Source organism: Rana temporaria, chromosome 11 (assembly GCF_905171775.1).
Source record: "Rana temporaria chromosome 11, aRanTem1.1, whole genome shotgun sequence".
Taxonomy (NCBI): Eukaryota; Metazoa; Chordata; class Amphibia; order Anura; family Ranidae; genus Rana; species Rana temporaria.
In genome coordinates this window covers 142,282,476-142,343,423 of record NC_053499.1, presented here as the reverse complement: position 1 = coordinate 142,343,423, position 60,948 = coordinate 142,282,476, and the positions used below count along the sequence as shown (strand labels likewise).

At 46.5% G+C, this 60,948-nt stretch overlaps 3 protein-coding genes across 4 annotated transcripts in view; 1 reads left to right on the top strand and 2 right to left on the bottom strand.

Moving 5' to 3' along the window:
- Positions 1 to 261: 261 nt before the first annotated feature.
- Positions 262 to 25,174, bottom strand: DRC7 (dynein regulatory complex subunit 7). 2 transcript variants are annotated; one of them, XM_040329244.1, is made up of 18 exons: positions 25,011 to 25,174; positions 21,334 to 21,472; positions 20,899 to 21,076; positions 20,517 to 20,642; positions 17,017 to 17,211; positions 15,719 to 15,877; positions 14,330 to 14,548; positions 14,097 to 14,222; positions 11,782 to 11,851; positions 10,549 to 10,677; positions 10,347 to 10,475; positions 10,045 to 10,271; positions 7,891 to 8,106; positions 5,759 to 5,869; positions 2,822 to 2,932; positions 1,666 to 1,860; positions 1,269 to 1,408; positions 262 to 450 (listed from the first exon to the last, which is right to left on the bottom strand). In XM_040329244.1, exons 1-18 carry the CDS (start codon positions 25,135 to 25,137, stop codon positions 342 to 344), a joined length of 2,706 nt encoding a protein of 901 aa, XP_040185178.1. In that variant the 5' UTR covers positions 25,138 to 25,174; the 3' UTR covers positions 262 to 341. The 2 variants fall into 2 exon arrangements, with proteins under 2 accessions (XP_040185178.1, XP_040185179.1); XM_040329245.1 differs by having other exon boundaries at positions 20,899 to 21,070.
- An 89-nt stretch (positions 25,175 to 25,263) lies between these two features.
- Positions 25,264 to 41,597, top strand: LOC120917752 (uromodulin-like). The gene is made up of 9 exons (XM_040329246.1): positions 25,264 to 25,352; positions 28,847 to 28,934; positions 31,621 to 31,803; positions 35,813 to 36,006; positions 38,498 to 38,673; positions 40,110 to 40,352; positions 40,777 to 40,933; positions 41,098 to 41,218; positions 41,433 to 41,597. The coding sequence occupies exons 1-9, from the start codon at positions 25,350 to 25,352 to the stop codon at positions 41,579 to 41,581; spliced, it is 1,314 nt and encodes a 437-aa protein (XP_040185180.1). The 5' UTR covers positions 25,264 to 25,349; the 3' UTR covers positions 41,582 to 41,597.
- Positions 41,598 to 54,148: 12,551 nt separating this feature from the next.
- The window catches only part of LOC120917750 (adhesion G-protein coupled receptor G1-like), a 47,974-nt gene continuing 41,174 nt past the window's right edge, over positions 54,149 to 60,948 (bottom strand). Inside the window, exons 13-18 of the mRNA XM_040329243.1 lie at positions 57,491 to 57,813; positions 56,396 to 57,342; positions 56,120 to 56,200; positions 55,690 to 56,044; positions 55,421 to 55,488; positions 54,149 to 55,062 (exon numbers count right to left, since the gene is read on the bottom strand). Of these exons, the coding sequence (XP_040185177.1) occupies positions 57,668 to 57,813 (146 nt within the window). The 3' untranslated portion in view covers positions 54,149 to 55,062; positions 55,421 to 55,488; positions 55,690 to 56,044; ... (1 more) ...; positions 56,396 to 57,342; positions 57,491 to 57,667. The remainder of the gene's footprint in view (positions 55,063 to 55,420; positions 55,489 to 55,689; positions 56,045 to 56,119; positions 56,201 to 56,395; positions 57,343 to 57,490; positions 57,814 to 60,948) is intronic.

Here is a 60,948-nt window from a genome sequence, read left to right as displayed (position 1 = left end):
TCAGTAATGGTCCTGAGTGTGACCCATTTCATGAACACCAGACCACGGCTTGTGCTGATCGATCCCTTTCATTGGTCTCTCTCATCGATCCCTTTCATCTGTCCCTATGCTGGTGCTACTATCAGCTCTCTTCCAGAATGTTCTGCTAATCCTCCAATCCTACATTTTGGGAGATCATTATAGAAATGTTGTGTGCCACAAAATGATAGTCATCCAGTCCATATCCCTCCACACCCCCATGACAGGACACACACCAGTCACAACATTTTCCTAATCTTTATTTATTAAAATTTACATTTAGCAGTTAGAGACACAAGAGAGGAATGCAAAGGACTGGCTTGTCATTGGTGGCCTCCAGGCTGCGGTGAGATGTGCCCCTCACACAATCTCGGGTCCTTGTTTAGTCGATCTTCTAGAGCCAGGTACTTTTGTGGGGCAAGTTCCTTGTGCCTGTAAAGAGAATTTGACTGGTCATTGTATGCTCTGTATACATATAGGTAGATTCAGAAAGAGTTAGGCCGGCTTATCTACAGATAAGCCGACCTAACTCTGAATCTACGCCGCCCTATGTTTAAGTGTATTCTCTAACAGAGATACACTTAAACATATCTAAGATAGGACGGCTTGCGCCGTCCTATCTTAGATTGCAATGTTTTGGCTGACCGCTAGGTGGCGCTTCCATTGCGGCCGGCGTAGATTATGTAAATGAGCTTTTACGACGATTCCCGAACGAACGCGAGCCCGCCGCAGTCGATTAACGTCGTTTCCGTAAGGCCTTAGGCGGCCTAAAGTTAGAGCTATGCTCTAGTGGCCTAGCCAATGTTAAGTATGGCCGCCGTTCCCGCCGCGAGGTTCGAATTTTTTACGTCGTTTGCGCCAGTCGTCCGCGAATCGGGAGTTACGTCGTTTACGTCCGCGTCGAAATCAGTAGGCCCGTACGGCGTACTTAGCCGCAATGCGCCTTGGGAAATGTAGGTGCCCGGTGCATGCGCAGTGTAAAAAAAACGTCAAAAAACTTGAGGTCAAGCCTCATTTCCATACAACACGCCCCCCTCCAAGCAATTTGAATTAGGTGCCCTTACGCCCGCCGTGTTTGCACTACGCCGCCCTAAGTAAGGAGGTAAGTGCTTTCTGAATCATGTACTTTCCTCTCTTACTTAAGGCGGCGTAGTGTAAACACGCTAGGCTACGCCGTCCTTAAGTTTAGGCGCCCCTACCTGAATCTACCTAATTGTATGGACATTACACTGGGGTGACATGTAGGATACCTGGTGAGACGGGCCTCCAGGATCTGGATCCGGAACATGGCCTCCGAGCAGTACTCTGTGTAGGTGTCCTGGACTTCCTGGGTCATGGAAGTTTGGTTCTCCTGGTACCATTGCTGCTTCTTCTGAAGTTCTTGGGTTTCCTACAGGAAGAAGGAAACTTAACTATGATCCATACAATGACCCCCTGAACAGCATTGGTGACTGAGGGTTTGTCAGGTAGGTACCCTCAGTGGCCACAGGACTACACATTGGATATCTCTCTGACAACATGTGTCCGTATGTGTACATGAACAAACATTGAGATGAACACAGATGAAGAGCAGTTACCATTTGATGTAAATAACCCTACTTCTTCATACAATGACTATAGTATTACCGGTGGTGTGGAAGTACTTACCTTCTCAAAGCGTGCCTGGATAAGATTGGCCTTCTCAATAAGCCTCTGCTTCAGGTCACGCAGACAGTCTTCTTTCACCTGCTGGGCTTGGGCCCGGGTCAGTCTCTCTGGATCTCCCAAACGTGCCAAGAATGGCGCTAAGTAGTCCTGTTCCAGCAACGCACTTTGGAGGCGCTCTTCCTGAGCAGCACGTTCCTGTGAAAGAAGAACACCACTAAACCTCAGGGAGTTGTACAGTAATAGGATATTGAAATACTACCGTGTCCCTTAGCCTTAGGGACTCATATACACTTCTGAGAAGAGGGCACCTCTAAGATGGAAGGGGGGGGGGGGTGACTTTTGAGGTCCACACATACATATAAGAGATGGGGTGATTGTTGAGGTCACACACACATGGAAGGGAGGGGGTGATTGTTAAGGTCACACACACATGGAAGAATGGGTGACTGTGGAGGTCCACACCCACGGGGAAAGGGGGAGTAGGGTGGCTTGGCAACTGTTGGGGTCTGCACCCACATGGAAGGAAGGGGGTGGTTGTTGAGGTCCACACCCACATGGAAGGAAGGGGGTGATTGTTGAGGTCCACGCCCACATGGAAGTGGAGGTGACTGTTGGAGATTTACACCTACATGAAATGGAAGGGGGATTACATTTTGAGTTTTGTGCTCATATGGAATGAATACTGTTGAGGTCCACACCCACATGGAAGGGAAGTGTGTGTGTGGGGCGGGGGGTACTGTTGAGGTCCACACCCACATGCAAGGGTGGGGTGGTTACTTTTAGGTCGGTACCCATAGAAATTATTCAGAGATGGGGTGGATTTGTCTTACCAACAGGGCCGATCCTCCCTATAGGCTCACTATGCAAGCCGCTTAGGGCCCCGAAAAGCTGTGGAGGGCCCCCCAAATTACTAGAGGCCCTGCCTGGTGAGAAGTCATTTTCGGCCCCTCATCCCGCTTCTCAACTCGTTGACTGCATGGGAGAAGAGGTAAGAAGTCAGCACCCCCCGCTTCTCACTTTAATGTAAGATGTCATTTTCAACAGCAGAACACCCCCTCCCCCCGTCACTGTCGGCAGTGCCCCCCCACTTCTCAACTTTAATGTGACCTGTCATTTTGCTTAGGGCCCCAGGGAGGTCAGGATCGGCGCTGCCTACCAGTGCCTCTCTTTGTTCTTTGCTCTTCTCGTTCCGCTCTGTGTCATAGATGGAGATCATCAGCTGCGGATCAGATTCTTCCTGAGCCCGGACAGACAGGATCTCCAGAACCTGCCCAGAGGAGACACAGCACAGTGATCAGGCATATACCAGGCGTATACCAATCAGATGAATGAGAAGAATCATGTGACCAGAGGCCTTCCGATTCTCTTCCAACTGCAGAAAACCAACAGTTGATGATGGCAGAAACTTAAAGCAGAACTAAACCCTCCTCATCTTTACAGCCAAGGAAGCTGCCATCAGAGCTTAGCTTCTGTTTGATATGCAGTTGCCATTGTACTACACATGTGATCAGTTATGAGACCAGCCATTTGAGGGCTTGGACAGTTCGGCTGAGAGCACAAGCAACTGTGCCAGTTATCATTCACAGCATGCCTTTAATGTAGCTGTTTTGAGTAGCAATCACATTGATGGGTTTGGTTCCACTTAAAGCAGAGGCCGCCTGAAAAAAAAAAATATTAAAAGCCAGGAGCTACAAAATACTGCAGCGGCTGACTGTTAATATTAGGACACTTACCTGTCCAGGGCTCCCGTGATGTCCGCAGCCAAAGTCGATCAGTCGCTCGGCTCTCGGATGCTGCTGCCTCCATCCTTGGTGAGGGAATCAGGTGGTGAAGCCTTGCGGCTTCACTTCCTGGTTCCCTAGTGTGCATGCACGAGTCACGCTGCGCGTCCTCACTGGTCCCTGCTGTCTTCTGGGACCTGTGTATCTCCCAGAAGACAGTGGGGGAGGACAGTGTAGGTGCAGGAAGTGGCGTAGGTCACCTGATCTATGCCTGGAAGTGGGAGCAAATACCTGTATTACATGGGTATCTGCTCCCTCCTCCCCCCTGAAAGGTGCCAAATGTGACACCAGAGGGGGGGAGGATTCCAGAGAGTGGAAGTTCCATTTTTGGGTTGAACTCCACTTTAAGGCAGGGTCTACACTAAAAACAGATGTGGCTGACAGTAGGGGTCCGGTGCGTCCCTGTTCTCTGTTTCAGGGACGAATCAGGCCCAAATTGTTGCCTGAATGTGGACCTGAAACGGAGGTAAAGACACACAGGGCCCTTGTGCAATCCGCTCCGCAGCCTCCCCGGAGATGTGTGAACCAGCTCCATTGAGAGCCAGCCACAATCTCCCCGGTTATCAGGGACATCTTAATGCAAGGGCACTCCTGGGCCCTGCCCAGGGGCCCCAGGTACATGGGGGCCCCACAATAATCATGCATTACATCATACTTGCCAACTGTCCCGGATTTGCTGGGACTGTCATGCTTTTTACTAAACTCTCCCGATATGGTCGTGTCCCGGGAAGCATCCCAGAACCTATACTGTGCCTTCCTGATCCCAGTATTGTACCCTCCTGATCCCAGTATTGTGCCCTCCTGATCCCAGTATTGTACCCTCCTGATCCCAGTATTGTGCCCTCCTGATCCCAGTATTGTACCCTCCTGATCCCAGTATTGTACCCTCCTCCCAGTATTGTACCCTCCTGATCCCAGTATTGTACCCTCCTCCCAGTATTGTACCCTCCTGATCCCAGTATTGTATCCTCCTGATCCCAGTATTGTACCCTCCTGATCCCAGTATTGTACCCTCCTGATCCCAGTATTGTGCCCTCCTGATCCCAGTATTGTACCCTCCTGATCCCAGTATTGTGCCCTCCTGATCCCAATATTGTACCCTCCTGATCCCAGTATTGTGCCCTCCTGATCCCAGTATTGTACCCTCCTGATCCCAGTATTGTACCCTCCTGATCCCAGTATTGTACCCTCCTGATCCCAGTATTGTACCCTCCTGATCCCAGTATTGTACCCTCCTGATCCCAGTATTGTGCCCTCCTGATCCCAGTATTGTGCCCTCCTGATCCCAGTATTGTGCCCTCCTGATCCCAGTATTGTGCCCTCCTGATCCCAGTATTGTACCCTCCTGATCCCAGTATTGTGCCCTCCTGATCCCAGTATTGTGCCCTCCTGATCCCAGTATTGTACCCTCCTGATCCCAGTATTGTGCCCTCCTGATCCCAGTATTGTACCCTCCTGATCCCAGTATTGTGCCCTCCTGATCCCAGTATTGTGCCCTCCTGATCCCAGTATTGTACCCTCCTGATCCCAGTATTGTACCCTCCTGATCCCAGTATTGTGCCCTCCTGATCCCAGTATTGTACCCTCCTGATCCCAGTATTGTGCCCTCCTGATCCCAGTATTGTGCCCTCCTGATCCCAGTATTGTGCCCTCCTGATCCCAGTATTGTACCCTCCTGATCCCAGTATTGTGGCCTCTTGCCCCCCCCCCCCCCCCGTACTGTGCCCCCCTGTACTGTGCCCTTTGTGTTGACCAGTCTTTGATTTATGGAATGTTTTCCTTTTGTAAAATCTTTTTTTTTTTTAAGTACTAATGAATATATGTTTAACTATATTAACTATTTATACATTATTTCTTGAAAGTAGGTGTGTAAATTATGGCAAACTGGTAGGGGCGCCAGTACATTACTTTGCCCAGGGCCCCATGATGCTATTCAGAAGGCCCTGCCGGTAATCCTTTATATATGGGCCCCTTAGTAACTATTGTGATGTGTCCCTGAAACTCTTTTGCCCTGTACACAAGATCGGACCTTTGTCCGACCAAATTCACATCAGAATTCCGACAGAATTCCATCGGAGTAAAATAGAACATGTTCTCTATGTAAACGCAGATGGAATTAATCGGAATTTCCGATGGGGCATACACACGGTCAGAATTTCCGATCGAAAAAGTACACCTGACTTTTTCCATCAGAAATTCCGATCGTGTGTACGGGACCTTTGATATTACCATCGTGTTTCATCTAACTTTAACCAAAACGTAACAGAATGCAGTAGAATCTGCATTTTCACACATATAGATGAATGCCTCACCTCCGCCTCAGCTCTCCTTACGGCTTCCTTGGCACTCAGCTCCCCCTGCTGGAGGTGCAGAAGTGTTTCATAGACATACAGCTGTTTGTTACATTTCTCAGAGGACTCCACCTGGTGGTAGAAATGTGAGGCATTAGAGTGGGGCTTCACCTGCTGTACTGTGGAAATGAGGTTAGATGCTGAAATCCCATAATATCAAATTATTGTGTCATGGAATGGTGGATGCTACAACCTTTCTCAACCTTTTTACCACAGAGGAACCCTTAAATTAAACTTTCAGGGTCCAGGAAACCCCTACTAATAATGATTAGATCTAAAGTTTATAGTAGGGTAGTCCTGAGACCGATACTAAGCATTTCCCCGAGTACTTGTACTCTGGAAAATGCTCCGATACTTCACCCGATACCTGACTTTCCCTGTATCCTCCTTCAGTTCCCCCCATCCGTTCTGCTCTCCCCCTCCACGCTCCGTGTCCCCCCTCCATGCCACTGCTATCCTCCTGGGTTCTGCTCTCCCCCACCATGCTCTGTGTCCCCCCTTCTGTACCGCTGCTATCCTCCTTGGCTCTGCGCTCCCCCTCCATGCTCCGTGTCCCCCCTCCGTGCCGCTGCTATCCTCCTCGGTTCTGCTCTCCCCCTCTGTCCTGCTGCTGTCACCCTCCGTGCCGCTGCTCTTTCCCTCCATGCCGCTGCTGTCTCCCTCCGTGTTGCTGCTCTTTCCCTCCGTGCCGCTGCTGTCCCCCTCCATGCTGCTGTTGTCCCCCTCCGCCCCCCTGTTGTCACCCTCCGTCCCACTGTTGTCACCCTCCGTGCCGCTGCTGTCCCCCTCCGTGCCGCTGCTGTCCCCCTCCGTGCCGCTGCTGTCCCCCTCCGTGCCGCAGCTGTCCTCCTCCATGCTCCGTGTCCCCCTCCATGCTCCGTGTCCCCCCTCCGTGCCGCTGCTTCCCCCCTCCGTGGTGTCACTCTCCATGTCCTCCTCCTCCACCCCCTCTGTCAGGCAGTAGGAGCCGCTGAACCCGACTCCTACCTTTTCCGAATGAACAGAGTCAGTGATCACTGACTCTGTTCATTCATATAACTGAAACATCGTAACCTGTGTTTACAATGTTTCAGTTTATGAATGGATAGGAGCCTCTGTCTTCTCTCCATTCAGTTTCAGTGCAGCTGAGAAAGGCTCGAAAACACCCGGGAACTGAGTATTTCCGAGTATTTTCGATCGGCTCTGCTCGGCTCCGGCGCCCCCGCACCTCAGGCCAAATGCGATACTGCAGGCCTCATTAGTTTGAATTCTGCTCGTTTTGCGACACAACATTCGCAAACCGAGTCAATTTTTTTTTTATAAAAGTTGCTCATCTTTCAAAATGATCGTTAACCGCGTTAGTCGTAAACCGAGGTTCCACTGTATAACGACTCTATTCTGTGGCCTACGCAATAAACTTTTATGGTGATTCTGTACCATGGCCTTTGAATCCTATAGAGTGCGGGGTCATTGGTAATTTGTGTTATAGCCTCTGCATTGATTCTACGCTGTGTACATGGTAAATCTGGTGCCCAAGGTGACTGCACACAGTTAATTCTATGGTATATGTATCCAGAGGCCCCTGGGGTCACCCTTTATTGTACTGTTAATACGGAATCAGGGGCGGACTGACAACTCATGGGGCCCCCGGGCAATAGGAGATTATGGGGCCCCCACGGGCAATAGGAGATTATGGGGCCCCCAGGCAATAGATTATGGGGCCACACAGTATACACACACACATACAGTATACATACATAGTATACACACACAGACACACAATATACACACACAGTATACATACACACAGAATACACATACACACACTCAAAAGGTACTGGAGAGGCAGCACAGCTATAATCTTGGGATTAAAAAAAAAAAAAAAAAGATTTTTACATACTGTCCCTGGTTTTACTGTGGCTGTAAACCCTGATGGGGCCCCCTAGTGGCATGGGGCCCTTGGGCAGTGCCCGAGTGTCCAAATGGTCAGTCCGCCCCTGTACGGAATATATATGGCAGGTCTATACCTGCATGGGTGGCTCTTGGGAAATTCTGGCTAGGGACCTTTAGGGCCACACTAATGGTGAATCTTCCTGGAGGAACCAGTTGGTTACCTGGTAGGAAATGCACGATTCTGGGCTCAGGACAATGGAGAAGCCCTTCTCTCCTAGGTTGGATGGTTTCTGGAACTCCCAATAGGATGTGGTAATGTGGTCGTCATGCCGGTGGTAGCGCACATTTATGCGATCCTCTGTAATGAGGAAAACACGCTCTGCCACATCCTCATTTGCTGGTTTCTCTGTGTTTCTATAGAAACGTTCTGTAATTTTCTGTAAATTAAAGGAAGTATGGAATAATGATGTACACAATGATTGCATCACACCAGTGACATAAAACCTGCATTATAGTAACATTACTTCAAACAACCAATCATATTCCTGCTGTCAGCTTCATAGTGCATGTATGAAAAAGAATGTAAGCATCAGATTGGCTTTTGTGATCAGTACAGTGACCTTTCTATAGATTTTATGAATGAGCCCTAGAGTGCAATAAAGTAAGCAGTAGGTAGCTGCCCTGTGAAGGCTTTAGGGGTTACGTCGCGTAAGTGCACATATGCGCCGTCGTATCTATGCGCCTGACTCTGAAAGCAAGATACGCCTGAAACTAGGCTTCATCCGACCAACGTAAGTTTCCTACGCCGTCGTATCGTAGGCGCATATTTACGCTGGCCGCAAGGGGCGCTCCCATTGATTTACGATTCGAATATGCAAATGAGTGAGATACGCCGATTCACGAATGTACTTGCGCCCGGCGCATTTATATACGCAGTTTACGTAAGTCGTACGTCCGGCGTAAAGTTAAGCCTCATATAGCAGGTGTAAGTCAGCAGCCTCAATGCAAATGGCTGCACCATGGAACACAGCCGTCGTTTTTTACGTCGTTTACGTAGTACGTAAATAGGGCTGGGTGTAGGTTACGTTCACGTCGTAGGCAGTGATTCGACGTATCTTAGGCGTTCGTTCCGACGTGATTCTGAGCATGCGCACTGGGATACGTCCACGAGACGGCGCATGCGCCGTTCGTTATTCGTATCTTGATGGCGCTCGGCCCATCATTTACATGGGGTCACACCTCATTAGCATGGCTCACGCCCACTGCCACTTACGACGAGTTACGCCGAGGGAACCCAGCGTAGATTTGGGAGCAAGTGCTTTGTGAATACTGTGCTCGCCGCTCTGCGCTACGTCGGCGTAGCGTATATTCAATACACTACGCCGGCATAACTATGCGCCGCTGTATGTGAATCCGGACCATAGTGTTCAAACCTGGGCTGGTGTTCCCTTTCCACAGAGCTGGCCTGCCCCATAAAATTGCATGATTTTGGATTAAATATAGCGTATTCATGACAAAATAAAATGTCAACTTTTTACTTCTACAGATTCCCTGCAATGAGGACTGAGCCAGGAGAACCTGCAATTCACAAGTTTTTACCGGATCTGTAGGCAGACTTGTCTGACATGAAGAGAACAACACAATCCAGACAATGGGGACTCACAAATTGTAAGATTCTCTGCAGGCTGGGAAAATATAGATTCAGGAAAATAAAATAAAAAAATCCCAATTTTCTGATTAGTTGGCTCTCTAACTCTGATGCCGCGTACACACGAGCATTTTTCGGCATTAAAAAAACGTTGTTTTTCAAAAAATGATCGTGTGTGGGCTACACATAATTTTTCGGGTTCTGAAAAACGACAAAAAAAAATTCGAACATTTTTTAACGTTGTTTTAAGCGATGTCGTTTTTCGGGTTGTAAAAAATGATCGGGTGTGGGCTAAAACGACGTAAAAAACCTGCGCATGCTCAGAAGCAAGTTATGAGATGGGAGAGCTTGTTCTGGTAAAACCGTTCATAATGGAGTAAGCACATTCATCACGCTGTAACAGACAGAAAAGCGCGAATCGTCTTTTACTAACACGGAATCAGCTAAAGCAGCCCCAAGGGTGGCGTCATCCGCATGGAACTTCCCCTTTATAGTGCCGTCGTACGTGTTGTATGTCACCGCACTTTGCTAGAGCATTTTTTTAAAAAGGATGGTGTGTGGGCAACATCGTTTTAATGATGAAGTTGGAAAAAACAACGTTTTTTCTACATGCCGAAAAACACAGTTTTTTTTTTCATGCCGGAAAATGATCGTGTGTACGCGGCAAAAGATTTTCTTCCAGAACTCACAAAACCTTCTACTGTGATGTGTAACAAGTGTGGATTACCAAGACTGGTCTTGGATTGGCCTCCATAGGTCCTCCTGCAATGGCCACCTTCTTTGGCCGTTTTCCAAACACGGTGTGTCTGCAGTGGAGGAAATCTGTGCGTCCTTGGAAAATCTCAGTCATCTCCTTTGGTTTTTCTTCACGCCGCTCCAGCCCATCCAGACGGGCCTTGCTGTAGAAGATCATGGTGCGCTCTGTTTCTGGTGCTAACAAGCGATACGTATGAACTGAAAGGGAAAAGACGCTCAGAATCACAACTTTTGGTTACCAGTCACCCCTCATCTCGTGACTCTCAGAGTCACCTTTTAAAGCGTCACTGCGGCCTGGAGAGAAGTACTCTGTGGTCACTCCAGCCTGTCTCTTCTGCTGCCTCATATCCAATTTGTCCATTCGGTTCTGAAACCAACTCTGGACCTCCACCTCTAAAGAATCTGCAGGAGAAAAGTTCTTATAGTCAAGCTGTATAGAGTGGCCCTGATACCATCCCCATAGCTAATCACATACACTTAGTGTCTTGGTATATGGTGAGGCAGGCAACTTGTCCATCCTTTTGCAGGTATGGTGCCCACTTCTCCAACACGGATTTCTTGTATTGTAGAAGCTTCTTTCCATGAGGACTACGCATCTCAAACTCTGAGGAGAGACATATGAAACATGCTGCTACATGAAACTCTTCATGAGTGACTGATTATTAATACAACATAAAAACCTAGGAGAGAGACAGAAAATGACCAAGTGGTCCATTGCGTCTGCCCCTTTTATAAGGGGGCATCAATGCAGGGCTCAAGTCCTGCGGGAACGCGTGGGAACGGAGTTCCTGCACTTTTTTCACAGTAGGAACGCAGTTCCCTTTGCAGGACGAGAGCAGCCTAGCCGCCCGAGCCAATCCTTCACTAAGCGGCGATGCCCAGCTCGAGTCACTGTCAGGGGCAGGCGAACCTTAGTAATCCTTTATGCTACTGGCCACTTCCTGTATATAGATTCATCGGGTAGTGTGTGGGTATTCGGTCACTTCCTTGATGCCGCAATGTCTCCTGGGAGCTTTTGTCATTGTTCCCAGGAGACATTGCGGAGGTCTCCCGCGAGTTATTGCGGGAAAGAACTTCTTTGTAAATTCCACGATAACTCGCGGCAGACCTCTGCAATGTCTCCTGAGAACAATGACAAAAGCTCCCAGGAGACACTGCGGCATCGAGGAAGTGACGGAATACCCGCACACTACCCGATGAATCCATATACAGGAAGCGGCCAGTAACATAAAGGATTACTAAGGTACAGTGGATCGATAAAAAGAAACATGCGGTTTAGTAATTATGCATATGAGCGTATCATTTTTTTTTTTGGTGGGGGGAGTGGATCTTGGGTGGGAGTTCCCACACTTTTTTTCCCAGGGCTTTACCCCTGGGGGCATCAATGTATGTCCAGAAATAGAAAGAGAGGGGAATGGGAAGGGAAGGAGCGTGCAAGAAGGAAAAAAAAAAAAAAAGACTGATAGAAAGGCGGAACAAAGGGAGAATTGGGTGGGCAGAGAATCGAATTGGCATACCGAAGCAACCACAAAAACTCGAGAGATAACTCTTGACATTGTATAACTCGTCGTTGACTCCTTTAATATATTTCCCTTCTCCATACCTCACACAATCCCTTATGCAATCAGACAGTAGACAACTGTTCTAAGGCTTTACACCACAGCATTGTGAATAAGCCTCACCATTCATCAAATCACACCATACCAACCTTTCGGCGTGATGACAATGGGCAATGTCCAGGATGGCGGCATCTGAAATATCTTCCTGCTGTCCTGATCCTGTATTATGATTACACATTGTTACACTGGTCTCAGATCGGATACTGATCTTCTTGTTTTGTAGAGTGCATCCAATTACACAAGGCAATTACTGTTTGGCAATAACTAGTCTGAAAATGTCAATATTAAGAAGCTTACTTATTACCCAAAGGGTACTCCTAACTATCTTAATATTACCCAAACACTACCTCTAAACATCTGAAAATTACCTAATATTACTCAAACACCACCACTTACATTCAACCTAAGCCTATCTGTTTTCCCAACCATTAGTCCAAATTTTGTATCCCTCGAAATAGTCCAAGGCTGAACTTTAAGTGATGTCTATATCTCTCTACCTAACAACTAACCCAACCTTTAATCAAATCCTAACTCTAACCGTAATACCAGCCCTCTACCTACCCCATACCACCAACCTAACCCTTGACCATCAACTCAACTATAAACAAACAACCTAGCCCTGGTCCACCAACCCAACCCTGAACCACTAACCTAATCCTAAACCATCAAACTTACAATTTAGCCCTGAACCCTGAACCACCAACCTACTAAATTATCAACCTAACTATAAACCAACAACCTAACCCTAGTTCACCAACGTAACACTAAACCACCAACCTAATCTTAAACCATCAACCCAAGAAGCTAGCCTGGTCCACCCACCTAACCCTGAACCGTCAACCTAAGCCTAAACTATCAACCCAACCCTGAACTCCCAATCTCTATTGTTTCACCTAATCTTTGATCTGAACCCTCAACCAAATCCCAAACTCCAAAATACTCTTCAGGCAATATTATTTTTATGGTCCACTTTAAAAATGTTGTCTCTGAAATACTATACTGAGCAAAATTAAAGACAACAAAGAACTTCTTCCATACATCTATATGAGGGGAAAACAATGGAATTGTGCAGTAGGAAGCTATGGGCGAATGTGAGCGGTTGCTATGCGTAATTGATATTTTTCCTTCAGTCACCTTCATACAAGAGGACAGTTTCCTGTACAGCCTCCACTTTACTGTAATTACTATTTATATCTGGTTTATTGCATACAATAGTCCACAAGAAGAGAGCCTGACTGGCAGCCAGCTGCTCCCACTTTAGTTGTGAGTCGACAAACACAAATGCTGTCTGTGATGTTCTTTAGCATAGGAGGCTGAGTATCTGTGGATTTTTTTTTTCTATTACTTCTATATGCTTTCAAAATTGTCTCCTGGCCTTCACACCCCCTTTCCAAGGAGGCTTGGCAGGAATAAGCACCAGCTGGCCCACCCACATCTCTCTGTGCTATCACAGCCCTAGAACCAGGAGCTGTAATGTCTAGGCCAGGGGTGCCCAACCAGTGGCCCGCGGAGCCCTCTGATATGGCCCGCAACCTCCTGCTCTGGGATGGCCGGTTGGCAAGCCCAGATTGCAGGTTGCCTACCTGCCATTTGAGAGCATCAGTGTTGTAAAAAAAGCTGGCGGTAGAGGGAGGAAGCAAGCGGCTTTTCAGAAAGTGCACCACACCTGCAAGATATAATAGACACCTATGTCAAATTGCAGCCAACCAGCGGAAAAACCATAGGTACACTGTGCCGCAATAGACCACAAACCATCAGTATAAAAGCAGCCTTAGGCCCCTTTCAAGCAATCGGTCCAACCCAATTGGACCCTCCATTCACCTTTATGGATCGGAAGATGTAAACATAGAGTAGATTGGGCTGTGTCTGCTTGGCATATGCAGACTGGACACAGACCAGTCATCTGCCCACTCCGCTCATTGTGGCCCGCGACAGGTTACCAAGTCACATTAAGTGGCCCTCGGCCTTCAAAAGGTTGGGCACCCCTGGCCTAGGCATTACCCCACCTGGACTTGGCGCCTGGCTTATGGCAGTCTAGTGAACTCAGCCGGGCCCATAACCAGCAGGGACATTCCCTTACTGCTGACAGAGGGGATCCACGCTAGTCCATGCCAGTCCACCAAGGGGGTAAGTCCTTACCCAGTATCGACCTTCGACAACCACTGAAAAGGTAGTGGGCCCAGGCCTCTTCCTTCCCATAAAGAGTTCCACAAAAAAACTTTCTGGGATGCATTTCCTGGTCCTGTTAGGTGGTAGTGCCTATCTCTCATGCGCTGTCTTGAAAGACGATTTGGGAAATTGAAGAGCCTTTATGTGAAAACTACCCTTACATTGCGCACTGACCAATAGCAACCAATCACCCATCACCTTGGGCTATTACACTTTAACCTAACTTCTGACTCACCTGGTTATCATCCTCTTCCTCCTCTATGTCTTCCTCCTCCATGTCTGGGATAAGCAGAAGAGGCTTTGAAGAACCCATCAACATGACTTCCCAGCACACAGGGTCACCCAGGTCAAAAGTCATGTCCTGTAGGCACAAGTCATTTGCTCAGTATGAATAAGATTTAACAGGCCCACCTTCCCTCAGCATGTCCTTTATTGGAAATTTGTCCCTACACAATCCATGTTTGGTACCTTACAGCCATTGTGACAGTCCTGCATATTGGCCCAGTAGTTCTCATGATTCCACACAGTCTCGATCCCTAGAAAATGTTCATCTTTCGTTGGGTAAGCGTTGCCAGTCAGTGCATCAATGAAGAAGTTCTCAGGAACTTCTCTCTTCCCAGACAGAACCAGAACCCAACAGTGAACCCGGAGTCCATACAGGGGGTCAGGACCAGCCTTCTCTGCTTCCTGGAGACATCAAACATAAAGGTCATTGAGTCATCACATGAATGAAGTGACCTTAGGTCCTCCAGCACTTTGATAGTTCAGATATGACATCTAAGCAAATGTGTCTAATCAGCCTCCTGCACCTCATAATATGGGGTTATTTGGTCCTAAAATGATGGTAAATATGGTGGGATGATAATTCTTTCATATCAGAATGTATGATTATGGTCCTGCTTCTGGGCTTGTTTATTCAGGCTGTGGAGATGTGGGCTTCTATTCCCAAATCTACTTTGTGTTGATTGCTGTGTTCTGGTGGGGAGTAAGGATAAAAAACAAGGGTATGTAAATCAGAAATTATATATCGCAGATGAACATGACATATAGCTAGATTCATAAAGACTTACGACGGGCGTATCAGTAGATACGCCGTCGTAAGTCCGAATCTAAGCCGTCGCAACTTTAAGCATATGCTCAAACTGAGATACGCTTAAATGTTGCTAAGATACGACCGGCGTAAGTCTCCTACGCCGTCGTATCTTAACTGCATATTTACGCTGGCCGCTAGGGGCGTGTACGCTGATTTACGCCTAGAATATGTAAATCAGCTAGATACACCTATTCACGAACGTATGCCCGGCCGTCGCAGTAAAGATACGCCGTTTACGATAGGGGTTTTCAGGCGTAAAGATAAACCACCAAAAATATGGCGCAGCCAATGTTAAGTATGGACGTCGGAACCACGCCAAATTTTTCAAATTTTACGTCGTTTGCGTAACTCGTCCGTGAATGGGGCTGGCCGTAATTTACGTTCACGTCGAAAGCATTGACGATTTGCCGACGTCATTTGGAGCATGCGCACTGGGATACGTCCACGGACGGCGCATGCGTCGTTCGTTAGAAACGTCAAATACGTGGGGTCACTGGTATTTTGCATAGAACACGCCCCCAACCAGCCTATTTTGAATTAAGCGCGCTTACGCCGGCCCATTCACGCTACGCCGCCGTAACTTAGGAGGCAAGTGCTTTGTGAATACAGCACTTGCCTCTCTGACTTACGGCGGCGTAGCGTATATGCAATACGCTACGCCGCCGGAAAAGTAAGCCAGTCTATCTGATTATGGCTAATAGTGTGCAACCTGACTTCTGCCCACTCAGGTCCGACATTATCCTCATACAGATGAGGTCTCTCACCGCCTGACGCTGTTCCTCATCCTCCTGCTCTTTGAGGTGCATGGCCTGGATCTTTGCCTGGTGCTTGGCTTCCTGCTCCAGCTCAAATCTACTAATCAGCTGTCTGGGAGGCCTTACGCTGTACTTCTTATTGGGCTTCTTGGGGGGCTCTCCATTGCTCTGTAAAGAAATAAATGGCCATTTATAGGTTCACAGTGTGATATCAGCCTACATGAGGTGTCAGGTGGTGACAATTACAGGGACTGACGACTAGTGTCACAGAACATGTGGCTGAACACAGGGGGGCAGAAAACACCAAACAGTTAAAAGGGTAGCCAGAGGCACATCTCTGCATCCCTAAAAATGGTAGAGCACACCATGGAAATGTAGTTGGCCTAGGCCTTTAGAAGAGGAAGATCTCCAAAAGGTGCATCAGAACTGGTTACAAAGTCCAGTCTAATATGGGGGGGCGGGTATAGGTGACTTCATATGGTAAGGAGTAGGAGTTATGTAGAGATCATGCACATGGAGCACAGGCAGCATCCAATCAATGATCATCCTCATGGGTGTTAACCAGAAAGCCAGCCGGTTCCTCTGTAGATGGGCCTTCTGGATGCTCACCTCCAGCCATGTGCCTATTATAGATCATCTACTAGGACAGCAGAAGCATCTAGAAAATACTTGTAATTAAAAGCATTGTGTATACAGTTCAGCCGGCTCCATCACTGTCCTATACAAAAGCAATTAATAGGCTGAATGTGATTATAGTACTTGGTGCTGGGCTTAGAAATGAGATCACTTTCAATCCAGAGGCTCTGTAAATGCTGCCCTCCTTATGCCGCGTACACACGGTCGGAATTTCCGACAACAAATGTTCCATGGGGGCTTGTGTAGACTCCTTCGGACATTTGCTGGCGGAATTTCCGACAACAAATATTTGAGAGCTGGTTCTCAAATTTTCCAACATCAAAACTTGTTGTCGGAAATCATGAGCGTGTGTACACAATTCCAACGCACAAAATGGCACACATGCTCGGAATCAAGCAGAAGAGCCGCACTGGCTATTGAACTTAATTTTTCTCAGCTCGTCGTACGTGTTGTACGTCACCGCGTTCTTGACGTTCGCAATTTCCGACAACATTTGTGCGACCGTGTGTATGCAAGACAAGTTTAAGCCAACATCCATCGGAAAAAAATCCATGGTTTTGTTGTCGGAATGTCCGATCGTCTGTACGCGGCATTAGAGTTCCAGAATTCTCATCCTAACATTGGTCTACTGACCATCCATTCACAGTAAATGTGAAGGAAGACTTTCTCACCTCTTTTGTTTTCTCCAGAAGGGGGCACACTTCCCGTGATTCATCCATAAGACACATCTCCCGACTGGCGTATCCACTGACACAGTATACATCGTACCCGGCCCCAAGAAGCAGAGAACACAGCAAGATGCTGAAATCAAAGCAATTTCCCTTCTGTCTCTGCAGGACTGAGCTTGAGGAGAAGAGAGTACGTGGCTGTGGAGAAGGGAAGATGTTAGCGAGAATACATGGATAAACATAGGAAAGATAGGAAGAGGAAATGGAGAACGATGGATGGAAGTTAGATGGATGGAAGATGGGTAGATGGGCAGATAGATGGATTAATGGACAGGTGAATAATAGATGGAAGAATGCATTGATGTTGAAGTGTTAGATAGATGATAGATGGACAGAAGGAAGGAAGATGGATGGTTAAGTTGGAAGCATTGATGTCAGAGATTAATAGATGGAGAGATGGATGGATGAGGAGATGAATGGAAGTTAGATGTATAGATGGGCAGATGGATGGAAGATGGGTGAATGTATGTAAGCATCAATGTTGGAGGAATAGATAGATGATAGATGGATGGATATATATATATATATAATAAATAGATAATAGATGTTGGAGACAGGGATACATGGAGGTTGAAAAGATGAATAAAATATGAATGGATGGTTGAATGTTGGAGATTTTAATGGAAGATGGGGAGATGGTTGGATGTTGGAGATATGGATGGAAGATGGGGAGATGGATGGATAGCTGGATGTTGAAGAAATAGATGGAAGATAGAGATTTGGTTGGATGTAGGATGGATGGGTGAATGTTGGAAATATAGATTGAAGATGGAGAGATGGTTGGAGGGATGTTGAAGATAAGGATGGAAGATAGAGAGATGAATCGATAGTTGGATGTTGAAGATATGGATGGAAGATGAGGAAATGGATGGATAGTTGGATGTTGGATATATCGATGGAAGATGGATGGATAGGTTGATGGCCGAGAGAGCGAGTGAGAGAGAGAGAACTGTAAAGATAAAAGACAATAGATGGAAGGAAGATGGATGGAAACATCAATGCCGGAGGGATACTTGGATGGATGGATATTGGACAGGAAAATGGATGGATGGAATATGAATAGATTTGAGAGAGATGGGTGGAAGATGGATGTTAGAGAGATTGATGAATGGAAGATGGATGCATTAAAGGTGGATTTATGGAAAATGGGTGGATAGAGAATGAAATAATGTTAAAGGAATGGATGGATGGTGGATAAATGTTGGAGTCAGTGACGAATGGATGTTGAACTGATGAATGACAGATAGTTGGATGTTGGAGATATGGATGGAAGATGGATGTCTCCATCCGGTTGGATGCTGGAGACATGGATAGAAGATGGATGTATGTTAGAAAGATGGGTGGAAGATAAAGAAATGCATGGATGGATGTTGGAGAGATTGATGGAGGATGGAGAGATGGATGGTTGGATGTTAGAGAGATGGATAGAGGATGGAGAGATGGATGGTTGGATGTTGGAGAGATGGATGGTTGGATGGAGAGATGGATGGTTGGATGTTAGAGAGATGGATGGATGGATGTTGGAGAGATGGATGGTTGGATGTTGGAGAGATGGGTGGTTGGATGTTGGAGAGATGGATGGTTGGATGTTATAGAGATGGATGGTTGGATGTTGGAGAAATGGATGGTTGGATGTTGGAGAGATGGATGGTTGGATGTTGGAGAGATGGATGGTTGGATGTTGGAGAGTTGGATGTTGGAGAGATGGATTGTTGGATGTTGGAGAAATGGATGGTTGGATGTTGGAGAGATGGATGGTTGGATATTGGAGAGATGGATGTTCGATGTTAGAGAGATGAATGGAGGATGGCGAGATGGATGGTTGGATGTTAGAGAGAAGGAAGGTTGGATGTTAAAGAGATGGATGGTTGGATATTGGAGAGATGGATGGTTGGATGTTGGAGAGATGGATGGTTAAATGTTGGAGAGATGAATGGAGGATGGCGAGATGGATGGTTGAATGTTAAAGAGATGGATGGTTGGATGTTGGAGAGAAGGATGGTTGGATGTTGGAGAGATGGATGATTGGATGTTGGAGAGATGGGTGGTTGGATGTTGGGAGAGATGGATGGTTGGATGTTATAGAGATGGATGGTTGGATGTTGAAGAAATGGATGGTTGGATGTTGGAGAGATGGATGTTTGGATATTGGAGAGATGGATGGTTGGATGTTGGAGAGATGAATGGAGGATGGCGAGATGGATGGTTGGATGTTAGAGAGATGGATGGTTGGATGTTAAAGAGATGAATGGTTGGATGTTGGAGAGAAGGATGGTTGGATGTTGGAGAGATGGATGGTTGGATGTTGGAGAGATGGGTGGTTGGATGTTGGAGAGATGGATGGTTGGATGTTATAGAGATGGATGGTTGGATGTTGGAGAAATGGATGGTTGGATGTTGGAGAGATGGATAGTTGGATGTTATAGAGATGGATGGTTGGTTGTTGGAGAGATGGATGGTTGGATGTTGGAGAGATGGATGATTGGATGTTATAGAGATGGATGGTTGGATGTTGGAGAGATGGATGGTTGGATGTTGGAGACATGCATGGTTGGATGTTGGAGAGATGGATGGTTGGATATTGGAGAGATGAATGGAAGATGGCGAGATGGATGGTTGGATGTTAGAGAGATGGATGGTTGGATGTTAAAGAGATGAATGGTTGGATGTTGGAGAGAAGGATGGTTGGATGTTGGAGAGATGGGTGGTTGGATGTTGGATAGATGGATGGTTGGATGTTATAGAGATGGATGGTTGGATGTTGGAGAGATGGGTGGTTGGATGTTGGAGAGATGGGTGGTTGGATGTTATAGAGATGGATGGTTGGATGTTATAGAGATGGATGGTTGGATGTTGGAGAAATGGATGGTTGGATGTTGGGGAGATGGATGGTTGGATGTTGGAAAGATGGATGGATGTTGGAGAGATGGATGGTTGGATGTTGGAGAGATGGGTGGTTGGATGTTAGAGATATGGGTGGTTGGATGTTGGAGAGATGGATGGTTGGATGTTGGAGAGATGGATGGTTGGATGTTGAAGAGATGGATGGTTGGATGTTGGAGATGGGTGGTTGGATGTTAGAGATATGGGTGGTTGGATGTTAGAGAAATGGATGGTTGGATGTTAGAGAGATGGGTGGTTGGATGTTGGAGAGATGGATGGTTGGATGTTGGAGAGATGTTGGAGAGATGGATAGTTGGATGTTGGATAGTTGGATGGTTGGATGTTAGAGAGATGGGTGGATGGATGTTAGAGATGGGTGGAATGTTGGAGGTTGATGGCTTGAGGAAGACAGGTGGGTACACAATCTATATTTATGTAAAAAGGAGAAGAGCTGCCGAGAGTCAGGGAGAGCAGGCAGGTGGTGGGGGGGACACGCGGTCCTGGAATCCAGTCAGTGACACAAAGGTGAAGTACACAGAAATCTGGTGGCAGGACATTACCAGCTCTATGGGGGAGTTCATGGGATCCATGCTGAGAAACTCTGACACGAAACGTGCGCACTCCCTCCAGTTATACAAGTCAGAGTACGGCAGGAGAGTTGGCTGTAGTGTGGTGCAGACAAACTTCTGTAGCAAGGGAAGAGACACAAGAACTGAATTTATCCATTTGTCAGAACTCTTTGTGCTCTCAATCAAACCAGACAGTTCATACTCCACTTTGGTGACTAAGGCTGCATGTGTTAAATAAGAACTGTCTGTATTGGCACATTTTACCAGATCTATACAGAATAACACTGGACATCCTCCACTGGGTACACAATATACTGGTGCACCACAGTATCCCCCGTGCACCAGACACACCTTCCACCAGGTATTGTCTCACCTCCAGTCCGCACTCATTGAGTAGACACATGAGGAGTGGTTTGCGGTCCGGGTACAGATGGGTGTACTGACGCCAGAAGTTGTTGGCCAGGCTCAGCAGGGTCTGCTCCTTCAGGGAGTTGGTGCGGTATGACTCCGGGAACGACTCGTTATCCCAAACAGCATCCGGATCCCTGAAACATAAACCGTCATTACCGGGAGAATTGGGAGAAAAACTGGGATAGTAACCATAGCAACAAGATGCTTTACTTATTTCTCTATCCAGAAAAGGATTTCCTTCTATGGTTCTAACACAAAATAACCATTACAGGTCCTCGCAAAGGAAGGGCCCCTGAGTGATAATACCAATGTGAATTCTGAGGCTTCTTATTTAAATATTGGAATGGATTGGGGGAAGGTGGGGGAGGGGATCGTGATGGATGTGGTCAGTACTTACTGTGAACTGTCCCCATTGGTGACCTCAATGTGTGACAGGTCCTCTTGTATGTCCCTCAGGTCCTCCTCAGTCAGAATATCTTCCTCAGTCTCGGGAATCTGTCCTTCTCCTGAACCATCCTCCAGATCCTCCATATTATCTGAAATATCCCAGACAAACACAGCTCACCCCACTATATTCAGTATGACCCCCCATTATATTGAGTATGAGCCCCCCATTATATTCAGTATGAGCCCCCCATTATATACAGTATGAGCCCCCCATTATATTCAGTATGAGCCTCCTATTATATACAGTATGAGCCCCCCATTATATACAGTATGACCCCCCATTATATACAGTATGAGCCCCCCATTATATTCAGTATGAGCCTCCCATTATATACAGTATGAGCCCCCCCATTTTATACAGTATGAGCCCCCCATTATATACATACAGTATGAGCCCCCCATTATATACAGTAGGAGCCCCCCATTATATTCAGTATGAGCCTCCCATTATATACAGTATGAGCCCCCCATTATATTCAGTATGAGCCTCCCATTATATACAGTATGAGCCCTCCATTATATTCAGTATGAGCCCCCCATTATATTCAGTATGAGCCCCCCATTATATTCAGTATGAGCCCCCCATTATATTCAGTATGAGCCCCCCATTATATACAGTATGAGCCCCCCATTATGTACAGTATGAGCCCCTCATTATATACAGTATGAGCCCCCCATTATGTACAGTATGAGCCCCCCATTATGTACAGTATGAGCCCCTCATTATATACAGTATGAGCCCCTCATTATATACAGTATGAGCCCCCCATTATATACAGTATGACCCCCCTGTTATATACAGTATGACCCCCCATTATATACAGTATGACCCCCCATTATATTCAGTATGAGCCCCCCATTATATACAGTATGAGCCTCCCATTATATACAGTATGAGCCCCCCATTATATTCAGTATGAGCCTCCCATTATATACAGTATGAGCCTCCCATTATATACAGTATGAGCCTCCCATTATATACAGTATGAGCCTCCCATTATATACAGTATGACCCCCCATTATATACAGTATGAGCCCCCATTATATACAGTATGAGCCCCCCATTATATTCAGTATGAGCCCCCCATTATATTCAGTATGAGCCCCTATTATATTCAGTATGAGCCTCCCATTATATACAGTATGAGCCCCCTATTATATTCAGTATGAGCCTCCCATTATATACAGTATGAGCCCCCCATTATATTCAGTATGAGCCTCCCATTATATACAGTATGAGCCCCCCATTATGTACAGTATGAGCCCCTCATTATATACAGTATGAGCCCCCCATTATATACAGTATGAGCCCCCCATTATATACAGTATGACCCCCCCATTATATACAGTATGAGCCTCCCATTATATACAGTATGAGCCCCCCATTATATACAGTATGACCCCCCCCCATTATATACAGTATGAGCCTCCCATTATATACAGTATGAGCCCCCATTATATACAGTATGACCCCCCCATTATATACAGTATGACCCCCCCTATTATATACAGTATAACCCCCCATTATATACAGTATGAGCCCCCCATTATGTACAGTATGAGCCCCCCATTATATACAGTATGAGCCCCTCATTATATACAGTATGAGCACCCCATTATATACAGTATGAGCCCCTCATTATATACAGTATGAGCCCCCCATTATATACAGTATGACCCCCCTGTTATATACAGTATGACCCCCCATTATATACAGTATGACCCCCCATTATATACAGTATGACCCCCCTATTATATACAGTATGGCCCCCAATTATATATAGTATGACCCCCCCCCATTATATACAGTATGAGCCCCCCATTATATACAGTATGACCCCCCCTATTATATACAGTATAACCCCCCCATTATATTCAGTATGAGCCCCCCTATTATATACAGTATAACCCCCCATTATATACAGTATGAGCCCCCCATTATATACAGTATGACCCCCCCATTATAAACAGTATGACCCCCATTATATACAGTATGACCCCCCCATTATGTACAGTATAACCCCCAACCCCTAATATATACCGAGTGCCCCCCCACATTATATTTCCCACAGATCCTTCTTACTCAGAATAGTGTCATGAGTCTGTCCTTCTCCAGGATGAACCTCCATGTTACCTGAAAAATCCAAGACAAACATGGCTCACCTCCCTGTTTGCATTATGACTCCACCCCCTGATATATACAATGTGACCCCCCCCCCCCATTATATAGAGTATGACCCCCCCCATTATATACAGCATTAACACATCCGCAGTATATACATCCCCACCTCCCTTACATAGAGTATGACTCCCCCATTATACATAGTATAACCCCCCATTATATACAGTATGACCACCCCAGTGATGATCTGTATTCAATGAGGGAACACCAAGGACAGGAAGTGACGATCTGTATTTTATAGAGGTGACACCGAGGACAGGAAGTGACGATCTGTATTTTATAGAGGTGACACCGAGGACAGGAAGTGACGATCTGTATTTTATAGAGGTGACACAGAGTACTGGAAGTGACAATCTGTATTTTATAGAGGTGACACAGAGAACTCTGGAAGTGATGATTTGTTCTGTATTCTATAGAGGTGATACTGAGGACAGGAAGTGATGATCTGTAGTATTTAGAGGGGACACCGAGGAATGGAAGTGATGATCTGAATTCTATAGAGGGGACACCGAGAACTGGAAGTAATGATCTATATTTTATAGAGGGGACACATAGAACTGGAAGTGATGATCTGTATTCTAGAGAGGGGACACCGAGGACTGGAAGTGATGATCTGTAGTATTTAGAGGGGACACCGAGAACTGGAAGTGATGATCTGTAGGATTTAGAGGGGACACCGAGGACTGGAAGTGATGATCTGTAGGATTTAGAGGGGACACCGAGGACTGGAAGTGATGATCTGTATTCTAGAGAGGGGACACCGAGGACTGGAAGTGACAATCTGAATTCTATAGAGGGGACACCAAGGACAGGAAGTGATGATCTGTAGTATTTAGAGGTGACACCGAGGACTGAAAGTGATGATCTGAATTCTATAGAGGGGACACCGAGAACTGGAAGTAATGATCTGTAGTATTTTGAGGGGACACCGAGAACTGGAAGTGATGATCTGTAGTATTTAGAGGGGACCCGGAGAACTAGAAGTGACGATCTATATTTTATAGAGGGGACACTGAGGACTGGAAGTGATGATCTGTATTCTAGAGAGTGGACACCAAGTACAGGAAGTGACAGTCTGTATTTTATTGAGGGGACACCAAGGACAGGAAGTGACGATCTGTATTTTATTGCGGGGACACCAAGGACAGGAAGTGATGATCTGTAGTATTTAGAGGTGACACAGATGGGGAAGCGAGTGGTGAAGGGGGTAAGGGGTACACCTTGTAGAAAGCAATGTTTCTCAAATCCAGTCCTCATGTCATGTTTTCAGGATCTCCCTCAGACGAAACAGCTGTGATAATTACTAAGGCAGTGAAACTGATCAAATCACCTGTGCAAAATAATGGTAAGCCTGAAAACATGACCTGTTGGGGGAACCTGAGGACTGGAGTTGAGAAAAATTGTTATAAAGAAGGATTCATAGAGATATTTATATTATACAGTACCTGAGTCTCTGCAGGGTGAGATGTGTATTCTGGTTGCCGTGGTAACAACACCCGAAACAGGAAGTGCTGGCCGCATGGGATGCTGGGAGATGTAGTCTGAGACTCTCAAAGAAACTTCACCCAACATTATCCCTAATCAAATGCCCCAGAAAGGGGTGGGGAGAGGAGCATGATGATTGACAGCTGACAGCTATTAATTAGGAGGGGGAGAGGGGGAGGGGAGATCTGTGACCGGCTGGAGGAAGGTAAACGTGTATAGAGGTAACAGATTTGGTATATACCCCACATATACACTGCCAGGGACTGGATCACTCAGAGCCCCTTTCTACATACAGGGCTATGGTATTTTGTCCCCCCCCCCCACCATACACACATTGTACCCCATCTCCCCCTCTGTGTTCCTTTTATACCCCTACCCCCTCCCCCATCTATTACACCCTTTTTCCTCTATTGCACCCTGATTTCCTCCCATTGTCCTTCTATTACACCCCCAACCCCCCCATTTGTCCCTCTATTATACCCAACCCTCCCCCCTATTATACCTACAATCCCCCTCCCTCTGTCCCTCTTGCACCCCAATCCCCCTATCTGTCCCTCTATTATACCCCACTATTCCCCCCCCAATCTGTCCCTCTATTGCCCCCTTCTGTCCCTCTAATACATCCCGATTCCCCCCCCATCTGTCCCTCTATTATAGCTACAACCCCCTCATATGTCCCTCTATTATCCTCCCCTCATCTGTCCCTCTATTATACCCTGAATATCCCCCCCCCTCATCTGTCCCTTCATTATAGCCCCAATATCCCCCCCTTCCTCATTTGTCCCTCTATTACCCCCTTCTGTTCCTCTAATACATCCTGATTCCCCCCCATCTGTCCCTCTATTATAGCTACACCCCCCCCCCCCCCCATCTGTCCCTCTATTATACCCAACCCACCCCCCTACTATACCTACAATCCCCTCCCTCTGTCCCTCTTGCACCCCAATCCCTCCATTATACCCCACTATTCTCCCCCCCCACTAATCTGTCCCTCTATTACCCCCTTCTGTTCCTCTATTATGCCCCCAATATCCCCCCCTCCTCATCTGTCCCTCCTATTATGCCCCCAATATCCCCCCCCTCCTCATCTGTCCCTCTATTATATCCCCCCCCTCCTCATCTGTCCCTCTATAATACCCCCAATATCCCCCTCCTCCTCATCTGTCCCTCTATAATACCCCCAATATCCCCCTTCCTCATCTGTCCCTCTATAATACCCCCAATATCCCCCTTCCTCATCTGTCCCTCTATAATACCCCCAATATCCCCCTTCCTCATCTGTCCCTCTATAATACCCCCAATATCCCCCTTCCTCATCTGTCCCTCTATAATACCCCCAATATCCCCCTTCCTCATCTGTCCCTCTATAATACCCCCAATATCCCCCTTCCTCATCTGTCCCTCTATAATACCCCCAATATCCCCCTTCCTCATCTGTCCCTCTATTATACCCCCATTATCCCCCCCTCATCTGTCCCTCTATTATACCCCCATTATCCCCCCCTCATCTGTCCCTCTATTATACCCCCATTATCCCCCCCCCTCCTCATCTGTCCCTCTATTATACCCCCATTACCCCCCCCCCTCCTCATCTGTCACTCTATTATACCCCCATTATCCCCTCCTCATCTGTCCCTCTATTATACCCCCATTATCCCCCCTCCTCATCTGTCCCTCTATTATACCCCTATTACCCCCCCCCCCTCCTCATCTGTCACTCTATTATACCCCCATTATCCCCTCCTCACCTGTCCCTCTATTATACCCCCATTACCCCCCCCCCCTCCTCATCTGTCCCTCTATTATACCCCCATTATCCCCTCCTCATCTGTCCCTCTATTATACCCCCATTATTCCCCCCCTCCTCATCTGTCCCTCTATTATACCCCCATTATCCCCCCCCTCCTCATCTGTCCCTCTATTATACCCCCATTATCCCCCCCTCCTCATCTGTCCCTCTATTATACCCCCATTATCCCCCCCTCCTCATCTGTCCCTCTATTATACCCCCATTATCCCCCCCTCATCTGTCCCTCTATTATACCCCCATTATCCCCCCCTCCTCATCTGTCCCTCTATTATACCCCCATTATCCCCCCCTCCTCATCTGTCCCTCTATTATACCCCCATTACCCCCCCCCCCTCCTCATCTGTCCCTCTATTATACCCCCATTACCCCCCCCCCTCCTCATCTGTCCCTCTATTATACCCCCATTACCCCCCCCCCCTCCTCATCTGTCCCTCTATTATACCCCCATTATCCCCCCCCCCCTCCTCATCTGTCCCTCTATTATACCCCCATTATCCCCCCCCCTCCTCATCTGTCCCTCTATTATACCCCCATTATCTCCCCCTCCTCATCTGTCCCTCTATTATACCCCCATTATCCCCTCCTCACCTGTCCCTCTATTATACCCCCATTACCCCCCCCCCTCCTCATCTGTCCCTCTATTATACCCCCATTATCCCCCCCCTCCTCATCTGTCCCTCTATTATACCCCCATTATCCCCCCCCTCCTCATCTGTCCCTCTATTATACCCCCATTATCCCCCCCCCTCCTCATCTGTCCCTCTATTATACCCCCATTATCCCCCCCCTCCTCATCTGTCCCTCTATTATACCCCCAATATCCCCCTTCCTCATCTGTCCCTCTATTATACCCCCAATATCCCCCTTCCTCATCTGTCCCTCTATTATACCCCCATTATCCCCCCCCTCCTCATCTGTCCCTCTATTATACCCGCATTATCCCCCCCTCCTCATCTGTCCCTCTATTATACCCCCATTATCCCCCCCCTCCTCATCTGTCCCTCTATTATACCCCCATTATCCCCCCCCTCCTCATCTGTCCCTCTATTATACCCCCAATATCCTCCCCCTCCTCATCTGTCCCTCTATTATACCCCCATTATCCCCCCCTCCTCATCTGTCCCTCTATTATACCCGCATTATCCCCCCCTCCTCATCTGTTCCTCTATTATACCCCCATTATCCCCCCCTCCTCATCTGTCCCTCTATTATACCCCCATTATCCCCCCCCTCCTCATCTGTCCCTCTATTATACCCCCAATATCTCCCCCTCCTCTTCTGTCCCTCTATTATACCCCCATTATCCCCCCCTCCTCATCTGTCCCTCTATTATACCCCCATTATCTCCCCCTCCTCTTCTGTCCCTCTATTATACCCCCATTATCTCCCCCCCCCCTCCTCATCTGTCCCTCTATTATACCCCCATTATCTCCCCCCCCTCCTCATCTGTCCCTCTATTATACCCCCATTATCCTCCCCCCCCCTCCTCATCTGTCCCTCTATTATACCCCCAATATCCCCCTTCCTCATCTGTCCCTCTATTATACCCCCATTATCCCCCCCCCTCCTCATCTGTCCCTCTATTATACCCGCATTATCCCCCCCCTCCTCATCTGTCCCTCTATTATACCCCCATTATCCCCCCCCCTTCCTCATCTGTCCCTCTATTATACCCCCAATACCCCCCCTTCCTCATCTGTCCCTCTATTATACCCCCAATATCCCCCCCCTTCCTCATCTGTCCCTCTATTATACCCCCAATATCCCCCCCCTTCCTCATCTGTCCCTCTATTATACCCCCAATATCCCCCCCTCCTCATCTGTCCCTCATATACCCCCCTCCTGTCCCTATAATATCCGCCATCCCCCCCCCCCCCTTTGATAGAGGAGATGGTGAAGGTGGTGTGGCAGTAGGTTGGTATGAGGGGTATTTCCAGGGTCAGGGAAATTTTTATAACCGTCATTTCTTGTCTCTTCCTCCTGCAGATGGTGATGTCTGGCTTCGCAGGGTGCCTCGTGTTATTCGGGGTGACATTGACTCTGGTGTCCCCGGTCATACCAGACGCGGTTCATGGTAAGGATGCAATATGGTCTAAGCTCCGGGGAACTAGGAAAACGGCAATGTGTATGCAGTTCAGGTCCATCCAACAGTGTAGGGATTTTTCCAGCCTGGTACTGGGTGCAGGGAATGTGTATAGAGCTGTGGTGATTTATTGTGACTGTATTTAGAGCATCATGGGCCCCTGGGCAAAGTAATTCTTTGGGGCCCCTCCAATGATGACAGTGCAGGTAAATGGAAATTAAGTAGGTAGGAGGCAGACTGCCTCCCCTGTGTATCTATCACTCTTAGTGCCATCATGGGGCACCCAATTTTAGGGCAGTGTGGGCTCAAGGACCAGCTGCTTTGGGGAAAGTGCAGGCCCCCCCCCCCCCCATGCAGCTGGGGTCCCTGGGCAGTGCCCAGGTGTGCCCTCTCTCATTAAGACAGCCCTGATTTAGAGCAGACATGAATTGGAAGGACAGCACAAAGTCTAGAGAAAGGTTGCAGGTATTTTGTTGAGTTGCAGGTAAAACAAATTGAACAACAATCAGCAATCACTAGTAATGTGCCTGGAGCACCTGTGGCAGAACACTTGAAGTGACTGCTTCTATGACCGGGTCTGAAATGACAGAGGACACAATTCACGAAGCCATATGTTACTGCATCTGGTAAAATAAAGCGCAACATTCCGGAAAACTCTTTTCTTAAAAAGTTGCATGCGTTCTCTTTCTGAAGTATGCCTTAAATACTGCATGAAACCACGCGGTTTATCGCTAGCATGGAAATTCCAACTACAGTGCCTTGAAAAAGTATTCATACCTCTTGAAATTTTCCACATTTTGGCACGTAACATCCAAAAATTAAAATGTTATTTTATTGGGATTTTCTGTAATAGACCAGGGGTCTCCAAACTTTCTGAACAAAGGGCCAGTTTACTGTCCATCAGACTTTAGGGGGGCCGGACTGTTGCAATTTGGAGTAGAAATTGTCCTGCCATCAGTGGGAGTAAACGATGCATCTTTAGAATAGTGCCCCCATTGTTGGCGTCGGTGGGAGGAATGGTGCCCCCATCGTTGGCGTCTGTGGGAGGAATGGTGCCCCCATCGTTGGCGTCGGTGGGAGGAATGGTGCCCCCATCGTTGGCGTCGGTGGGAGGAATGGTGCCCCCATCGTTGGCGTCGGTGGGAGGAATGGTGCCCCCATCGTTGGCGTCGGTGGGAGGAATGGTGCCCCCATCGTTGGCGTCGGTGGGAGGAATGGTGCCCCCATCGTTGGCGTCGGTGGGAGGAATGGTGCCCCCATCGTTGGCGTCGGTGGGAGGAATGGTGCCACCATCGTTGGCGTCGGTGGGAGGAATGGTGCCACCATCGTTGGCGTCGGTGGGAGGAATGGTGCCCCCATCGGTGGGAGGAATGGTGCCCCCATCGGTGGGAGGAATGGTGCCCCCATCGGTGGGAGGAATGGTGCCCCCATCGGTGGGAGGAATGGTGCCCCCATCGGTGGGAGGAATGGTGCCCCCATCGGTGGGAGGAATGGTGCCCCCATCGGTGGGAGGAATGGTGCCCCCATCGGTGGGAGGAATGGTGCCCCCATCGGTGGGAGGAATGGTGCCCCATCGGTGGGAGGAATGGTGCCCCCATCGGTGGGAGGAATGGTGCCCCCATCGGTGGGAGGAATGGTGCCCCCATCGGTGGGAGGAATGGTGCCCCCATCGGTGGGAGGAATGGTGCCCCCATCGGTGGGAGGAATGGTGCCCCCATCGGTGGGAGGAATGGTGCCCCCATCGGTGGGAGGAATGGTGCCCCCATCGGTGGGAGGAATGGTGCCCCCATCGGTGGGAGGAATGGTGCCCCCATCGGTGGGAGGAATGGTGCCCCCATCGGTGGGAGGAATGGTGCCCCCATCGGTGGGAGGAATGGTGCCCCCATCGGTGGGAGGAATGGTGCCCCCATCGGTGGGAGGAATGGTGCCCCCATCGTTGGCGTCGGTGGGAGGAATGGTGCCCCCATCGTTGGCATCAGTGGGAGAAATAGTGCCCTGTTGTCACCACAAAGAATTATGCCCTATTGTTGGTGTCAGTGGGAAAAATGGTGTCTTGTATCAATGAGAGGAAAGGTACCTCAAGGGCCACATAAATGCGAGCAAAGGGCCACATCCGGCCCCCCGGGCCGCAGTTTGGAGACCACTGTGAGACCAACACACAGTGGCACATAATTGTGAAGTGGAAAGAAAATGATAAATTACTTTCCAAATTTGTTTACAAATAAATATGTGAAAAGTGTGGTGTGCATTTGTATTCAGCCCCCCCCCCCCCCCAATCAATACCTGTAGAACCACCTTTCTGTACCAGCTTTGCACATCTAGAGAGGGACATTTTTGCCCATTCTTTGCAAAATAGCTCAAGCTCTGTCAGATTGGGAGGGAGGTAATTGCAGGAACTGATACCCCTGTATGGCTCTCTGCAGAAGCTAAAAGCTTCTATACAGGGTATTGGTGCCTGCAATTGGCACCTGTAATTTACCATCCCTTCCTTTTCTGAATGAAAACAATGGGTGATCAGCACTGATCACTCACTGTGGTCAGTCATAACTGTGAATGTAAACTGTGCCTCAATGTGGGGAGGAGGGAGGTGGCGTGCTGCCTGGTGTTGCTGTGAAGAGGAGGCATACCTTTGGTTCTCAGGTTTGAGGATTTGATATGTATGATCTTTCCCAATCAGACCGGGGTGACCCCAACGTGCGGCTCTTCTATCTGGATCCATGGCCAACGAATCCCACTGTGCCAAGTAATGTGGATAGAGTCTGCCCCCGCCACATGTGTGAGAACGGAGGAACCTGTGTGGCGGTGAAAGGAAAGTATAGATGTCTGTGTACACCGGGATTCATCGGACACAAGTGCCAAGGTGAGGGCAACTAGGAAACGTTATGGAGATTTTTCTGCTTAAAGCGTTATTAAACCAAAAATGTAATTTGTTGCAACTTGCAATCCTTGGATGTGTTGGCTGCACTGGTTTTCACCCCCCCCCCCCCCCCTTTTTTATTTTATTTTTTTTAAGGGTCCTTTCACACAGGCGATCCGCCTGACGGACTCCACTTTGCTCAGCGGGGGATTGATCTCCTCCCTACAGCTCTGAGCAATCCTCTTTTATTGTTCAGTGAAATTAAACAGACTTGCAGAGAAAAACCTAAGTCCGTTCCGCCCCCTTGCTGTGAGTGACAGGTTATTTACATATCTCATGCACTAGCTTGGAGACCGGCATTATTTTTTAAATCCCACCCCCACCTTTTCTGAAGTCATGTGGTTACTTTTCTGGATTTTGACTGGATGTTAGTGATCATAGCAGAATTCAGTGTCGGAGGAGTGTAGAGGAGGGCGGGGAGTCTACTGACATCACAACTCCACCCACCGAGTTCCAGACAACAGATCCACCCACAGAATCTGCAGTTTTTCAGTTCTTGTAACAGATAGAGGGGAGACATGTGACAGGTAAGGATACATGCAGGAGGCATCTATATCCTTATAGATCAGCACTATGGCAGTAGTTTAGAAAGGATAAGAGTGGGTTTACATCCACTTTAATTTCTATGGAGAGGGGCATTTTTTTCACCACCCTGCCAGCGCACTGTCCCAGTGGGAAAGCATTTATTGATTTTAATGAAAATGTTTTTCGTGAGCTTTCAGGCGCTTTTTTCATTTTTTTTTTTTTCTTTTACTCCTTTTTCTCTTCTCCTTTTCTTTTTTTCTCCTCCTTCTCCTTTCCTTATTTTTCTCCTTTTTCCTATTTTGCTCCTTTTCCTATTTTGCTCCTTTTCCTATTTTGCTCCTTTTCTTATTTTGCTCCTTTTCTTATTTTGCTCCTTTTCTTATTTTGCTCCTTTTCTTATTTTGCTCCTTTTCTTATTTTGCTCCTTTTCTTATTTTGCTCCTTTTCTTATTTTGCTCCTTTTCTTATTTTGCTCCTTTTCTTATTTTGCTCCTTTTCTTATTTTGCTCCTTTTCTTATTTTGCTCCTTTTCTTATTTTGCTCCTTTTCTTATTTTGCTCCTTTTCTTATTTTGCTCCTTTTCTTATTTTGCTCCTTTTCTTATTTTGCTCCTTTTCTTATTTTGCTCCTTTTCTTATTTTGCTCCTTTTCTTATTTTGCTCCTTTTCTTATTTTGCTCCTTTTCTTATTTTGCTCCTTTTCTTATTTTGCTCCTTTTCTTATTTTGCTCCTTTTCTTATTTTGCTCCTTTTCTTATTTTGCTCCTTTTCTTATTTTGCTCCTTTTCTTATTTTGCTCCTTTTCTTATTTTGCTCCTTTTCTTATTTTGCTCCTTTTCTTATTTTGCTCCTTTTCTTATTTTGCTCCTTTTCTTATTTTGCTCCTTTTCTTATTTTGCTCCTTTTCTTATTTTGCTCCTTTTCTTATTTTGCTCCTTTTCTTATTTTGCTCCTTTTCTTATTTTGCTCCTTTTCTTATTTTGCTCCTTTTCTTATTTTGCTCCTTTTCTTATTTTGCTCCTTTTCTTATTTTGCTCCTTTTCTTATTTTGCTCCTTTTCTTATTTTGCTCCTTTTCTTATTTTGCTCCTTTTCTTATTTTGCTCCTTTTCTTATTTTGCTCCTTTTCTTATTTTGCTCCTTTTCTTATTTTGCTCCTTTTCTTATTTTGCTCCTTTTCTTATTTTGCTCCTTTTCTTATTTTGCTCCTTTTCTTATTTTGCTCCTTTTCTTATTTTGCTCCTTTTCTTATTTTGCTCCTTTTCTTATTTTGCTCCTTTTCTTATTTTGCTCCTTTTCTTATTTTGCTCCTTTTCTTATTTTGCTCCTTTTCTTATTTTGCTCCTTTTCTTATTTTGCTCCTTTTCTTATTTTGCTCCTTTTCTTATTTTGCTCCTTTTCTTATTTTGCTCCTTTTCTTATTTTGCTCCTTTTCTTATTTTGCTCCTTTTCTTATTTTGCTCCTTTTCTTATTTTGCTCCTTTTCTTATTTTGCTCCTTTTCTTATTTTGCTCCTTTTCTTATTTTGCTCCTTTTCTTATTTTGCTCCTTTTCTTATTTTGCTCCTTTTCTTATTTTGCTCCTTTTCTTATTTTGCTCCTTTTCTTATTTTGCTCCTTTTCTTATTTTGCTCCTTTTCTTATTTTGCTCCTTTTCTTATTTTGCTCCTTTTCTTATTTTGCTCCTTTTCTTATTTTGCTCCTTTTCTTATTTTGCTCCTTTTCTTATTTTGCTCCTTTTCTTATTTTGCTCCTTTTCTTATTTTGCTCCTTTTCTTATTTTGCTCCTTTTCTTATTTTGCTCCTTTTCTTATTTTGCTCCTTTTCTTATTTTGCTCCTTTTCTTATTTTGCTCCTTTTCTTATTTTGCTCCTTTTCTTATTTTGCTCCTTTTCTTATTTTGCTCCTTTTCTTATTTTGCTCCTTTTCTTATTTTGCTCCTTTTCTTATTTTGCTCCTTTTCTTATTTTGCTCCTTTTCTTATTTTGCTCCTTTTCTTATTTTGCTCCTTTTCTTATTTTGCTCCTTTTCTTATTTTGCTCCTTTTCTTATTTTGCTCCTTTTCTTATTTTGCTCCTTTTCTTATTTTGCTCCTTTTCTTATTTTGCTCCTTTTCTTATTTTGCTCCTTTTCTTATTTTGCTCCTTTTCTTATTTTGCTCCTTTTCTTATTTTGCTCCTTTTCTTATTTTGCTCCTTTTCTTATTTTGCTCCTTTTCTTATTTTGCTCCTTTTCTTATTTTGCTCCTTTTCTTATTTTGCTCCTTTTCTTATTTTGCTCCTTTTCTTATTTTGCTCCTTTTCTTATTTTGCTCCTTTTCTTATTTTGCTCCTTTTCTTATTTTGCTCCTTTTCTTATTTTGCTCCTTTTCTTATTTTGCTCCTTTTCTTATTTTGCTCCTTTTCTTATTTTGCTCCTTTTCTTATTTTGCTCCTTTTCTTATTTTGCTCCTTTTCTTATTTTGCTCCTTTTCTTATTTTGCTCCTTTTCTTATTTTGCTCCTTTTCTTATTTTGCTCCTTTTCTTATTTTGCTCCTTTTCTTATTTTGCTCCTTTTCTTATTTTGCTCCTTTTCTTATTTTGCTCCTTTTCTTATTTTGCTCCTTTTCTTATTTTGCTCCTTTTCTTATTTTTGGTATGGTGTGTTCATGCTTTGTAGTAGCATTGCACGTTAAGTATGATGTGGAATAGCTGTGGTGCAGTACGTTGTGGTGGAATATATGGCGTGGCGCAGGTTGGCATGTAGTTTGGTAATGTCGAATGGTGTTCCATGTTGTGTATCGTTTAGAATTGTACAGTGTAGTGTATGGGGTGGCGTAGTACAGTTTTTGACATGTAGTGTTGTGTGTTCCATGATGTGTAGCATTGTATTGTACAGTGTGTTCCATGATGTGTAGTATTGTACAGTGTGTTCCATGATGTGCAGTATTGTACAGTGTGCCATGATGTGTAGCATTGTATTGTACAGTGTGTTCCATGATGTGTAGTATTGTACAGTGTGTTCCATGATGTGTAGCATTGTACAGTGTGTTCCATGATGTGTAGTATTGTACAGTGTGCCATGATGTGTAGCATTGTATTGTACAGTGTGTTCCATGATGTGTAGCATTGTACAGTGTGTTCCATGATGTGTAGTATTGTACAGTGTGTTCCATGATGTGTAGCATTGTACAGTGTGTTCCATGATGTGTAGTATTGTACAGTGTGTTCCATGATGTGTAGCATTGTACAGTGTGTTCCATGATGTGTAGTATTGTACAGTGTGTTCCATGATGTGTAGTATTGTACAGTGTGCCATGATGTGTAGCATTGTATTGTACAGTGTGTTCCATGATGTGTAGTATTGTACAGTGTGTTCCATGATGTGTAGCATTGTATAGTACAGTGTTCCTTGCTGTGTGGTGTTCCAAGTTGTCTTCTCTACCCTTAGACATGAGGTTGGAGTTGGTCTGTGACAGTCACTCTATGAGGCTTCAGATTCCGAAGGCCGTCCTCACTGATCTGAGTGTGAATGTCTCCAACCTTCATACATCCAATGAGCGGTGCACAGCGAAGGTGTCTCGTCTTTATGTCTCCATCACACTGACGCACCAGAATCACACACGGTGTGGGACTGAGGTTAAGGTAGGTGGTCTCATTGCTAATGTGGGGATATTGTATTGGCACAAGGTGGTCGGACCTTCATCTGGCTACATTGGGCCTTTTGTCTAGCCTAGACTGACTTCCTTCTGTTCCTCCAGATAAGGGAACGGCTGTGACCATGTTCACTTTCTGTGTGGTCAGATTTATATCCGGTGACTTGTCGTTAAAGTTCCCCTAACGAGAAAGTTCCTTCAAGGACTGCGCAATCCTTGCCGACGGAAATCTCAGAACCTCGCCCGGCATCCAGGCTCATTCTTTAACATCCCGGTGGATTGGAGCATGTTCAAAAAAGAGACAGGAGGCGGAGCGAGGTCGTGAGGCCGACTGGCCACTTTCCTCAAAATCCACGTCGCCCTGGATGCCGGCCGAGGTTCAGAGATTACCGTCGGCAAGTTTGCACCTGCGCAGTCCTTTAAGAACTTTCTCGTTAGCCGGAACCATATCGGCAGATCACCGGCACTAATAATGTCCAGACTTGGTAGAAATTGAGGGATGTAATTGATTTCTGTACAGGGACTTCGCCATCTTGGCTGGTTCTAGTACAGGAGTCTGGACAGTCTCAGTCAAGTTTAAACTGGACTCTGCCTACATGGTCTGCTGCCCTTCATCTAACCTCTAATGTAGGGTGACCAGACATCCCCGGTTTCTGGGGGCAGTACCCGGCTTGAGAACACTGTCCTCGGACCAAGTCTGTCCCAGATTGGATTTAAACAGGGGCTGGGGCAATTTCAAAGACGGTCGGTGCAGAATAAAAAAAAATCAGAATTGCACCCACCGCGCTTGCTAGCTTAGGGGGGGGTTGTATATTTCCCATTATCTGTGCCCCTTTTTGATGATCATGTGCTGGTCGGAGCGGAGGGAATATTTCTTCAGTTTCGGGCGCATGCCCATTCAGCTCCCCTCGCATGTTCTTCTGCCTTGGCTCAAATCCTGGCCAGCCACCTGCCTGCTTATCTCCTTGCCTTCCCTGGCGGAGTGATCTTCCTCCGCTCCCCACCCAGTAGTAGCCGGGGCCTAGAGAGTAAGACATGATAGGCTGTGAGGCGGACGGCGACGGGGCAGAGAGTCACCGATTGCCACCATTACTAGTAAAAAAAAAAAGTCCTCGATTTAACCACTTAAGGACCACCTCCTGCACATATGTCGGCAGAATGGCATGGCTGGGCACATCAACATACAGGTAAGTCCTGTACCAATACCCAGCCGTGGGTCGGGGGCGCGCGCCAGCGACCCGGTCCGAAGCTGCGTTACTCACGGACCCGATTGCCGCTGGAGTCCCACGATCGGTCCCCGGAGCTGAAGAACGGGGAGAGCCGTGTGTAAACATGGCTTCCCCGTTCTTCACTGTGGCGGCTGCATCGACCGTGCCATCCCTTTTTATAGGGGGACACAATCGATGACGTCACACCTACAGCCACACCCCCCTACAGTTGTAAACACACTTCAGGTCACACGTAACCCCATCAGCGCCCCCTGTGGTTAACTCCCAAACTGCAATTGTCATTTTCACAATAAACAATGCATTTTAAATGGTCCCAAAAATGTGTCAAAATTGTCCGAAGTGTCCGCCATAATGTCGCAGTCACGAAAAAAATCACTGATCGCCGCCATTGGTAGTAAAAAAAAAATAATAAAAATGCAATAAAACTATCCCTTATTTTGTAAACGCTATACATTTTGCGCAAACCAACCGATGAACGCTTATTGCGTTTTTTTTTTTTCTTTTACCAAAAATAGGTAGAATACGTATCGGCCTAAATTGAGGAAGATTTTTTTATATCTTTTTGGGGGATATTTATTATAGCAAAAAGTAAAAAATATTGCATTTTTTTTTTCAAAATTGTCGCTCTATTTTTGTTTATAGCGCAAAAAATAAAAACCAGAGGTGATCAAATACCACCAAAAGAAATCTCTATTTGTGGGAAAAAAGACGCCAATTTTGTATGGGAGCCACGTCGCACGACCGCGCAATTGTCAGTTAAAGCGACGCAGTGCCGAATCGCAAAAAGAGGCAAGGTCCTTTAGCTGCATTTTGGTCCGGGTCTTAAGTGGTTAATTTTAAAAATCTTGTCGCCTTACGCTAACGGCTCCTTTTTTATAGTGATCAAATTGGGAAATTGATGTGAGGATTTGCACACCAATGTGCGCAGAATGGTACTAGTCACCAATCATAATCTGTTTGACTTTAGACAGATTGGACGAATGTGTGTTCAGGAGATGGGAACGTTGTGCATATTCATGCATTGGTGAGCTCCTCAATGTTCATAAACCTCAGTCACAGGAAGTACACATTGGCCAGGAAACTTTTTTCCAGTGCCCCGTGGTTCACCGGAGTTGTTTGGAACTATATGATTAATGTTCCTGGTGGGTGAGGGGTTTCAGGCTATGTTGTATCATACAGGGTAGTCGTGATCTCACCATGTGGCAGTCCTCCACTCTGTACGCTTTACCTGAGATGTCTCTTCTTTGCCAGGTTAATGGGACTCACCTGATCTACTCCAATGAGCTCCGCACAGGATTCGCATCACAGCGGCCAGAGATACTCAGAAATTCCATATCCCGTTCTGCCGATGTTCGGATAGCTTTTTACTGTGTCTACCACTATGATCGGGTTGTGTCGCTGCCCTACCCCCTGTTCACCAGTGCCTCGTACGTATTGTCTAGGGTGGCCAGTGCTCCAAATGGGGTCCTGGGGTCACAAAGTGTGGTGGTGAGACTTCTAGTGTTTTTATTTTTTTATTCTTTTATTTTTGTTTAAGAAAAGGGCAAGTATGTTTCATCCTTAAGATTAAAATATTGGTCAAGGGTCGATTGGCTATTCCTTTGGATAATACAAACCCTGAGCTGCATATGTATGCTAAATGGTATGCCTTGGCCTTAAAGCGGAGCTCCACCCTAAAGTGGAACTTCCACTCATCGGAACCCTCTCGCCCCTCCGATGTCACATTTGACACCTTTCAGGGGGAGGGGGGTGCAGATACCTGTCTAAGACAGGTATTTGCACCCACTTCCAGGAGTCCACTCTGTGGGTAGTGCGTCACTTCCCGCTCGTTGTGTTCTGGGAAACACACGGCTCCCAGAACACAGCCAGGACCAGTGAGGACGGCGCTGCGTGACTCGCGCATGTGCCGTATGGTAATTGGGCAGTGAGGCCAGAACGCTTCACTTCGTGATTCCCTCACCCAGGATGGCGGTGGGGGCAGCCGAGAGATTGCTCGTCTTCTGCTGCAGACGTCGCTGGACTCCAGGACAGGTAACGTCTGCAAGGCTGCACCTTCTAATAGTAGGGGCAGCCAATGCTAAAGTATAGCCGGCCTTCCCGCGCCGTGAAATTTGAATTTCACGGCGTTTGCGTAAGTGAAACGTGAATGGCGCTGGACGCCATTCACGTTCACTTAGAAGCAAATGACGTCCTTGCGACATTTGCCGCAATGCACGTTGGGGAAAGTTTCCCGACGGAGCATGCGCTGTACGCTCGGCGCGCCTAATTTAAATGATTCCCACCCCCGTTGCCCTGCTCCTCCGCAAATATCGCGCAATTCTACTTGAATCTGGGCCATTGTAATTCATCCAGGACCTGTTCTGAATATGGGGACTACTGGATTTTCAGGTGTGCTCCCACCAGCAGAATAAACAATACTGCACAAACCGTAAAGTCTTGGCATGTGGGTTTGGCTGCAGCCTGTATGGCATGGGTCTTCAAACTATGGCCCTCCAGTTCAGGAACTACAATTCCCATCATGCCTAGTCATTTCTGTGAATGTCTGTTTTGCATTGCCTCATGTGATGTGTAGTTCCGCAACAGCTGGAGGGCTGTAGTTTGAGGGTCCCTGCTATGGGGTTAAAGCTTTATATCAGGGATATGCAATTAGTGGACCTCCAGCTGTTACAAAACTACAAGTCCCATCATGCCTCTGGGTGTCATACTTGTGGCTGTCAGAGTCTTGCTATGCCTCATGGGAATTGTAGTTCTGCAACAGCTGGAGGTCCGCTAATTGCAAATCCCTGCTTTATATGGATGAAAGCTTTCCAATATCTCAGCATAGATTTGTGTAGTTGTCATGTTGGTCCTCTCTTCCTCTCAGGCTGGTGACCTTTGTGGTAAAGGAAGGAAAATTCAATGTTAGCATGACCCTTCACCCCTCAGAAGATTTCTTGGATCCTTATGATCGCCCTCCGATCATCCCACTTACCGGTAGACTCTACGTCCAGCTGCAGATCCTTGAACATGACCCTCAAGACTTTTTCACACTGAGACTGGATGAGTGTTGGGCCACGCCAGGGCCAAATTATGCTGATGAGATAAGACACCCAATTATCTCTAGTGGGTGAGTAGTATAGAGGTGGGCCTGGTTCTGGGGTAGGGGTGTCTGGGGTTGGGGGGGGGGGTTACACTAGGGGTTAGATGGGGGTGAATTACACTTGGGGTAGGTGGATCTGGGTTACACTTGGGGTAGGAGAGTCTGCAAAAGGGGGGGTTTCACTAGAGGTAGTTAGGTCTAGGAGGGGGAGGTGGGGTTCCCACTAGTGGGTAGGTGGTCTGGGGGGGAGAGAAATAGGTTGGTTATCTGGGAGGGGATCCCACTAGGAGTAGGTGGGTCTAGAAGGCAAGAATGCCACTAGGGGTAGGTGGGTTGGGAAGGGGGTGGTCTGGATGGGGATCACACTAGGGCTCTATGTGCAATAACACATTGAGCTCATGTGGTTTCTTCAGGCAATTCCCTTTGGAATAACAAAGCATTATCTTTGCAGAACTGCCAACGACTCCACAGTGGCCATGTTGGATTCTTGGAACAAAACGCTGTGCCGCTTTTCCCTGCGGATGTTCCACTTTGTGAAATTTCCAGAATTTTACCTGCACTGCAGAATCTGGCTGCACCAGCCCAATGCCAGCCATTGCTGCAATATGGTGAGGCTCTTTTATAAGGTGTCGAGTGGGGCGTGCCGATTCTTCATCTGTGTATTTGTAATAAAACACAAATAGAATAACTCTGGAAAACTTGATTTAGACGTCTATGTCTAGAGATTGTCCAGCCTTTTTAACTGATTCTGGAATATTCTGCCTCTTTCCAGTCTAAAACCAGCAACAGCAGACATCCCCGAGACCTAAGTGACCCATACAGGAAGGTGGTGTCCTGCGGTCCCATCAGACTCAGCCGGAGCTTGGTGTCCAGTGTTGGGAAGCCGGAATCAGGTAATATACCTACAGACTGTCCACCAGCAGAGAGGTGTGATGTTAAAGCAGAGGATGGCTCCTTGTGGGCGGTAAAGCTGTGTCCTGTGTGGGTGGGGCATGCTGGGAGTATTCAATGACTTTCTCTGACTGGTGGATATGGTACGGGGTGCAGAGAAATATTTTTTTCTTTTACTTGTATTTTCCTCTTTTACTTGTATTTTCCTCTTTCCAGGTCTAGGTCCGTTCTTCCTCCCTGCATCCTCTGCAGCTGCAGCCGTCCTCCTTCTGTTGGGTTTGGTCACTATTGCCAAGATTCTGAAGAAACGAGCAAAGCTAGGAGACCCTCCTCGATCTGTACAATTCCTCCAATTTCGTAAATAAAATATATTACAATGGATCTTTGTCTCCTCTGTATGGCAGGATATCTTCCTGCCTATCCATCTTGCCCCTCACCATTAACCCCCCCCCCCCCCCCAGGGGAATACACACAGTTCTCTGCTGTGAATTGTGGAGGGTAGAACCCCCCTTTTTTTTTTTTTTGTCCCTCTACTGTGGAGGTGATCTTTCCCGTCCCCCCTTCTTATACTGGGTAAACAAATTGTGTTGGGAGGTATTGCCTATCTGCCACGCAAGCATCAGAGCACACCAGATGTGTTGGGGTGACCAGACATCCCCGGTTTCCGCGGGCAGTCCCCGGATTAAGGACACTGTCCCCGGAGCCTGTCTGTCCCCTGATTGTGGGGGGGCTTAAAATCATTACTGTGCACCCCCTTTCCCTGCCCAGGAACTCCTGTAGTCCAGCCTGTCCCCCATGATCCCTCTGATGCGGGCAGCCCATGCGTGTGTGAGAACAGCGCATGGGAGGGGTGGTGCAGAGCGTACGGCGGCTTTTTGGAGAAGCTCTTGGCAGGGGATACTGAGGAGCGGCTGGGTGTCGGAACAGTACCTGGTGCTGGGGAGAGCCCTGCTCTGATAGATTATTGTGGAGGCCATAGGGACGTGAGCAAAATCAACTGAGCTACACTGTTCACGTAGTGGGGGGGGGGGGGGGGGATGTAATGCAGGAATCAGGTAGTTCCGTGTAGTGGTCGGTATAGGAATCGGGTAGTGTCCGTGTAGTAGTCGGTATAGAAATCGGGTAGGTCAGTGTAGTGGTCGGTATAGGAATCGGGTAGGTCAGTGTAGTGGTCGGTATAGGAATCGGGTAGGTCAGTGTAGTGGTCGGTATAGGAATCGGGTAGGTTAGTGTTGGAATAAAGTTGGTCAGTACTACTGGAAGGGACTCAGAGTGCTAAAAGTCTGGCGGCGGGTGCACATGTCTTGTCTGACAGCCAACACTACATGTAGAATTGTTTTAATGAAGTGCTGGGTGACAATCTCCTTACTGCTGTGCTGCCAGCTTTCCACCACTAGAGGGCACCTCTGCCACATCCTATGAAACCCCCAACAATGAACTTCTCTATTTTCCGCTTGGTTAAAACAAAATGCTTCCAATGGTCTGTTTATCTTTGATGTGTGAAAAATATCCTGCCAGAACTGATGACTTCCCCCGCTCCTCTGCCTGTATTGCACTTTTTATCAACCATTGTTCCCGGGTCTCCACTGTGACCTACTAATCAACCCCCACTATGAGGTCAACTCAATAATGGTTAAATAACGGCAAGTAAAATGGCTCTTGCGTTAAATTAGTTTTGAAAGTGCAATTCACTAATTATTGTGCGGTAAATAACTACTGTGGTAACGTTTTGATAATGTGGAAATTACCACATTTTCACGCGGTAATTTATCGCAGTGAGCTTGTTGCTTCGGAGCGGGCCGGAAAGCCAATCGCCACATTCTTAATAGATGAATTATCAGCTGTCAGCGGGTTTCCCGCTGACAGCTGAATGGTAAAGTAAACGTGCCGGCAATTAATAAATTATGGCGACTAAAAACAGCATACCATGCCCTTTTCTGAGCATGCAGCCTGGTTTCCTGACCTGCCAGGCTGCATGCTCTGTTAAGGGTCTAGTATGGCTTTTGGTGGGACCAAACGCAAGGTAAATGGTTCTTAGTCCTCTAATGTGGCGACTGGCAGGATCCTGAGGAAATCTGGATGATCTTGTGACTACTCTATCGGTTCTTGGCCTGCCAACCAGCTCACAAAGATCCTACTGCCACGCTTCTGCAGCTTTCTCAAGTCCACAACCCCTGGATTGCCAAAGTAAAACAAGCTGTCTCTGCTCTCCTAGGGGTGTGCACAGGCTGTGCCTGGGACACCCTAATCGCCCTGTGCTGCATAGATTTCCCCTGCTGCTTGGTTGCAGAGAAAAGGACTCGTTCCCTGTCTCAAAAATGAGACATGAGGGGTCTGTTTAGACCCCTGATATTTCGCAAAAAAGCCCCTTAAATGGGGCTCCTAAATGTTTTAATACAAAATTGTAAAAAAGTAGTAATAAAAAAATAAACCACTCTCTGCCCTACTGAGGGGGTGTGTGTGTGTGTCTATGGATAGATATTAAGGCCTGCGTACACCTATGTCTGCTCTAATAACCAAACTGGAGAGCTGTTGCAGAACTGCATCAAAGGGGGACACAACCTAAAAATGACAATCTACCATTTTTATTCCACAACCAGATAATGTCGCTAATGATGTGATTTCCATGCCCCCATTATTGGGGGTCCACTTGTTCTGGTGAGTTTGAAGAACTCTGTTTCTGCAATATTCAACTGCTACCAGAGGAACCTGCTGAACTTTCAAAATGAAAGTTTCATTACTCCCTGGGCCTGTGCCCATCTTATCTATCCAGACCTACAGATGTTCTCTGTAGAGGAGATCCTAAATCAAATTTGGCCCAAAGGTCCCCTTAACTTCAAAAGACCCCAACATCCGTTTTTACAAATCCATTTCCAAATTATCTTTACCACTGAGAATCCTGATGGTGCTTTTTTGGAAAAGATGAAGGAGGCCGACACAACCTACAAATGGGGTTTCCTGCTACACTGCATTGTTAATAGAAAATAGCTAATCCTTCACATTACATTCTCTGACAGGTGTCAGAATGGTTCATTCCTTGATGTGGACAACCTGGATGGGCCTGATCTTGGATGCAACACAGATGCCTAACATTCATGGTGCCAGATGGCTTATTTTTAAGGAGCAGAGTTGACGTAGTCAATTGCTGGATGGTCTTCATCTGATACCCTGCAACTTGAACTTGTTACCGTCAGCTTACCCATTGCTGACCTCAGCTTGTTGCTGGTCTCTGCTGATGCCTTGTATGACCTCCATTAGTTCCTCAACACGACTTGTCTATGTGACATTGGCTTGTTCCTGACCACAGCTTCTCTGGAAAAATTCCCAGTATAATCTGTTAGTTTCTGACCCATGGCTTAACGTGTGACCTTAGTTAGGCCCAGACCACAGCTTGTCTCTGTAGATTCCCAGTATGTCCTCTTCTAGTTTCTTACCATGGCTTGTCTTGTGACTCCTGGTATGATCTCTGCTTGGTCCTAACCACAGCTTGTATCGCCTGAATCCTGGTATGACGTCTGCTAGTTTCTGACCATATCTTGTCTTGTGACTCCTGGTATGATCTCTGTTTTGGTCCTAACCACAGCTTGTATCGCCTGAATCCTGGTATGACGTCTGCTAGTTTCCGACCATGGCTTGTCTTCTGACGCCTGTTATGACCTCCGCTGATTCTGACCACAACTCGTCTCTTATGATTCCTGGTGTGACCTCTGCTAATCTTGGCCTATGGCATACCCTCAGACTCCTGGTGTGACCCCCCCCCCGCTAATTATGACTATTCTGCCTGCTGTCTGTCTTCCCCTTTCCCATCACTGCTGGTCTCGGACAACACTTTTATCCTTCCGAGTCCTCCATTGTTTCTACCAGCTGCCTTCCAGTCTGCTTATCTACGAGTATGTTGACTTGTTTCCCTGCACCTCCATGATCATCTTATCGGTCTGCACACACAAGGCATACTAGCTCATTATGCCTTTTGTCTTGCAGGGTGTTTGTTCTTAGTTTTTGAGACTTTTTTTTCGAGGGGGGGAAAAAAAAAGTCAGACTGGCTTTTTTTTTTTTCAGAAAGTCCGGCCGTGTGTAGCCTGCATCTGACTTTTTTTTTGTCGGAAGTCTGACGGACCTTAGAGAACCTGACTTCCGACAGACTCACGGCGGACTCTTGCATGGTCAAAAGTCTGACCGTGTGTACAAGGCATAAGAGTATGTAAACCAGTGGTTCTCAACCTTTCTAGTGCCGTGACCCCTTGATAAAATTTCCCAAGTTGTGGGGACCCCTAACTGTAAAATTATTTTCCTATCGTGGGTTGTCGGCACAAGTAATTTGCGCCCCTAACCCATGGACATTTAGCGCTCCCCGAGTCCCTTCCACTCGTACAATATTAAAACCCCTTATAGTACATTTTAGGATGTACCAGTCTTTCTCCTTTCTTTCCCTTTAATCTCTCTAGCCTTCTTTCTCTTATTCTTTCTCTCCCTTTTTTTTTTTTTTTGGACCTCCCCCTCTTTTCCTCTCCCTTCCATGTATTCTCTATTTCTATTCCTTCTCTTACTTCCTGGTGGGCAGTATGGGATCAGTGGCGGGGAGTTGGGATCAGTGGCAGTGCTAGCAGGGAGTTGGGGTCAGCCAACTTAGGTGCTCTTGATCAAGGTCATCTACTGATCTGAGAACTGTAGTGGGGACTTTTTAAGGCAACTCTAATCACAGGTAGTGTTACTCACTGTGTCTCCGACTTTGTGGTTTCTCGTAGAAGTGACACCTATGCTGAAATCAGCAGATAGGGTCTCCTCCAGCCCCTCCCACTTCACATTCCTAACCAGTCAGCTGACCTCTAGTCACTGCCCCCCAGCTATGCCGTGAACTGAATGGGGGCGGCTGTAAAGAGGCTGAGTGGGTGGCCGCGGGCTTCAGGAACAGCCCAGGTTTTGGTGACCCCTGGCAAATCCTCATTTGACCCCCAAGGGGGTCCCGACCCCAGGTTGAGAACCACTGATGTAAACCCAACATTTCATATCCCGATATGTGCTTGATGTACCGTAGAATGCATTAAGGTGAAAAAACGTTTACCTTTACAACCCCTTTAAAAGGGGGGGGGAAGTATTTAGAATGTTTGTTTTTTATTTCTGTAAACATGTTTTGCTTTTAATTTTAAACTGGGTTTTTTACAAGGTGTAGGTTTACATATAATTTATACTTGGATACAAATGATGCCCCCCCTTTTACACTTGCCATTAAAAGTCTCAACCCAACAACTCTATTACCGTATTTTCCGGCGTATAAGACGACTTTCTAACCCCTTAAAATCTTCTTAAAAGTCGGGGGTCGTCTTATACGCCGGTAACCTAACCTTACCTTATCCAAGACATGCAGAGAATCGCGGCTGTATGTTTTTTCAAAAGCCGCGCCTCCTACGTCTTCTGTTCCGTGGTAGGCGGAACACTCAGCTTCCCAGGAGACACTGTGTTTAGTGTCCGCCTATCACAAAGGCCCTCTCGTTCTGTGTTTAGTGTCCGCCTATCACGGAGGCCCTCTCGTCCTGTGTTTAGTGTCCGCCTATCACGGAGGCCTCCGTGATAGGCGAACACTGAACACAGTGCCTCCTGGGAAGCTGAATGTTCCGCCTATCACGGAACAGAAGGCTTAGGAGGCGCGGCTTTTGAAAAAAACGTACGGCCGTGATTCTGCATGTCTTAGGATAAGGGCACGGTCTGGCATGTAATGGGGCACGGTCTGGCATGTAGTGGCATAGTCTGGCATGTAATGGTGGCACCGTGAGGCGAGGCATGACTAGTAGGAAGGGGGTAGTCTTATACGGTGAGTATATCCCAAAACCAACATTTTGGCTGGAAAATTAGGGGGTCGTCTTATACGCCGGCAAATACGGTACTTTTATATAACTTACCCCTCCCCCTTTTTTTTTTTTTTTAAAGACTAAGTAAGATACCAGGGCCATCCTGATGATATTGTATAGTTTGGTGCGTTTAGGAGCATTTGGGCATTTTTTTTTTCCCGCAACCCATGAACGCTCCTCAATGTTATCCTATGTGTATATGTCGTTTATAGAAGTTTAGAGGCAGTTGCGTTTACTGTTGTGTTTTTTTTTTTTTTTTAAGCAGATAAATCGCGTTTAGGACAGTAGTTTACCAGCATTTCAAATGCTAAATGTTTGCAATTGAATGGAAGTCTCATCCAAGTCGGATCATGATCCGACTTGTGGTGCGACGTGTGATATTGAAGGGGAACCCAATGCCAAAGTAAAAAAAAATGGCGTGGGGGGCAGCGTCCATTTGCTCTAATATGGATTTTGAGGGGAAACCTCATACCAAAAAAGCATGGTGTTCTCCACAAAACTCCCCCCCCCCCCAAATCCGTGCCGAGCATGCAGGTCAGGAAAGGGGGGAGGAGAAACAAGTGAGTGCCCCTTCCTGGACTATACCAGGCCATCCACCCTCAACATTGGGGTGTTGTGGTGCTTTGGGGGTAGGGCCGTCTTAATAGCATCATGGGCCCCTGGGCAAAGTAATGCTCTGGGGCCCCTACAATGATGACAGTGCAGGTAAACAGACATCAAGTAGGTAGGAGGCAGACTGCCTCCCCCTGTGTATCTATCACTCTGCCATCATGGGGCCCCCAATTTCGGGGCAGCTTGGGCTCATGGACCAGCTGCTTTGGAGAAAGTGCAGGGGCCCCCGAGCAGTGCTGTCTCATTAAGACAGCCCTGGGTTGGGGGCTCTGCGCCCTCCGCCCCAAAGCACCTTGTTGCCATGGGTTTCCCCTTCAAGAGTCTCAGAGCACAAGTCAGAACATCATGATCCAGCATTGGAGGCAGCTTATATTCAAATCGATGGGCTGAAAGTTGGATTGGTAGATGGCTTTCATGGGGTACTATTGATTTTGAATAGCAGCAGAGAAATGCTGCTAAATGTTAAATTGCCAATGCAAAAAGCGCATTTTTTTTCCCCCCCTAATGCCTGTGTACATGAGGCCTAATGGATACTTCCCAACATTTTGACATGGGAATGAGGGACACCTACTAGCAAATGTATGTAGGCATAGGACACGCCCCCTCTGCCACACCCCCTTAAAGGAGAATTAACCCCCCAAAAAGTTAATTAAATCCACAAGGGCTTTTTTTTTTTTTTTACACCACTACTAATCCTTTATATTCGCTAAGTTACAAATGCAGCAATTTAGAAGTTGGATGAAAGGTTTAGCGCTGGGGAAACACTTTTTGAAAGATAAAAAGTGAATTGTATATACAACTATATCTGTAGCGCTCACCCCCCAAAGGAGCCGCTGGTTATAGAATGGGTGGCATGTTACCTCTGTGACTCCGTCGTCTAGGGTAGTTGATGAGAGCCAAAGCAATGGAATGTCCACACAGCAGGTGTCTTTTTCTTGTGCTTTTATTTTACCCAACACGGTAAAACTTGAGGTAGATAGCAAAGATGGAGGAGAAGAAATAGCAGATTCAGGCTTAACGATACGGAAACAATCCTGCTTCCAACGACACTTTACTTTCGTCGCCACTCCAGCCGGAGTGGGTATAGTGTACCTGAACAGGCCTCTCTAACCGACCTGGCAGCCAGAGTATCACTCGGAACTTTGAGGGAAAAGATCTCTGCCACAGACCCTTCCCTAGAACTTAGATCATGGAGACAATCCTCCTTGGTAGAATATTAGTTAGAATCGCCTTCAGGGAGTATTTTCAATGATCCCCGATGGATTGTCTAGGCCCTGTTGGCTCGCCAGCCTCTCTTGGCTCTCCTCAGGCTGACTCCCCACCGAACAGCTATCTCGCTTGGGATCTTCTCAGAATTGGGGACCCAGTCGAATACTGGGGCCCCTCCACAGCTTTAAATGTCCTGCGCCAACATGATCCCGGAACCAGGAACACCGCGTGGCACGGGCACCCCGGCCTGGTAGGCCATCTCGCCGGGGGGCCGTGATGTGTGGTCACCCTAAAGGTGGGTGCCACCTCAGGAAAAAAATCCTTAAAGCAGAGCTCCACCCTAAAGTGGAACTCGTGCTGATTGGAACCCCCCCCCCCCTCCGGTGTCACATTTGACACCTTTCAGGGGGAGGGGGGGTGCAGATATCTGTCTAAAGACAGGTATTTGCACCCACTTCCGGCCCAGCATTCACGGGCAAAAGACGGGCATTGCATCACATCCCGTCGCCCCCCCTTGTGTGCTGGGAACACTCGGCTCCCAGCACACAGCGGGAGCCAATCGGCGGGCGCAGCGCGACTCACGAATGCGCCGTAGGGAACCAGGCAGTGAAGCCGGAGCGCTTCACTTCCTGGTTCCCTCACAGTGGATGGCGGGGGGGCAGCAGAGTGACGAGCTATCGCTCGTGCTCTGCTGCGGACGGCGCTGGACTCCAGGACAGGTAAGTGTCCTTATATTAAAAGTCAGCAGCTGCAGTATTTGTAGCTGCTGGCTTTTAATATATTTTTTTTTAGCCGGACATCCACTTTAATGGCGTCTGCTCCAGAAGTACCCTCCCCCAGCATGCCCTGCGAGAGAAACTCCCTCCTGATTGGCTGCTGGCAAGAGGCATCCCAGCCTGAACTCCACTGGTGCCACCTGTCTCCCCGGGGTGGTATAGCACCCCAAGAACAACAGAACGGACTCACAGCACAGCCCAGCTGAAACAGAGACTCTTTGTAGAATTGCAATCAAAATCGGAGTCAGACTATACTCTGATTATCCCTTAACTTTTAATAGCACCGGTACTTGGAAGTACACAGGCGCTACATATCGATCAGACCAAAATGAGGGACACTGCTCGAAATCGGGGACAGTTGGGAGCTATGGCTAATGAAGTCTGCTGGAAGACGCCAACGTTTTGGAGCGTGTGTCCAGATAGTTGGTGTACTTCACACAGCCATCACTCGGATAGCGATCCTATGTTGGTGAGAGAAGCCCCCATTCTATATATCGGAGGAGTGCAGACCAAGCATGACTCCACAGAGGACCGACAATCTCTCAGCACATTGGAGACTTTCAGAGACTGGCGTTTAAAGATAAAGGTAAACTAGATAAGCACATTGAGGCTGGGCTCACACTGTGCGGCGCGGGGCACAGCAGAGGGTTTGGTGCGTCCCCATTCACGGGTCCAAATTGTTGCCTGCATTTGGACCTGAAACTGAGCCAAAGACGCCCAGGACCCTTCTGCAGTGCGCCCCGTAGGTGTGTGAACCGGCTCTATTGAGAGCCTCTTTATGCTCCAATTCGCATAAGTGTGAACCTAGCCTAAAAGTAAGCTAACCACAGTAATAAGCCAACTTAACCCTCTACTTCTTCCGAGCAATGGCAGCCTCAGCAGGTGCTACAAACACAGTGACCAATGTGGCTGCTTGCTAGCAGAGCTCTCAAAGACCAACGAGCCTGTTCTGATCTCCCACACATAACCACAGCTTATAGTGAAAGGAAATAGACGTACTCATACAACCTCTTAATGCAAAGAAAAGCAAATTGTCCCTTCCCCTGCTGAAAACAATGACCACTTACCTAACTTCTAAACTTTCCAAATTAAATCAAAATTAAACTATAAATAAAGGCAACTTTTTTTTTTTTGGATGGAGTGAAGATGGATTATAATACCTATCAAAAAAATTCCCTGCAAGGCAATGCTATAATGCATTGCATACTAGCACATTATGAGAAACTTGCACTATATTATCAAAAGTATTGGGACACCTGCTTTTCCAAGCACATTAACTTTCATGGCATCCCACCCTTAGCCTGTAGGGTTGAATATTGAGTTGGCCCGCCCTTTGCAGCTATAACAGCTTCATCTCTTCTGGGAAGGCCGTCCACAAGGTTTAGGAGTGTGTCTATGGGAATGTTTGACCGTTCTTACAGAAGCACATTTGGGAGGTCAGGCACTGAGGTTGGACAAGAAGGCCTGGCTCACAATCTTTGCTCTAATTTATCATAAAAGTGTTCTATCGGGTAAGGTCAGGACTCTGTGTGGGCCAGTCAATTTCCTCCACCCCAAACTCGCTTATCCAGGTCTTTATGGACCTTGCGTTGTGCACTGGTGTGCAGTCATGTATGAACAGCCCCAAACTGTTCCTACAAAGTTGGGCGCATGAAATTGTCCAAAATGTCTTTATATGCTAAAGCCTTAAGCGTTTCCTTCACTGGAGCTAAGGGGCCAATCCCAACCCCTGAAAAACAACCCCACACCATAATCCCCTCCTTCACCAAATGATTTGGACCAGTGCACAAAGCAAGGTCCATAAGGACATGGATGAACGAGTTTCGGGTGGAGCAAGTGAATGGCCTGCACCTCAACCCGATTTTAGAACATCTTAAGGATGAATTGGAGTGGAGACTGCGAGGCAGACCATCTTGTCCAGCCTCAGTGCCTGACCTCACAAATGCGCTTCTGGAAGAATGGTCAAACATTCCCATAGACACCCTCCTAAACCTTGTGGACGGCCTTCCCAGAAGAGTTGAAGCTGTTATAGCTGCAAAGGGTGGGCCAACTCAATGTTCAACCCTACAGGCTAAGACTGGGATGCCATGAAAGTTCATGTGTGTGTAATGGCAGGTGTCCCAATACTTTTGACAATATCGTGTATCTTCGAACAAAGCCCTCCTGTGCCGTGCTGTCCCTGTTGAAAGGGCTGACCTCTTCTCTTGGTCTTCCTTCCAGGCTTGCGGCCTCTGGCTACATGAGTGGCCAGGGGTGCGATGTCAGTCCTGTGCATGCGCACGGGAGACGCTGTTTACGGCACAGGCTTTGAAGGTCTGACACTGTATACTGACCCTACCGAGCGAATTTTCCGGTGAAGTCACCAGCTGCATACATTCCTGAATATCTGCTAAACAGTGCAAGTTTAGGAGATATTCACAGTACCTACAGGTAGGCCTTATACTGTAATTAACTGTAGTATAAGGCCCCTTTCACACTGAGGCATATTTCAGGTGTTTTAGCGCTAAAAAATCCCCCCCCCATATCTGGGTTGGCAGTTCTGCCCCTACTGCTTCCCTTGCAGCCTTCTGGGACACATCACAGGTCCCGCAGGACTACAGGACCATTCACAAGGTGCAGCGTTACATGTGCAATAGGGAAACCTGGCTATGAAGCCATATGGCTTCACTGCCTGTTTCCCTTACTTAAGATACTGGCGCCTACACCCAAAGCCAATTAAAGCATCCGCTTGGCTGAGGATATTGCTGAATACCTGGACAGGTACGTGTCCTTATATATATATTTTTTTTTGGGGGGGGGGGGGAGACTGGAGCTCCTCTTTAACCACCAGCCTACTGTCGCACTTTGAATGACAATTGCGCGGTCATGCAACACTGTACCCATTTGAAACTTTTATTATTTTTTCACACAACTAGAGCTTGCTTTTGGTGGTATATAATCACCACTGGCTTTTTTTTTTTTGGTAAACAAACGAGAAAAAAAAAAAGTAGAATTTTGAAAAAAAAAAAACGTTTTCTTACGCTCGATTCATACCTATGCATGTTGCGTTTGAGTGTTTTTGCGGTATTTCTCGACATGCGTTTTTACCGCAATTTGCTTTTTTTTTTTTCGGCTAAAAAAATATATATATAATTGCCGGCTATTTTTTTTTTTTTTTATTTCTTTTCACAACCAGCTATAAACAGGTTAAAAAAAAAACGCATACCACGGCACTTGCGCTTTGGATGCGGGTCCATAGAATTCTATTACATGCAAATGCTGCTTTTTGCGGGGGGAAAAAAGTCCCCGGCCCTTCCAAAAACGCAGAGGCACAAAAACGCATTGATGTGAACATGTTCCATAGGAACCCATGTTAAATTTCCCTGCATGTCTGCAAAATGCACCAAAAAACGCATTAGTGTGAATCAAGCCTTTAGTTTCTGTTATAAAATTTTGCGCACAGATAATTTTTCACCTTCATTGATGTGCGCTAATGAGGCTGCACTGGTGCATATGTCTCCAGACCTAAACCCTATTGAGCATCCTCAGATGGAAGGTGGAGGAGCGCAAGGACTCTAACAGGGCCGGTGCTGCCACTAGGCAAACTATAATCAGTCTGTCCCATCTGACTTTTTTTACATCAGAGTTTAGATATAGAACATGTTTTATTTTTTTTACGATGGAAAAAAAATCCGATCGGAAATTCCGATCGTCTGTGTGGAACTCCGATGGAGAAAAAAAAACATGCATGCTCAGAATCAAGTCGACGCATTGCTCCGAAGCACTGAACTTAATTTTTCTCGGCTCGTCGTAGTGTTTTACGTCACCGCGCTTTGGACGGTCGGAATTTGGTCTGACAGTGTGTATGCGAGACAGCTTGAATGGAATTCCGACGGAAAATTCCATTAGATATGCCGATCGTGTGTATAGGGCATTACATCCACCAGCTCTGTGATGTCATCATGGAGGAGTGGAGGAGGACTCCAGTGGCAACCTGTGAAGCTCTGGTGAACTCCATGTCCAAGAGGGTTAAAGCAGTGCTAGAAAATAATGATGGCCACACAAAATATTGACACTTTAGGCCCAATTTGGACATTTTCACTTAGGGGTGTACTCACTTTTTGCCAGCGGTTTAGACGTTAATGGCTGTGTGTTGAGTTATTTTGAGGGGACAGCAAATTGACACTGTTATACAAGCTGTACACTCACTACACAACATTGTAGCAAAGTGTCATTTCTTCAGTGTTGTCACATGAAAAGATAGAATAAAATATTCACAAAAATGTGAGGGGTGTACTGACTTTTGTGAGATACTGTGTGTGAAGGTGAAAACATCCCCCTGTGTCCCCCCTCCCCCCATTCTTCTATAGACGTTCTCGTGGATTCTCCCTGCTCTATCATGTTCTCTCATATGGCCCCCACCTCCCCACACACCTCAGATGTGTCCCTTCTTATTGTGGCCCTTTAGCTGTTTCTCTGGGGCCCTGAAGCTTGTGATAGACAGACACCATGTTGATAAAGTCTCTTTATTTATAGCACAATATATACATAATCACCTCAATATATATCTATAGGACTCCAGTGTCCAGCTACATTTCATTGGCTGCCAGCCATTACAGTTGGCGTTTGTTCTGGGTGACTGAGCGCCCCTCTGTTACCATGGTTACACGCTGACACTGGCAAGAATGCCATTGTTCTGAGGAATGTGCCCTCCTCCTCCCCTTGCAAATTATTAACCCTGTTCTTCCCAGTGGACAGTAACTGACATCCATCTCCCTGTGACTATATTCCATCTCCCCCCATCACAAAACATCATGGTCGTCCAGCCTCTTCTCCGGGAATCAGACTGCATGCCACTAATAATGGAAACTACCACGATATTTGTAACTGATGTCTCACCTGGTAAGAAATCTTTCTGTGCTTGGTGAAATTATTGGTGAAGAGAGTATAATCCAACAACCAACCATAATCCACAGCCAAAATTTACAAACAACCATAATCCAACACCCATAACCCACAACCAACCATAATTCTTCAACCATAATACAACAATCATAATCTACAGCTATCCATAATTCAACAACCAGCCATAATACAACAAACATAATTTACAACCAGCCATAATACGCAAGCATAATCCAACAACCACAACCCACAATCAACCGTAATCCTACAACCGTAATCCAACAGCCATAACCTACAACCAGCCATAATACGCAACCATAATCCAACAACCACAACTCACAACCAACCATAATTCTTCAACCATAATACAACAAACATAATCTACAGCTATCCATAATTCAACAACCAGCCATAATACAACAAACATAATTTACAACCAGCCATAATACGCAACCATAATCCAACAACCACAACCCACAATCAACCATAATCCTACAACCATAATCCAACAGCCATAACCTACAACCAGCCATAATACGCAACCATAATCCAACAACCACAACTCACAATCAACCGTAATCCTACAAGCATAATCCAACAGCCATAACCTACAACCAGCCATAATACGCAACCATAATCCAACAGCCATAACCCACAACCAACCGTAATCCTACAACCATAATCCATCAATCATAACCTACAACCATCCATAATACGCAATCATAATCCAACAACCACAACCCACAATCAACCATAATCCTACAACCATAACCTACAACCAGCCATAATACGCAACCATAATCCAACAACCATAACCCACAACCATCCATAATACGCAACCATAATCCAACAACCATAACCCACAATCAATCATAACCTACAACCATCCATAATACGCAATCATAATCCAACAACCACAACTAACCATAATCCAACAGCCATAACCTACAACCATCCATAATACGCAATCATAATCCAACAACCACAACCAACTGTAATCCTACAACCATAATCCATCAATCATAACCTACAACCATCCATAATACGCAATCATAATCCAACAACCACAACCCACAATCAACCATAATCCTACAACCATAACCTACAACCAGCCATAATACGCAACCATAATCCAACAACCATAACCCACAACCATCCATAATACGCAACCATAATCCAACAACCATAACCCACAATCAATCATAACCTGCAACCATCCATAATACGCAATCATAATCCAACAACCACAACTAACCATAATCCAACAGCCATAACCTACAACCATCCATAATACGCAATCATAATCCAACAACCACAACCAACTGTAATCCTACAACCATAATCCATCAATCATAACCTACAACCATCCATAATACGCAATCATAATCCAACAACCACAACCAACCATAATCCTACAACCATAATCCAACAGCCATAACCTACAACCAGCTATAATACGCAACCATAATCCAACAACCACAACCCACAATCAACCATAATCCTACAACCATAATCCAACGGCCATAACCTACAACCAGCCATAATACGCAACCATAATCCAACGACCATAACCCACAATCAATCATAACCTACAACCATCCATAATACGCAACCATAATCCAACAACCACAACTAACCATAATCCAACAGCCATAACCTACAACCATCCATAATACGCAATCATAATCCAACAACCAACTGTAAGCCTACAACCATAATCCATCAATCATAACCTACAACCATCCATAATACGCAATCATAATCCAACAACCACAACCCACAATCAACCATAATCCAACAGCCATAACCTACAACCAGCCATAATACGCAACCATAATCCAACAACCATAACCCACAATCAATCATAACCTACAACCATCCATAATACGCAATCATAATCCAACAACCACAACTAACCATAATCCAACAACCGTAATCCTACAACCAACCATAATACAACAACCAGTCATAATACAAATCCATAATTCCAACAATTATAATCTGCAACCATCCATAGTCCACAACCATAATCTGGTCATATGTGTCTCTGTTTCCCTCATGGGGACATTGGAATGTGGGGTGGGCAGAGTTTGGGGAGACAGTGAGCAGTCCCCCATCGTATGCAACAACCCTAAAACAAGCAATGTATACAGAAAGTGGTATGTTCCAGTGTGTGCTACATTGGAGTACCTGTGCATAAAAAAATATCCCTTCTCCAATCATTGTTACTATTCCATATAAGAGCCTCCAGGAAAACTTACAATCTAGATGTAGCCGATACCTGCCAGCAGCGTTCCCAATCTACTTGTAGTCCACACCTGCCAGCAGAGTTTACAACTTGCAAGCAGCAGATAGCCCTCAACACAGTTTACAATCTACATGTAGCCAATACCCGCCAGCAGAGCTTACAATGTACATGTAGCCAATACCCGCCAGAAGAGCTTACAATCTGCATGTAGCCAATTCCCGCCAGCAGAGCTTACAATGCACATGTAGAAAATAGCCGCCAGCAGAGCTTACAATCTACATGTAGCCAATACTCGCCAGCAGGGCTTACAATATACATGTAGCCAATACCCGCCAGCAGAGCTTACAATCTACATGTAGCCAATTCCCGCCAGCAGAGTTTACAATCTACATGTAGCCAATACCCGCCAGCAGAGCTTACAATCTAGATGTAGCCAATACCCGCCAGCAGAGCTTACAATCTACATGTAGCCAATACCTGTAAGCAGAGCTTACAACCTAGATGTAGTCAATACCTGCCAGCAGAGCTTACAATCTAGATGTAGTCAATACCTGCCAGCAGAGCTTACAACCTAGATGTAGTCAATACCTGCCAGAAGAGCTTACAATCTACATGTAGCCAATACCTGTCAGCAGAGCTTACAATCTACATGTAGCCAATACCTGCCAGCAGAGCTTACAATCTACATGTAGACAATACCTGCCAGCAGGTACCTGGGCTCTAAGGAATCCGGAGAGGAGTGAATTATACAGAACAGTCCATACAGACATCCATACTGCAAAGCTTATCGGGTCCATATAAGGGTCAAACACCCTGCGAAGTGCTGTGACTAAAGTGCTACAGACAAGCTGCTTTGCGGTGGCAATAAACGGGCGGTCAGGTCAGAAGTTTCTTGTGGTCGCTGTTGAGGGTCTGGTCGGCTCGTGGCGATGCCGGCGTGGCGCTGGTGGAGTCCGTAGAACGCAGGGAGTACTTGGCGTGAGGCTGAGACAGCACACAGTACCACAGGAAGATGAAGAGGCCTAGTGGGAGGAGATGGGAGATAATACAATTAGACCACCAACGTGCTCGGTTATAGCCGATAATAAAAAATGCTGATCCTGTCAGAAATCCAGAGTTGTCCACTGTTATTTCTAAGAGTTCCCCTAGTTCCTATCTTGGACTACAGAATGATCAGCTTTTAATATTGTATAGATCTACAGGTGGGGTGATGGACTAGTTTAGCAAAATGCAACTTGGAGGGCTGACGCCGCCCCGTACAGAAAATCGCTATGTGTTATCACCCACAACAGGACTTAAAATAGAACCCAGTCCTTAACAGAATGCAAGTAGGAAGGTATTTTATAGAAGAAGAGTAACACTATGGCTACTTAACTTCCTCTTCGGGGTGTGCATGAGCCTCCAACGTGAGCTCACCCCCCCTTCGCCCATAATCAGAGGGGGCCCCAACTTTCCCCATCTGCGGACTGTTTACACCCTCATACAATATTCTCACACAGCTCCACCACAAACCACAAGATGTTTGAACACCCAAAGTGACTTGTGAATGCAGAGTGTTATGTGGGTGCGTCCACACTGGGGTGCTAGGGAAGTGGAACACAGACAGTACAGCAGGAGGAGTGAGACTACAAGGTGGGCTGGAACAGAACCAGGAACTTTGAAATGAAAACCACACCATTGAGACCCCAGCACTAGGGATGAGCCGAACACCCCCCCCCCCCCCCGTTCGGTTCGCACCAGAACCTTCGAACGGATCGAACGTTCGCGCGAACATTTAGAACCCCATTGACGTCTATGGGACTCGAACGTTCGAATTCAAAAGTATCAAGCTCATTTTAAAGCCTAATATGCAAGTTATTGTTGTAAAACGTCTTTGAGAACCCGGGTCTTGCCCCAGGGAACATGTATCAATGGAAAAAAAAGTTTTAAAAAACGGTCGTTTTTTCAGGAGCAGTGATTTTAATGATGCTTAAAGCGGAGGTTCACCCGCACATGACCCTTTTTCCCCCTAGATGGATGCTCGTTTTGTCTAGGGGAATCGGCTAGTTGTTTTAAAATATGAGCCGTACTTACCGTTTACGAGATGCATCTTCTCCGCCGCTTCCGGGTATGGGCTGCGGGACTGGGCGTTCCTTCTTGATTGACAGTCTTCCGAGAGGCTTCCGACGGTCGCATCCATCGCGTCACGATTTTCCGAAAGAAGCCGAACGTCGGTGCGCAGGCGCAGTATAGAGCCGCACCGACGTTCGGCTTCTTTCGGCTACTAGTGACGCGATGGATGCGACCGTCGGAAGCCTCTCGGAAGACTGTCAATCAAGAAGGAACGCCCGCTCCCGAAGACCCATACCCGGAAGCGACGGAGAAGATGCATCTCGAAAACGGTAAGTACTGCTCATATTTTAAAACAACTAGCCGATTCCCCTAGACAAAACGAGCATCCATCTAAGGGGAAAAGGGAAAAAAATATATAATTGGGTGAACTCCCGCTTTAAAAAAAAAAAAAAAAAATTTTTTTAAAATTCCTTTAAATATTGTACATATATCAATGGAAAAAAAAGTTTAAAAAACTGTCGTTTTTTTCAGGACTCCTGAAAAAAACGACCGTTTTTAAAACTTTTTTTCCATTGATACATGTTCCCTCGGGCAAGACCCGGGTTCTCAAAGACGTTTTCACAGGCATACTATAAACACCCAGCAGGTACAATATTTAAAGGAATTTTTCATTTGTTTTATCTTTTTAAATTAAGCATCATTAAAATCACTGCTCCTGAATCTTTAGGTGCAAACTACAGAGCACACGGCCAGTACACACCAAGTAGCTTTAGGTGCAAATTACAGAGCACACGGCCAGTACACACCAAGTAGCTTTAGGTGCAAACTACAGACCACACAGCCAGTACACACCAAGTAGCTTTAGGTGCAAACTACAGAGCACGCGGCCAGTACCCAGTACACACCAAGTAGCTTTAGGTGCAAACTACAGAGCACGCGGCCAGTACCCAGTACACACCAAGTAGCTTTAGGTGCAAACTACAGAGGACACAGGCAATAAACCACGTAAGAATACTGCAGCTAGCACAATCACCTGCCTGCCAGTAAATTAGGAAGAACTGATCTAGCTAAACTATACAGTGTATAAATATATGTACAACACCTGGGATGTATATATATCCTCTACACACTAACATTAACTGACTAGCCTGCCTGCCTGCTCTATCTACCTGCAAAAAATGACACTCTCTCTGTCCTCTCTTAACCACCGCAACACACTACACAAGGCCGACCTGCAGGCAGCCTTTTATAGTGTGGGGCGTGTACTAAACCCCCTGAGCCATAATTGGCCAAAGCCACCCTGGCTTTGGCCAATTATGGCTCTCCGTTTTTTGCAAGCTGTGATTGGCCAAGCATGTGGGTTATAGTGCATGCTTGGCCAATCATCAGCCAGCGATGCCGCAGTGAATTATGGTCTGTGAAACGTAACTCGAATTTGGCGCGAACTACCCGTTTTGTTCGTATTTCGACAAACGATCGAACATACGATGTTCGAGTCGAACATGAGTTCGACTCGAATACGAAGCTCAACCCTACCCAGCACATGACATGGACAGACTCGTGTAACTAGAAAATCACTTTTGTGTGGACTTGACTTTTAACCAAATATGGTATTGCCTGGCGCACAGTCAGCCTCATTTATTAAAGTGAAGGAAGAACTGTCTGAGCTCCACAGCAATCAACCAACCATTTTCCAACTTGCATGGGAAGAACAAACTAAGGATCCTAATTGGGTGTTAGAAGAAACACAGGGTCGGATTCAGAAAAGATATACGCCGGCGTATCTCCTGATACGCCGTCATATCTCTGAGTCCGGCCGTCGTATCTATGCGACTGATTCAGAGAATCAGTTACGCATAGATTTCCCTAAGATCCGCCAGTTGTAAGTGACTTACACCGTCGGATCTTAGGTTGCAATTCCAGGCCGGCCACTAGGTGGCGCTTCCGTATCTTTTACGCGACGAATATGCAAACGAGGAGTTACGCCAATTCAGAAACGAACAACCGCCCGGCGCATTTTTTCCACGTCGTTTGCGTTCGGCTTTTTCCGGCGGAAATTTACCCCTGCTATATGAGGGGTATGTGCGGCGTATTCTATGTTAAGT

Coding starts and splice junctions, on each gene's coding strand:
- DRC7 (XM_040329244.1), bottom strand. CDS start 25,137: ATGTTGGGTGAAGTTTCTTTGAGAGTCTCAGACTACATCTCCCAGCAT. Junction 11,852..14,096: donor AGGAAGAGGATGATAACCAG/GTGAGTCAGAAG, acceptor ATCATAATACAG/GATCAGGACAGCAGGAAGAT. Junction 1,409..1,665: donor TCCAGGCACGCTTTGAGAAG/GTAAGTACTTCC, acceptor TTCTTCCTGTAG/GAAACCCAAGAACTTCAGAA.
- LOC120917752 (XM_040329246.1), top strand. Junction 31,804..35,812: donor CATCGGACACAAGTGCCAAG/GTGAGGGCAACT, acceptor CTCTACCCTTAG/ACATGAGGTTGGAGTTGGTC. Junction 40,353..40,776: donor CACCCAATTATCTCTAGTGG/GTGAGTAGTATA, acceptor TTATCTTTGCAG/AACTGCCAACGACTCCACAG.